General features: G+C 33.5%; 1 protein-coding gene across 1 annotated transcript; it reads right to left on the minus strand.

The window, feature by feature from the left end:
* Positions 1–3,346: 3,346 nt before the first annotated feature.
* LOC127721569 (collagen alpha-1(XXVIII) chain-like) lies at positions 3,347–36,647 on the minus strand. The gene is made up of 16 exons (XM_052228331.1): positions 36,512–36,647; positions 30,298–30,519; positions 29,227–29,373; positions 28,728–28,876; positions 26,754–27,042; positions 24,923–25,087; positions 23,497–23,645; positions 16,918–17,206; positions 16,126–16,239; positions 14,728–15,375; positions 13,448–13,852; positions 9,744–9,896; positions 8,088–8,240; positions 6,959–6,997; positions 6,043–6,089; positions 3,347–4,112 (listed from the first exon to the last, which is right to left on the minus strand). Exons 1-16 carry the CDS (start codon positions 36,591–36,593, stop codon positions 3,513–3,515), a joined length of 3,651 nt encoding a protein of 1,216 aa, XP_052084291.1. The 5' UTR covers positions 36,594–36,647; the 3' UTR covers positions 3,347–3,512.
* Positions 36,648–72,089: the final 35,442 nt, after the last annotated feature.

Raw genomic sequence — 72,089 nt, forward strand, 5'->3', positions numbered from 1 at the left:
CATGGTTTTAAATGCTAATTCAAGACTCGGAGAATATTTCGAAATGAACGATTTGCCCCGTCACAAAAGAAAACCCATAAAAGAGGCGTATGAATTGTCTTAGAGAGACACCATTTCATTCAGTTATAGCGACAAAACGTGTCAGAAGGTTCTGAAAATTGGAAGGAAAAATTACAACTGTGATAGCAATGTGAAGCTTATCAATGTGTTGCACTCATGTGGCAAACCAGTAGACATTACATTTTGTTTGTTCACTTCCATAAAGTTTAAAATTAACTCCTTATTAAATAACCACCATGAACGTCATTCAAAACATCCCTTTTGAGGGGACATCTATATATATATATATAAAAAAACATAAGTTCATGTCTGTGTGAATTTTAATCTGATATGTGATATCTCAGGTGCCCCAGAAGGGTACTCAGATCCTGCTCCAAATGTTGATCCCGTCCTCCTCGTTTTCAGTTGGAATAAAAAGTAGAAGATGTGGTACGATAGTCAATGAGACAACCCTCCACCCGATACCAAAAATGACGTAAAAGATAACAACTATAGGTCACTGCAGGCCTTCAACAATGAGTAAAACCCATACCGGATGGTAATCTATTAAAGTTTACCAAGCCAGTAAACCATGAAGCTGTGGTCACATCAGATTGAAACTTGTGTTTTTTACGATGTGAACTTTTATAAATAAAATTTTATACGGTTTTGACCAGGTTTTACGATTCTTGGAAAAAAGGGACGAAAGATACCAGAGGGACAGTCAAACTCATAGATCGAAAACAAACTGACAACGCCATGGCCAAAAATAAAAAGACAAACAGACAAATAATAGTACAGATGACACAATATAGAAAACTAAATACTAAGCAACACGAACCCCACCAAAAGCTGGGGTGATCTCAGGTGCTCCGGAAGGGTAAGCAGATCCTGCTCCACATGTGGCACCCGTCGTGTTGCTTATGTTGGAAAATGACATTAGATAGCGTGAGGTTATTATTTTTATTTTTTATAATGTACCATATATTTTTGGTGATTTTTTAATAGATTTCATATACATGTTTTTTGTATGATTTTCGTGAAGATGAAAAATAATAACTCGGAAGTAGTGCACTTTATGCTTTCTCTGCATACCTACGATTATAAAACACGATTCAATTTACTATTCACTATTTCCCTCTTAACACGTGACAAATCTCAATGTTCTTACTGTGCTGTAATCTGGATAATGCACAGTAAAGGTGTGCATTAACTACATCAGATATACTGCACAATTCAAATGTACTCTCATCTTTAGGGGCGGATCCAGGATTTTTCAAAGGCAAAGGAGCGTCAATTCATAAAAATCCTGTTGACGATTTTAGGATTAAACATTATATATTTTCCAAACCAAAGGAGAATTGACGTCCTCTTCGCAGTCCCCCCTCCCCTTTCCGAATCCGCATGTTACCTTGCAATAACGGCATAGTTGATCAATTAACAACTTTGTTTAAACTTTGTCGTTTCAAATTATGAAATAGAAAGTCGTTCCATTGAACATTCTATGATGTTTCTAATGATAATCTTAAATCTAAAATCAGTGCTTCAAAGTCAAACAAGATAATTATTTATTGTTTTCTTTTCTTTTTTTTGTGGTAATTTCTTAAAATTTTAGAATATCCAAGCAATTGAATTCTGATCTGATTAGTTTTGTGCTCAATGGAATTTATTACGTCTTTTCAAATATTAATTCCTTTTTAGTGAGTATTTTGGGATCGAATTTAATGAGTTTTATGTCTAAGTATGTGCCAAAAAAGAAAAAAACTATACATCATTGAGATTGGAGCCATCTCTGTGGGCCCCGCTGTGAATAACGTGTGGTAAAAAATTTGTATCTTTACCATAGGACATGGGGTTGTCAACTGAAACCAAAGTTTTTGACCTTGACCTTTGACCTAGGAAGTTGTACATACATTATGACACACCCTCTGGTGTTGGTTAATATACATGTCAAGTATAAACTTTGAAATCATAACGGTTCTCAAGATATAGAGCGGACACGATCTTTACCATAGGAAATGGGGTTGTCAACTGAAACCAAAGTTTTTGACCTTGACCTTTGACGTAGGAAGTTGTACAAACATTATTACACACCCTCTGGTGTTGGTTAATATACATGTCAAGTATAAAGTATGAGATTATAACAGTCCTCTAGATATAGAGCGGACACAATTTGTTACGGACGGACGGACGGAGAGACGGACGGACGAAAGGACGGACAGACTGATCACTATAGGGCGACCCGTCATTCGGCGGGGCCCTAATAATATATACTCAAGTAAGTTGGAAATCAATCAGACTTCGTTTGGATGCGAATTGTCTTCAACATTAAAATAGAGTTTGTGTGTGTTTGTGTGTATTGGTGGGTTAAAATTGAAATGTAAACGTTTTTGTTGTTGTTTACTTTGCACTATAAATCTAAGTCTCTTCGATTAATATTCCTCTTAACATATTCTTGAGGGAAAAAGCAATTAATCTATACTCAATAACCCTTTTAGTTATAATTTATCATACACAGATTTTAAAGTACATCAAGCAGAACTAAAACTGTACGATGTGGTTTATACGTCAATAAGACAGCAATCAAACGAAAAATTCACATAGGAGAGTAACATATAGTGTTCTACATTAGACAGGTGCCTACGAAAATGTTCAAAATCGTCACGAATTTATGTAACAATTGTGAATAAATTTAACAGAAACAATCAAAGATCTGCATTAAACCGCAATTCTCTAAAAAACTAGAAGAAATTTTTAAATATCAAAAAAGTTAATTATTTAAAAGTTAAAGTTGCCAACCTTTTACTACTTAAAAGCATATTTCCCCCTTTCTTTACCCTACCAGAAAAACTTTCCCAGTAGCTGTGGATTGCATATCGTCTGAATATTTCCAAAACGTTCGTTTGAATTGATAGCATTATGTGTAAAACAGTTATTGGCCATCGGTATATATCATTCAATCTGCACGGTCGGGAAGACCCTTTAATAACAGGATAACATCTACGTTGTTAGGGTCAAGTAGGGTTACCCGAGCCATGCAGATTAGATTTCCTTGTTCAATAACTATAACTTATAAACTAAAACTCAGCTAGATAAAATTAAACCAGATTTTGCTTAACTTTTAGACGACAAGAGGTGTTTGTGAGGGGTAAATACCATTCGAGTCATTTTCTTTTTGGAAAAGTTGTTACAATGATTATAGCGTTTCCATATACAGATAAACATTGGTTATATGATCTCGATTCTCGAATCTAAATGGACTGAATGATTTTGAGGTCTGAGAATAATGCACACAAGACAAATCAAATGAAATCTTAGGAAATAATTTATCAAGTAAACAGAACGATGTGTTCATTTTTACCACGTGACCATTTCACTGGCGGTTGACACGTATCTCATTTATTCAAATAAACTTTTGGTATGTGTTTTATTAATTTAATAAAACGGATTTCTACAATCAAATTTTAATTTAATCAGCGCCCCCTATAATTATATCCTGAACCATAGGTTGAACCACTCTTTGACGAGCCACTATTTTTTCTTCCCGAATACGCTACACCATAAGTTGAACGTGCCTTTGATGGTCCTCCATACTTTGTTCGCGGATATACTACACCACTGCCTGAACTTCCATGCGACCATGCTCTCGATTTACTTCCTCCGTGAAATGCTGATCCACTACCAGAAACTGCACTAGATCTACCACCAAGACTGCTCGAACTGACATGTGACCCTCCTCCTCCTACACCAATAAAACTTCTTCCGGAATGAGATACCGTACTTGAATGATGGACTGAATGATGAACTGAATGATGAACTGCATGATGAGTTAATATATGAGACAGACTATGGCTTGAATGTGAAATACCAGTGGCATGATGTGCTGATGTGCTAACGTGACGTGCCGATGTGCTAAGATGATGTGCTGATGTGCTAACATGATGTGCCGATGTGCTTCGAACTCCGGAAACAGAGCTACCTCCAATATGGAAATGAGAATTAGATACCCCGGCAGTTTTTAAAGCACCGAGAATAGCGGAGTTCAATCCCGAGTTACTGAATGAACTGAGAGTCTGAAATAGAAATCAACATAGTTATTAAAACAATTTACAGCACATCTATATGTTTTATTACCATTCGTCCACGATGGCAGTGACACAGATAATAAAATAGAGAAATTCTAGATTGTCACCAGTACCCACCCTATGGATTGTCACCAGTACCCACCCTATAGATTTGGTATTATCTCCAGTACCAACCCTATAGATTTGGTATTGTCACCAGTACCATCTCTATAGATTTGGTATTGTCACCAGTACCCACTCTATAGATTTGGTATTGTCACCAGTACCCACTCTATAGATTTGGTATTGTCACCAGTACCCACCCTATAGATTTGGTATTGTCACCAGTACCCACTCTATATATTTGGTATTGTCACCAGTACCCACCCTATAGATTTGGTATTGTCTCCAGTACTAACCCTATAGATTTGGTATTGTCACCAGTACCCACCCTATAGATTTGGTATTGTCACCAGTACCATCTCTATAGATTTGGTATTGTCACCAGTACCCACTCTATAGATTTGGTATTGTCACCAGTACCCACCCTATAGATTTGGTTTTGTCACCAGTACCCACTCTATAGATTTGGTATGCTTTTTTCGTTCTTTTCTTTTTTTTCAAAAGAATTGAATAAAAAATACCTTTAGATAGACAAATGTGTAAAGCTTTCATTTTTGTTTAAAATTTAAATAGAAATCTAAGGTTAACATTGACTGTTAAAAAGTGAACTGGCGTACATGATCTTCCAGTTAATGCCTTTTTCTTGATGTCACAGAGCAAATATCTTCACGTCACAATATCCTATGTCGCTCAATTCGTTTGATCAAAATTAAAGTTGAAGGATTCGGTTAGGTTTTGCAACCATGATTCCAAATTAAGATAAAGGCAAAGCATTACATTGTAAACATTCGAACAATCTTCATACTGACGATGGTGTTAAAGGCTTATTTTTGTGCAATGCGTTTACACAATTTGGTTACCGTGGTCTCGTGCTTGAAGCTCAGTATTTACTGTGTTTTGTGCAAATTGGTAAAAAGGCAACTTGTATGCTTTTTTAAAAATTTTCTTTCATCGTGAAATGGCAGTTCAATTTCCCGTTCGTCCGTGCACATACCATCTTTTTCACGACACTTACTGATTTAACTATTTCCGATATCGTATAATATGGAAAAGGATTTGTGAAAAATTATCTGAAGACGGAATTCTGAAACCTTTCCTTTTACTTACTTTAGGAACTTAACATTTTCTTTCAGACAAATTGTTACCCCTAACATAAAGGTTATTCAAAACCATCTTCACGTACTATACTCTGCGTCAACGATTTATATAAGACAACTACCCATTAGAGTCCAAATGACGTGGATTTACGTAACTATATGTAACCGTATTTGCCTGTTTCTTCACCTACTTTCAAACAATTTTTAAGAGTGGACTAGACAAGTACACAAGACGGTATTTATATACATGGGGTAGAACTAAAGTATTTTTCCAATCTTTCTTTGTTATCTTGGTCAAGTCATATCTTAATGTTTACTTACATATTTGGTATCAAAACAAGTAATGCTTTTAACATGATGCTGTTACGAAGTTTCCCAAAACGAACTCCTTTTAGACCCTATACATACATTTGTATATACGCCAATAGACTTCATTCAATAAATCTTAATATGCCAAATAAGAATATAATGGTTCAGGGGTGGAAATTTAACCATTTTCCTGATATAAGAACATTCTCAAATATCAGAGGCTTGGGATAACTCGGGGTCTATAGATTATTAAATTTATATTAATGGATCTAAGAGACTCATATCGAAAGATTATATCCTCCCTTTTCTCAGCATTCATAAAACTTATTAAACATTTAAATCAAAATGCATATAGGATCATATAGGTCATATAGTGTCGATATTTTCCAGAGTTGACTTCGTATACTTACCGAAGAAGCAACATGGCCTCCATGCGAACTTCTGTCAAGGTCATAACCTACAGTAGTAAACAAAACATCAGATTAGCAATAATTTCACACCAATTGTTAAATCATCATTGAATAGAGCAATGACATAGTTTATAGAGATTGATCAAATATCTCTCACTGGTATAAGTTTCAACATGTAGAGGAAAAGGTATTTTTGCAAACGGAAGTCGTTGATTGGTACCAAAAGTTGAAAAGTTCGATAATTTTCAGGAATCTACCTTTATTTGAATGGAAACCATTGAAGACGTTCTGAAAAACGTGCATTTTGTCACCATTACAAAATAAAGATGCGTTTTACAACCAATCAGTTAAGAAATATCGACCGCAAGTAGGCAACACCTACTTCATTTTATTATCCAAGTTTAAAAATAATAACAAAGTGTTTTCTTTTACACGTTTTATAACTTCATTTTAACATGTGAACAGAAGATAAAGATTTTTTCTAAAAAAAATCAGCATGAATTTCAATGATCTTTGTTAACAGAAATAAATATTCTTAAACGATACCCACGGCCATCGAGTGTTTTGGATTACGTACGTATTCACCAGCTCTATTAATCAAATATCATCTAAAAGCAGTGTAATATACCATTGAAAGTTAACTTTCAGAACAATATCAAAAACGTATGTTGCACTCGTCGTCACTCGAATATAACTATTCTCTCGCTACAGAAGCAGGATACCAGGAGAATATGTACTTATACTATACGTATATCGCTTCCTGTTACCTGTACCGCTGTATTTATATGGTAGAAAGGGCGATTTCAGAATGAATGGCGAGACGTACAAACACGTGTGCTATTCTTTTAATCAGTTACGAATCCTTCAACGTTATTACTTTCCAAACATTAATTGATTTCATACGAAAATTACGTACCAACGTTCTTGAGGTTGTCAAATACTATGTGAATAGTACCTAAAAATAAATTGTGTAAAAATTATGATGATATTGATAAACTAATATAATGTTAAGTCACCAGGTTGTCAATATTAACGGAATATTTTAATATTCACCTCGAAAGTGTAACATAACTGAGAAATCAGAACAAAATCCGCATCTAGTGTGAAACTTGAAAGCATAAACACATCCAAGAGTTCTAAAGATATGCAGTCTTATAACAAAAAGTTCCAAAGTTGCCTACCTAGGGCAAACGAATCATTACAAAGAGTTCCAAAGTTGCCTACCTAGTGGCAAACGAATCTTTACAAAGAGTTCCAAAGTTGCCTACCTAGTGGCAAACGAATCATTACAAAGAGTTCCAAATTTGCCTACCTAGTGGCAAACGAGTCATTACAAAGAGTTCCAAAGTTGCCTACCTAGGGGCAAACGAATCATTACAAAGAGTTCCAAAGTTGCCTACCTAGGGGCAAACGAATCATTACAAAGAGTTTCAAAGTTGCCTACCTAGGGGCAAACGAATCATTACAAAGAGTTCCAAAGTTGCCTACCTAGGGGCAAACGAATCATTACAAAGAGTTCCAAAGTTGCCTACCTAGTGGCAAACAAATTAGGCTCTTATGTCAGTACATGTATTTGGCTTTTTTAATGAGCATACTTTTCCTGTGGTGAATATTACTAAAAAATTAGGTTACGTTTAGAATCAACAGAACATGTAGCAAAAGTAATTAAACATATAAAAAGTGGAGATTAATCCAGCATAAAAGTACCTGTGGTTGACCAAGCTTAGGCCTGTTACATTTGTTTATCTTACAAACAACATTAATGATAACTATACTTGAAACTGGTGAATCATCAGAAGGAAAAGAATATATCCCCAGTTCTCAGTAACGTTCGTGTTACTCAATCTTTAGTTTAATCTATAATGTTTTGTATATTTTTGCTGGTCTGTTTTGTCTATTTTATCTAATGCCTTTGATATTTTCTTTTGTCCGCCAAAACAGACAGCTTTGACAATATAATAAGACATAGTAGGCAAACATAATACCAGTATACAAATCATAAAAAGAACGGTAACTCTTACAAAAAAAAAAGGAATATAACGTACCGCTCCTGCCATCTTCGCCCTTATCGCCACATGGACCTTTTTTTCCTGGTTTACCATCACGACCATCCTTTCCGTCTTTTCCGTTCCGTCCATTGTCTCCTGCCTCACCTTTGTCTCCTTGATCTCCCCTTGGACCTTTTGGTCCCCATGGACCTAAATGAATTTAAGTATTTAAAAATGAATACACATTCCGGACGCAGTTTAATCCACGAATACAATTTGTTTGACACTAATTCCTTGTGTTGTCTATTTTTCTGTATTTCTGTATTGGTTTTATTGTATCTTCAGTCACAAGATATATGAGGTAATATTTTATATAGATGAGGGTCTGGAATCGGGGTCCTTCATTTCTGTATTCTATAAAAAGTTTTACCATTATCTATATCCTTTAAACTGTTTTTCTTAATCTTTATATTTTTGCCTTTATTCTGCCCTTTTTGTTCATTATTCTCTATTCAGTCAACCCATCCAGACCCTCATAGATAATGTGTGTACACAAGACAAATCAGTGAAATGTATTCCAAGTCAAATAGTTTAATTCATTGTGCATGTGTACGAACAGAAGTCTTCGCGTTTGTTCTATGTTCACATCAGAAGTCTTGACAAAGACCTTTGAACTGTAGTGTACTTTGGGCTCTGTTCGACAGTGACTGTACCAAGATAATAATTTACATTATCATATACTTAGAGTAAATAACTTATGATTTTTACAGTAAAATAATAGCATTAAATTTACGTGAATTCCATATTTTCCGAAATGGTGCCAAAATAGCGGGCTGATATGAACAATTTATCAACTGCTTTCGGCTATTATCGCATGCCTTTCCATAACGTTATCGCATGGCATTCCGGCGATACTTGGCAAATTCCGGAAAATACATCTCAATGGTTTTCAGTGAAAAACATAATAAAGAAGGGTGCAAAACAAATATTAGGAAACAGGAAAATATATTAATATATGTAAATGCAAAACAAATAATACAATAAATGCAAGTTTCCGGTATAATTTAGCAAGTTACTTTACAAATGTTGACTTTTCCGACCAAACAGTGTTCATTTTGTTTTCTTGATTTTTTTTTTATCGTGAAAGTAAAAATATATTATACTGTTGTTTTTCTCCTCTGTTGATGCATATGATAGACAGATTTCATGTCGGATATATTACATTTGGCGTCCGTCGTCCGTAAACTACTTTTCACTTTTTGAACTTCTGCTTGAGAACCACTTAAAAGGATCAATATATTAAACTTTTATTTTTCTCCATTGTTGAAGTATATGATAAAAAGATCATAACATGTAATTTTTCATATCAGACCCCTTATCAGCCCATGGCCAAAATCATCCCTCGAGCCTGTCGGCTCTCGGGCTGATATCATGACCTAAGGCTGATAAGGGGTCTGATATGAAAAATGCCATGTTATAATCTATATATAACATGACATTTTTCATATCAGATGTATTATCAGCCCCCGATCAATACCAGCCCTCGAGCCTTCGACTCTTCTTGGGCTGATATTGAACCTTGGGCTGATAATACATCTGATATGCAATATGCCATGTAATAATCTGATACTCTCCAATTCCTTCTTTGTCGTTTTTCACACCAATCCTGTGACATGTCGTAAATGTAAGACGTCATTAAGTTAAAGTACTTACCCTGTGGTCCTTTGTCTCCTACGGGACCTTTAGGACCGGGTTTACCGTTGCGTCCAGGTATACCATCTTTGCCATCCTCCCCTGGAATACCCGGTGCTCCCATTTCACCTGGTTGGCCTGGTAAACCATTTGGACCAGGAAAGCCAGGCTCGCCTGTATTAAATATTACAATTGAATGTCATTTTGTATTCTTTTATTTTTAGACCAATTCTATATATTCTTTTTTTTTTCTGATTAATCTCAATTCTTTATTTTTCAGCATCCATAATTCTCTATTCTTTATCTCATGTCCCATTTTCTTTTCTCTGTTATCTTTAAATTGATCCGTTATCTCTTTTCGGGAAAACACACCCAGTCCCTCTTAATGGGTTGTTTTATATATCGAGTTACTCCAAAATACACATTATCAGTTCGTGAATGTCTGTTTATTGTAAATAACAGGAGACGTACGAAAAGCAACAACAATTTCTATAACTTATCTCATTTGGCGCTGTGTGTCATGTTTGTTCAGTGGTGTGTCATGTTTGTTCAGTGGTGTGTCATGTTTGTTCAGTAGCGTGTCATGTTTGTTCAGTGGCGTGTCATGTTTGTTCAGTGGTGTGTCATGTTTGTTCAGTGGCGTGGGTGTAGGCAGAAAAGAGCGAGTAGGCAAACTTCTGAAAGTGACAAGGTTAAAAAAACAACAACAAAAAAACACACAAAAAACCCTTCTATAATCTTATAGTTAGTGTTTTCTTTTTAAATTTTCATTTTTTCAATATTTATTTTCGGCCAAAAAAATGTGGGAGAGGGGGGGGGGGGGGGGTGGTGGGATTGCATTATCTCCTTGCATTCCGGTTCTTTCGGTCCTGTTATTTATTTCTTGAATTTATTATTTACTTCTAATGTTTATTTTATGTTTGGTTTGTCTACGCATTTAAGAAAAAGACTACATCTGACAATAGTACATAGTTTGTGTGCTTGCATATACATTTGTATGTCCATTTGAACATTCTAATACATTGTATGGACAATGTCGACTAGTGCGAGCTTTGATATACATGAGTGTCATACTCATGTACAATGTATATCTAAGCACACACTGGGTATTTCCAGAAATGTGATGTCAAATAAAAAAATATGTGGGCATGCCTTGATATTTTGTTAACCTGTCCAAACCACATTGCTGTCGATGTCATAGTTATGAGTAACCCTACAATACTATATATACAGCCAACCATTAGTGTAAACTTCTCAATAACAAGTGTGTATGGGGAATAATAGTGTATGATGAAAGGGTGCATGGAAATGGTGTAAGTTTATACTATTTAAGGAATGAACTATACTACAAAATGTATGACTGATTTCGGTAACATTGTTCGTGTTTACATTATACTATAACCAACTTATATAAGTTCTAATAATATGATGCGTTCTGGTCATTATTATGTAAACAAGCATTGTGAGAGTAATGCATTGCAATACATAGTGCCCTACCGGTTAAAAATTTATTGTACTGGAGCAAAATGACAAAGAAATTATGGAAAACTGATTACTTGTATGTATTTTCTAAGTCAAAGGACCATAACTCTGCAAAAAAAAATCATCTGAACGGAATAAAATTCGAACTTGATCTATAACTTGTAATGGTTAAACTATATAACAAATTTCAAATCAATATCTTCAAGCATGACGAAAAAAAGTGTGGAAAACTGATTACTTGCATGCATTTTCTAAGTCCGAGGACAATAACTCAGCACAAAATCATCAGACCGTAACAAAATTCAAACTTGATCTGTAACTGGTCATGATAAAACTATATATCAAATATCAAATCAATATCTTCAAGCACAAAGGAAAAAAGTGTGGAAAACTGATATGCCAGACTGACGGACGGACAGACAGACGGACGGCAAACATAAAGTCCCCTTCGGCTTTGCCGGTAGGGCACTAATAAAAGGAGATGTGGATAAACGTCAATGAGACAGTATCTAACGACACTAAAACGACATAAGTATCCCTTTCACACTATGACGTTTTTTTTTCAAATACGGGTTCGACCCCAGGTCCGAATCTAGGATTTTGGAGAGGGAGAAGTGACTTCTCCTTCCATGAGAGAATAGGAAGAAGTGGTTAAATTCCTGGAGAAGTGAAATTCCATTACCGTTTCGGACTTTCGGTTGCGTAGTGCTTTCGTGTTTATCATTAAGGAAATTGTTTTATATATATATGCATTAGCAAATATACTTGCAGTGTTTTAAAATGATATTGTATATACTGAAAATTCTTAATAAAAAAAGTTCAGACAAAATAGTTGTTATATATTTAGTCAAATCATGTGTAATGTCAACTTGAATTAAATTCCAATAACATATATCATGCATTAATCTCATGTGCATCTGCCTCAATTTATTCTTAAAAGTCTAGAATATATGACTTCCAGTTTATCTGATGACTTGGGAATTTGATTTATATCACCACTTCTTGTCATAATTTTGTAAAACATTTTTGAATGTCCTGGACATCATTTCAGTTGTAATTTGAGATTCTCGTGAATGGTTTTAGAACTTTCAATGAAGATATCTGTCAATCACGTACTATACATTAACTGATAAAGAGTTAATTTTCATTATTTCTGTTATAAAAGATATCTCTCTTATTACGAGTTGTTCGTTAAAAAAAACACACTGCTAATCACAAGTTGACCACGCATCGTGCGTTTAATTGCAATCAAATTATCCATCAGCTGTGAGTAACAATTTGACGCACTTTTTAGGGAAAATCCCAAAATGGGGTAAGTGTGAACCGGGGTAATTAACTATCCCGCTTTCGACCTGGAGCAGATTTAATAGTGTGAGCTGGGTGTTAGTTGTCAACATGAGTTGACGTCTCCAACAAAAAACAAGTGTTATAATATAACAAGCTCTAATTCACCCTGAATCTAGAAAAGTTCTGAATAAATTAAACAGAAAAAATGCAAGATCAGCCATCAACACCAAACTTCTAAAATGACAAAAGATTGTGCTCTCCCTTAAATGACTCTTTGATCTATCATTGTTGGCGTAGATAAAGGCAGGTACAGTCATAAACATATAACTTAGTACAGCCATAATCATATAACTTAGTAAAGCCATAAATATATACATTAATACAGCCATAAACATATACATTAGTACAGCCATAAACATATACATTAATACAGCCATAAACATATACATTAATACAGCCATCATAAACATATACATTAATACAGCCATAAACATATACATTAATACAGCCATAAACATATACATTGATACAGCCATAAACATATACATTAGTACAGCCATAAACATATACATTAATACAGCCATAAACATATACATTAATACAGCCATAAAAATTTAACTTAGTACAGCCACTGCCATGTTTCCTGTTATGTTAACATTTTAAAAGGGAGAGAAGGTGCCAAGGGGTCAATAGAAAGTCATAAGTCTAACGAAACCAGACAAACATGAACAAACAATAACAAACATTACACAAAAAAACTAAAGATTAAACAACTCGAACCAAAACATGCACCACAAGTGACGACCGTGGTTTTGCTCATATAAATACAATTCCGGTATCAAATTGTTCGTCATTTCTCAATCTAGCCGAATTTGTCCGATTTTTAAATTAGTACTTTAATATGCATTGATGTTATTTAAGCGAACATTTGGTATCATATGTTGTATCATAATTACCTCTACTTCCAGGATCTCCTCTTTTACCTTTCTTACCAGGGATACCATTCATTCCAGGAATTCCATCAGGACCCTTCGCACCATCTTCACCTTTGCTCCCTGGTTCACCCGGAACACCTGGGTTTCCTGGTTTTCCATCAAGTCCGTCGCTACCGGGCATGCCTGGATTACCAGACTCACCTTTTTCGCCGTTGTTTCCTCTTGGACCTTTTGATCCCATTTCACCCATTGGACCTTTATCACCCATTTCACCTTTGGCACCGGGCATTCCATCAACGCCGGGATTTCCTGGAGTTCCAGCTTCACCACTAGGACCTCTTGATCCTCTTTTACCTTGTATACCTTCATCACCAGGCATACCTTTATTTCCCGCTTGTCCTTTTGCGCCCATGTCGCCTCGCGGACCTTTCAAGTAGAATTAAGAACACGCTGAAGTATAATCTTTTTATCAGTACGACATAAAAGGATAAATGCAATATGATTGCCAATGACACAACTATCTACAGAAGAGCACTGAACGAGGATGTAGACAACATTATGGGCACTGTTTCGGCCTTCATCAATAAGCAAATCACCATACCGTCAAGTCATTAAAAAGGCCTCGGTATGACAAAATATGAAATACTTCAAAAGAGAAAACCAATTACCAGATTAATGCCTTAAACAACAAACGAATAACAAATACAACAGAGAGCAACCAAATGAAACCACCGATAACAGGATCTTGCATTGGGACAGAAAAATAAAGAATGTGGTGGGCTTAATATGTTTGTGAGAGTTCAATCCTTCCTTAACCTAGGACAGTTGTATAACTGCAGAACGAAAGAACAAACTATAATAACAATAAGTTTGAAAAGGATTGACTCATCACAGAACGCCACACAAATCCCAAACAGAAATAAAAACTAAACAAGATACGGGTACTAGCAGTTGCTGAAAGCTAGTTAAAAGCACATTCCTATTAATAAATAAACCATATTTTCACAGACTGAATTTATAATTATTAGAACTCATTCTGAGAAAAGTATTGCCTTGTGCATATACATAACATATATTTGTTCAAACTCTTGTATGCCGAAAAAACATGCAAAACTCAAAACTCAATAATAAACTTAAATTGGGATATTGTGACTTTTGTACCCAAAAGGAAAATTGATAACTTAGTTCTAAATCAAAAATACGAATATCAAAAACTGTGTTTGCTTGAAAAAGATAAAAAATCAGAGTTAAGTCAATAATAAACTGAAATGAGGATAACTATATATCATTCATGAAATTACCTTTCTTGCCGTCAGTTCCTGGTATTCCATTAGGTCCTGGATTACCTGCTGGTCCAATCATTCCAGTAGGACCCTGAAGTCCTGGACCACCATCAGCTCCTTTATCTCCTGGTGGTCCCTTATTCCCTCTCCTTCCTTTCTGTCCCGGCATACCCTGGTCACCGGGAACTCCTTTTTCTCCTGGTTCACCTGGATTTCCAGGTATACCATTGTTTCCGTCTTTACCATTAGCTCCAGGTATTCCCATGTCTCCCATGCCTCCTTTCTCTCCTTTACCACCTGGCTCTCCATTCATGCCCCGATATCCTTTAGGTCCTCTTCCTCCCTTTTTTCCAGGTTCGCCTGGCGTTCCATCCATTCCGTTAGGTCCTGGCATTCCCGGATCTCCCGGTGAACCTTTGTCACCCATTTCTCCTTTCATACCCCGATCCCCTGGTTCTCCTTTCATTCCTTGTTCGCCTGGTTCTCCTTTCGTGCCCTGAGTGCCAGATGGCCCTCTGCTACCTCTCATTCCTGTTTGACCCATCATTCCTTGATCTCCTATAGGTCCCTTATCTCCCATTTCTCCTTTATCCCCAGGTTCACCTTTTGTACCCGGTCCACCATTCATTCCGCCTGGACCTCTTGGACCTCTTGGACCCATTGGACCTATAGAAAAATATTGGAACATGCGTCAAGAAATTTTTAAATTCCAAAAAACTTGATAAAAAAATAAAAAAAATAACTTAATTGTTCTACACTTTGTTAAAAAATACCATTGGAAGTGTATATACTCAACCAAAGATCAACACATGTGGCTGTTCGTTCCGACTAATTGAGTTTAAAGGAGGAAAATGAGTAGCTAGTCCTACCCGGCATCTTGTTTATGTATCTTTCCTAGGTCATTCATGACACCGGTGATTGTATATGGGTACGCTAAATAGTTATGTTATTCCTTTAGGGGATCTAATTCTATTTTACATCAGTGCTATGGTCGGTTTGTTGTCTCTTTGACACATTCCCATTTCCATTCTCAATTTCATGCATATTTTCTTACTCGTTTGTAAGTCGAAGCGCTTTAGTGCTTGAAATATTGTACAGACATCTGTCTGTTCTAAAAACAGTATGCTGATCTGTCATTTCTTTTTTATTTTTGTATTTGTGTGGCCAGTGGTGGTTCCGGAGGGGGAGTTCCGGGGGTTGGAACCTCCCCTTTTTTACGATCAATGTTTTTGAATGGGGACATATGGTTGGAACCCCCCCTTCCTATCCTGGGTTTGAAATACCCTTTTAAAAATGGCTGGATCCGCCCCTGGTGACTGTCTCTTTGTCGCAAACCCACTTTTCTATATAGTCGAATATTCGAAAAAAAAACTGTAACTATGATTTAGTTTACGATCAGACTCAACAGATTTGTACCTTGCATGCCCGGTTGTCCTCTTGACCCTGTGTCACCTCTAGCTCCTCTCTCGCCAGGTTGACCCACAGCACCAGATATGTCAATTATATGAATCGTTGTGTCTATCATTTGTTCTAAAAATATATACAATGTAAAGACATGACATTCACCATCAATGTTTTTTCTTAAATTCAACGCACTTCTACATTTACTTTGACCAAGATGACATATTTTGAAATATTCTTACCAGGAAATCTAGATCTAGTTCGCATCATTGAATGGCTAACATCCATTAACAACAACATTATTAATTGACATGTAACATTTCAAACAGCGAAAGAATATCACTGGACTTGAAAATCCGTTATCTAACTGTGCTTACCTTTTATCAATACTCAAAATTCTTTTTCTAGGATTTGCATCAAAGAACTTTACTTTAAACTGTTTTAATTGGTCTCTTTGATTACTATCTAATTCGGATGTCACGGATTTTTTTTTTAAATCTATTTATCCGCTGCAGTTTACATTCTCAATTGATTGTGATCTTATTAGGATGTTACCGATTGGTTTTTTTTATCTGCTACGGTTTTCGTACTGAAGCGGACTTTGTCGATCAATTTCGAACTAATCTCATGTTGTCGGTCGATTTCGAACTAATCTCATGTTGTCGATCAATTTCGAACTAATCTCATGTTGTCGATCAATTTCGAACTAATCTCATGTTGTCGATCGATTTCGAACTAATCTCATGTTGTCGATCGATTTCGAACTAATCTCATGTTGTCGATCGATTTTAAAGAAAACAATATTACCTTCACATGCGGTGGCTACAATAGCCTCTCGTATTGTAAACAGTGATGTTACTGATGCAACATGGAAGACTAAACTTGGCGCTGACGCTATTTCAACAAGCTGTGTCACGTTAACTGCGGTGCCGACGCCTATGACCATTATGGTTACACCTTGAGCTTTTAATATATTGGCTTGTTCCACCGGATCTGGTTCACGATTATTTCTACCATCAGTTAGAACGATAACTAATTCTCTGACACCACGTCTCTGTCCGCCATTTATCAACAGAAAACTGTTCATGCGAACAAACTGAAATGTTATGTGTGATTGTTTATTATGTATGTGCATTTCTAAATAATTATTATATCTAATCATTGTGGCAACACTGAATAACAAAAAAAAAAACAACATTAGGTTAGATTGGGACGTTTCAGTTGATATTTGATTGGTTTCTTGGAAAGCGTGCCCAGAAACGTTTTGATTGGTTAAACATCACAAACCATTGGAAAGCGTGCCCAGAAACGTTTTGATTGGTTAAACATCACAAACCACTGGAAACCAACATCATGATGTTGTTTTCCTTTTCGGCTACAAATAATGCAAATATCCATTTTTTTAGATTCTGAAAGGATTCTTTCTGATAAAGGATCGCAGTGTATAGTTGAACTTTTCACAACTCAATCTTCCGGTGCGATCAATAAGTTACGAATGATAAACACTGGTTTAATCTTACCATGATAACTGGAGGTTAATAATATACAATTATTGACTTTTGATGAGGTTGATACAATGATTTATCAACCCAAGAGATATGATATTCACCGAGGCCAACGACCGAGTGTGCATGTTATATCTCTAAGGTTGATAAATCATTGTATCAAATGAAATCAAAAGTCAACAATTGTTTTATAATATGACTATTTATCTTTCTCCAATTTTCTAGTATTTGCTCAAGATACTTTTAAATCTGCTCCCCGTTTTTATACTAAATATATTATCTGCATTTGCAGCTGTTTATTTTTACAAGTTGAAATATTCGATAAAGTTTATTAAAAAAATACACCGAAAACAAGAACAAAAAAAAAGAGAAAATAGAGGCTTCCAAGAGCCTGTGTCGCTCACCTGATTCTATTTTGGTTTTGGAAATCAAGTAAAAATAGATTAAAATCATAACATATACCCATACTAATGATTGAGGTCAAATTTGGTTTAATATTGGCCCCTTAATTTAATCAAAAGCAGAAGACTTTTGTAAATTTGTAGAAAATGACTTTATAAGGACAATGACAAATCAGCTACAAAGTAACAACACTTGGTCAGCTTCTCAAAAGAAACATTCATTTCATGTTTGGTTTCAATCCATTAAGCGGTTTTCTTGAAGAAACATTTGTATATATTTCCTGTAGGGTCCTATGTTAAACTAAGTTTCCCGCTGGCAGCCATCTTGGATGACTGATTGGCTATAAAGTAACAACACTTGGCCAGCACCTCATTAGGAACATTCATGCCATGTTTGGTTTCATTCCATTCAGTGGTTCTCTAAAAGAAAACATTTGTATGTATTTCGCATAGGGTCCTATGTTAAACTAAGTCCCCACTGGCGGCCATCTTGGATGATTGATCGCCTACAAAGTTACAACACTTGGTCTGTAACTCATTTGGAACATTAATGCCATGTTTGGTTTCATTCCATTCAGTGGTTCTCTAAAAGAAGACATTTTTATGTATTGTCCATAGGTTCCTATGTTAATCGAAGTTCCCCGCTGGCGGCCATCTTGGACGATGGATCGGCTGCAAAGTAATAACACTTGGTCAGCACCTCATAAGGAACATTAATGCCATGTTTGGTTTCATTCCATTTAGTGCTTCTCTAAAAGAAGACATTTTATGTATTGTCCATAGGGTCCTATGTTAATCGAAGTCCCTCGCTGGCGGCCATCTTGGATGATGGATCGGCTACAAAGCAACAACACTTAGTCAGGACCTCATTAGGAACATTCATGCCATGTTTGGTTTCATTCCATTCAGTGGCTCTCTAGAAGAAGTTCAAAATGTAAAAAAGTTAACGACGACGACGACGACGGACGCCAAGTGATGAGAAAAGCTCACACGGCCCGAAGGGCCAGGTGAGCTAAAAATACACCAAAAACAAGAAGAAAAAGACGGGAATTACAGGACGTCATAAACCAACGTCATTGACGTTGCCTTTGAATATCTATATTTAGGTACACGGACGCTGTTCCAAATCTTATAAATTTAACCTCTCGTGATTTTTGCCGCGGTGAATATTATACAATTATAGCCTTTGTATGAGGTCGATACGAGGTTATATCGACCTGAGAGAAGCATATGGACTGAGGACGAAGTACGAGGTCGATATGCTTTTCTAGGTATATAACACGGCCTAAGGAAGACTTGCATGTCATTTGTAATGTAACGTGTAACCGGGCGGAGTTCGTACCAGTTTCCTGGGATTTAAAGAGCAATGCAAAATTCAAAAGTCAAACAGTTTAAGCTATACTACTAAATATAAAACAAATACTACATAAAATGAATTTCAACACCTAATCCGAACCTGGTAAATTAAAACTGTTTAAAACCCTTTCAGTCTGATAATTGTTAAAAACCAAATGTTTGGAACTATAGGCTGGAACCTAAATGTATGGAGCCGGGCTGAAACCTAAATGTATCAGTGAAACGGGGCTGAAACCTAAATGTATGGAGCCTATTAGAAAACTAATGTATGAAACAAATTTGAACTATGTAAACTTTCGTATGGAACCTTATTAAAAAATATGTCTATAACTGTTGGAATTACAGGGTAGCACTAAGGCATGGTTTATCAGCAAACACTCACTGCAATAGTGAGAGATGTGAAACGCAAAACATTAGCAGCAGCCCTGTTTCGACAATTTGTACCGAACAAACTGTCTCAGCCTATCCTATATCCTGTCAGCAGGTTTCAAACAGTTCATTTTGTTTAACTAACGTGCTGCTTTCTTTAAACTGTTTACTTTCCTACCTTTCTAATCTGCTTCTTTAAACGTCTCCGGTACAAATGACAACATTACTTTTCTATTTTTTATGACAATATTCCATGTATTGCAATGGAACCTTGTACATGTAGCTGCAGTAAAATGTACTACACTAGACTGTTTCCAAGAACAGATCCCAATATCTGTTCTCAACAAACACCTACACATTTAAATTAATATAACACTGTATATAGTTTTAACCAAAACGTATAGTACAAAACAGAAGAAAAAGAAAATTACTTTGAACTTTTATTTGTATATATCTAACTGTAAATATAGAAATTATATAACCCACGCACGCGCGGCATAGTGACATTAGTGCTCGGCACGTTATCATCAGTTTGTTGACGGAGTGCTGAACTATAAAGAAGAAGAAGACAACATTACTAAGAAGCTACCTTCTATTTATACTAGGAACGCGGACCTCGAAGAGAGCACATAGCAACAACTGTACAGGTAAAGCGTCTTATAGCAACCAAGGATAAAGGGATGATTTTCGATGCCGTTTTCAACGAAAAAAAGATCAAATTGAAAAAGTCATAGAGAAATCGGAAAATACATAACTGTAGAAATGTTATAATATTCTTAAACTGTAAATTCGTAATTGTAATATCAGTATATAACATGGCCAAAGGAAGACTTGCATGTCATATGTAATATGAATGTGTCCATAGTACACGGATACCCCACTCGCACTATCATTTTCTATGTTCAGTGGACCGTGAAATTGGGATCAAAACTCTAATTTGGCATTAACCAATGAGAAACAAGAAAAATCAAACCATATGTACTATATACTGATATTACATATGACATGCAAGTCTCCCTTTGGTCATGTTATATACTGATATTACATATGACATAGTAAGTCTTCCTTTGGCCATGTTATACACTGATATTACAAATGACAAACATGTCTTCCTTTGGCATGCATGTTATATACTGATATTATAAATGACAAGCATGTCTTCCTTTGGCCATAGCGGTCATCACGTGACTTTTACACCTCAGTTGTATATCATTAATGGCCGATTGATTATCAATGGAAATGAACGGGGTACATAGATTAAACGGTCATAACTTTTTTGTTACATTGTGTATTTTACCTCCCAACCCCGCGTTTTACAGTATATTGATTTTTACAATTAAAAATGTTTTAAGTTTCAGTTCAAATATATGATTTCTTGCTTCAAAATAAGTTTGAAAATTGAGGTGACATAACCACACAGCTGCCGTTGACTTCTTCGTTAAAACTCGATAAAATTGCAATGGGACCTTCTTATATAATCAATTTTCTCAAGTTATTTATTGTTACTTATAAATATCCTCCCAACCCCTAAACAGATCGACAACATATTCATATAAATGAAATCGAAAACCATATCAGTTTAGGTATCAAACTTTTTGCTTCAAAATTTGATTGAAAAGTTCACATTATGGCATTCGTTAGCAATATTTAAAAAATTGCAGCCGCTGTTGGAAGTAAACAACGACACGACATGTATTTATTTAGTTATTAATCAAAAAGTAATATTTCAAATATTCATTGAAGTGTGTCTTATTGTATTTAAGAAATTTCTTATTTCACCTTTTCTTTAATATATTTATTAGAAACAGTCTCTCGCTCTCAAAATAAAGATTTATATGCATTAATCATGCAGTTTACATTGACAGCTTGGGTCGACTTGTGAAGATATATTTTGTAAGATTTTTACGATGAAAATGGAATAAATGTTGGATGCATGCGTTTTCAGTAATTGTCTTACCTTAAAGCAGCATCGAATGAAACGTTGTTTCTCTGTGTTAAAGTCGATATATGCTGTTTGTTTTGATAAGATTTCGAAGTTACGTAAAAAATGGCGACCAAATAATTTTCAAACGTAGACGATGTTCGACACCAATTTTACCCATTCAAACAATTCAATTTGATTTCACTGTTGATATTGCAATTAAGTATGACACGTTATTGTCACTTTAAAAATACCCACAAGGATATAGCTAGATTAAGGAGATATTAAGTCATCACCGTGATCAAAGAAAACAAACATGGCACCTAATCACGATGTAAGTTTTGACAAGACCTGTGTGCATGTAGATTAATATTGTTCAATTCTTAAAGAAATTATTTTATGCTATTATTTCATATCAATAAAAGAAAACCTCGAATGGATGGTAACCGAGGTGAAGTATCTATATTTTACAATTTTCTAATCATCACACTTATTAAACCAGTAACATGCAGAGTTATCGAACGTAACTATGACTGGAATAGTTGCATATGATGTCATCCTTTGGCCATGATATATACTGATATAACATATGACATGCAAGTCTTCCTTCGGCCATGTTATATACTGATATTACATACGACATGCAAGTCTTCCTTTGGACTAGTCCAAATAATTATGACGTCTTGAAAGGCCATTATATTTACAGCGCTGTAAGGCGTCAAAGCAAAAAAATATAATAGCCTTTCAAGACGTCATAATTATTTGGACTACCTTTGGTCATGTTATATATTGATATTACAAATGACAATCATGTCTTCGTTTGGCCATATTATATACTAATATTACATATGACATGCAAGTCTTCCTTCGGCCATGTTATATACTGATAATACAAATGACAAGCATGTCTTCCTTTGGCCATGTTATATACTGATATAACATATGACATGCAAGTCTTCCTTTGGCTCTCATATGTTATATCAGTATATAACATGGCCGAAGGAAGACTTGCATGTCATATGTCATTTGTAATATCAGTAAATAATATGGCCAAAGGAAGACATGCATGTCATTTGTGATATCAGTGTATATCATGACCAAAGGAAGACACGCATGTCATTTGTGATATCAGTATATAACATATGAAGCCAATATCATTGTGAAAATCGCAAGGTTACAACCAATCAAACATTCCTATATTATAATGTAATTAAGAGAGGCGAAAGATACCAAAGTGATACTCAAACTCGTTAGTCGAAAACAAGCTGACGAAAAAAAACCCCGAAAAACTATGAAAAGACAAACATCAGTCCACAAAACACAACATAGAAAACTAAAGATTGAGCAACGCAAAACCCACCAGAAACCTGTTAATTTGATAATTCAACTTCATTTTTGTTGTTGATGTTTCTGTTGTCTTGTCAAACTCGGCTAAACAAATGACGAATGCCTGAATCTTGCGTCAAACTTGAGGTTTCATGTCAAACTCGGCTAAACATTTGACGGATGCCTGGTTCTTTAGGTTTCATGCCGAAGTCTTTTGAATCATGAATAAATTCTTTAACAAGCTTTTTTTGGTAATACCTAATTGGGTGAAGACGATTACTATATTTTTGCTTACGTATTGCAATTATGTTGTTTTTATTTTCAATCAATCCCAGAGAAAATTACAATTCATTAAAAAAAAAAAACCAAAGAATTGTTTAAGAATAAGAAGATGTGGTATGATTGCCAATGAGACAACTCTCAACCAGAGACCAAACAATTTAGAAGTTAACAGCTATAGGCCATCGTTTGACAACATATTGTATTACTTTTTTTTAGATTTTTTTACCTGTAAACCTAAGCCAATTGCTGTTGCGGCTCCGTTTGAAGGTACGATCTGATCTATAGCACTCATTACACTAGCTCGAGATGAGTAATCTTTGAGGTAAAAGTGATTGGTTACTTTACTTGCAAAACACACAGAAGAAAATTGAGTTCCTGCATGAAAGAAACAGATGTCATATTGATAAGAAAATCGTGTATTGTCTTAGTATCCTTGTATAGTTACAACGTTATTATTGTTATTAGTAAGACTCAAACTAATTAACGACATTTTTACCACATCTTAGATTATGGTTTACCATCTACCTCGTCTGGTCTGCTAAGTACCGAGCATGTCCTATTCCGGAATATGACTGTTTTCGCGAGTGTGAATTTGCATTGCTCTTAAACGTGTCATAGTATTTATACATCCAACATTCATGTATTTAGTTATGATATTTCGTTTGTAATTCGGTTTGGATATTGTATTATGTCTTATCGTTTGTGGTTTGAATTCTATTTTAATTTTCTACATGTATTTAAAGTTAAGATAATCAATCAGCTAGTTCATTTATAAGATTAGTTTAATGCTACTATATGCACAGGATTTATTTGTTTTAACAGTTTTGTTTTAGAAGAAATACCGGTTAGAAAATACAAATAATTACACCATTACTAAAATATTCTTACAATGGTTAGAAAATACATAAAATAACACCATTACAAACTTAATCCCAATTTTATATTCTATTTTTAGAAATTTACCTGTGACGTCAATTTTTGTGTCGTTGATACATTCGTGCAACGCAAAGTTCATAATTCTATTGTGATGTAAATGGGAGGTGTCCGTTGTTATTCTGTGGTTTACGTGTTGTAATGTACTGTTATATTACTTATTTATTTATGTCTCTGTCCTGAGTGTTCTTGCGTTTAGTTGTAATGTATTCCTGTCACGTAATGTTGTAATTTTAGCGGTATTTTTAACATTGCCATATAAGCAGGAGGTTTGGCTAGCCATAAAACCAGGTTCAACCCACCATTTTTTCTTCAAATGTCCTGTACCAAATCAGGAATATGGCAGTTGTTATCAAATAGTCCGTTTCTATGTATGTTGGCGTTTGTTTTTGTAGCAGTTTAATGTTTATGTTGTTCCGTTGTTTTCCTCTTATAATTGATGTGTTTCCTTCGATTTTAGTTTGTGAGCCGGATTTGTTTCTGTTAAATCGATTTATGACTATTTAACAGCGGTGCACTACTGTTGCCTTTATTCAAAACGCATTAAAGTAACTAAAATCTTTAACACACACCCACATATTTAGCTGTTCAATATCAAGTGCAGGCTAAAATAAGTTTTACATGAGCTACGTCTTGAATAGTGATTACAGAACATAAACAAAAAAATGAAAGATAAAAAGTTAACAGCATTTAAATAGGTAGACAGGAATAATGTTTACCTTGACGTCCAATTTGTGTGAAAGAGCCAACTATGTCCTTCATGAAATCTTTCATTATGTTAAAATTTTGTGGATTGTTTCGGAAAATACTGTATGAATCATCGAACATAAACACGATGTCTTCTTGCCTTTCACAAGTAGGAATGACTGTTCTTCTGCTGCATTCTGTAAAAAAGAAAATAAAACTATTATTATTGATAATGGATATCACGTTTTGTTTACATTCTCATGATCACGAAGGAATTTTTCCCTATGTTTCATTCTGTAATTATCAAAATATAAACATATGTATCGAGGATGGATACCACATCTTCTTTACTGCAACGAAAAGAATTCAGCAGAGTTCTGTAAATACGCAAAATATTACCCGCGAGAATACTTATCGCTTCATCTCTCCTACCACCAGCGTGAAACAATATGATCAATATAATTTGAATAACTAAAAGTCTACCGATATTATCAAAGATAAATCCATTTTCTCTTTAACCGAACTTTGTGAACGTATCAAACATTATAATGTAATATACAAAAAATAAATAAGAATAAGCATACTAGAATCAATACCGTAATAATCATTGATGTTATCTCTGCAGTACTTCATACAGGTCTCGAGCTTTACTACATACAGTAACTTTACTATTTGTGTTTTAAGATCTTTTCATAGATTTTCAGGCAGCATTGATTTGATGTCCCCTTGTCATGCTTTGCTTCTTTAAAGTCATTTAGGGTGTAAAACAAAATCCCTAGGGCAATACTGTTCATGCCTTATATCTCCTTTAGACTCAGACAACAATATATCCTGATGTGATTTGTGTATCCTTGCTATCCCATTATACTTTATCTTTACACGTGACTTCTTCAAGTCCTTAACTAATAGCTAACAATGCGTTAAATGAAGTAACATGAAATACAAGATGAACCGTTGTTCATTTCCACACTGTCTTACCTTGACTTAGGACTTGTACAGGACACAAAACACCAAATTCCCTGATGAAAGATTGTGAATAACTTCTACTGCATTATATTTCACTGTAACTAATGCGAAACACAAACAAGTCTCTTCATAACCACACTTGAGACAATTCAATGTTAAGTCATGTTTTCCAACATACCTTACCTTATTAAATGAATGAATATGAAAAACAAGTCGTGAATCTGTCCAATACTGCCTCATCCTGACATGTGACCTATACAATTCCTGAGGTAATGGCAAGTGAAGCGTTACACAAATTGACATGGGTTACTATATAAATAACACATAGCTGAGAGGGTGAAAGAGCAGATTGTTACCCCGAGAAAACATTGTTTACCGGGGCGAAGCCAAGGTTGACAATGTCTTTTCGAGGGGAAACAATCTGTTCTATCACCCTTTCAGCTATGTGTTATTTAATTTATTATACTGAATGTTCTGTTATTGCTGTCTGTTAAATTTCAAATTCAAAGTAATTAACTATGACGTCTTGTACATAACAATCATCCCTACTTAATAAAGCGCACAAATGATCAAGCGTCTCTGTGAAGGGTAATAGAGTATTTGCCATGGGATAGAGTAAATTGTCTCCCTCGTATTAACAATTAGAATTCCGCATTTTGACATGATGCTACCAATTTATAACTTACCGTGATGCGTTACTTATGCACTGCCTGAGCAAATATATGTCAAGCGTCAAATGAGTATATATGAAAAACAAGATTATTTTTTGATGCTACCTATCATGTCTCATCTTGACACTTGACCCGTACACTCCCCATGCTAATGGCTGACAAGCGCTAAAAGAGTCTAAATGAAAAAAAATAAAATTAATTATTGATGCAGCTCGGCATGCCTTACCTTGACACGTGACCTGAACAATTCCAGAACTAATGGCTGGCAAAGCGTTAAACGAGTCGACATGGAACACAAGATCAGGTCTTGATGCTATACGATTTAGTTGGTTCACATCAGTTTTTGACCCAATACCTACTGCTACGATTATGACTCCATTATTTTTAAGAAGTTGTGCTTGTGAGATTGGTGGAGGCGGTACATTATTTTCACCGTCTGTCAATACGACAACTATTTCTCTGATTCCCTGTCTTCCACCACCGTTTAGTGGACTAAAACTGTGTTGGTATACATACTGAAAATACACAAAGAAAAAAGAAAACAAATTTTATGAATTGTATACGTCTGAAGCGCTTCCCCGGATTTACCTTCGCCAGGAACTCTCAATGCCGAATATTTGAAAACCAAGGATGTATCAAAACCGAAAGGGTTGAAGAGCTATATGACGAAAAAGGTTTCTTGATAATTTCGAAAATTCATAAACAGTAGTCAAGTTCACCTGTAGTCAGTTTGCACCTTTATCTATATTGGTTAATTTACCGATGGAATTTACGCTTAGAACGTTTTGTTGTTAAATCAATCTATATCCAAGGAGACTTTTGCCAACTGTCCATTTTTCATCCGTTTAGAGGCGGCACAAAAATCATGATTTTCATCTGAGCTCACCCTTCATATCTGTAAGTTGGACATCCCATTTTGTGTTCGTCATTAGATTTGAACAACCTTGTAAAGTTAGTTAGGCATTCTAATTCAGTTTTTTGTTTCTAACTTAAGGTTACATTTTAGTTGGCAGAACTGGGTTGTTCTTGGTTGGCATGCATCACATGAGCTGTAGAGTAGTCTATCAGTTGGCAATTCCTTTACTATGTTTGATTGGGATGACTGTTGTTCACTCTTTAGTTTTATGCTCAATGGTTTTGCCAGAGTTTTTGTCTTTTCTATTTTTCAACATCAGTGGATTTTTTTCGTTTACTTGACGATTGTTATGCTTCATTCTGTAGTCTTGGTATTACAAAATGTAACACGTGGCGAAGGTCATATGTCTTCAACAGAAGTAACGACTAAGAGTAATACTACACAAATATTCTTTTGTTGCATGTAACCCTCGACAGATAAGTCAATACCGGGATTATTTTTTATGGTCTTACATAAGGAAGTAATTTTTCAGATGAAGGATCAATGCTGGGTATGTCGGCATTCTAGTTTTTATAACTTTGAGTTCCCTGGCTTTTCCGATTTAGCCTAATTAGAGAATATTGCCAATTTTCATCCATTTTCTTTGCAAAATATCTTTAAGTACATCTAAACATTACACTTCTGTATGTTTTAAAGTTTTTTTTTTTATCTTTTTCCATTAGGTTTTGACCATAAAAACATCTGTATAAATACTCATAAATCAAGAAATCTTCTTATTAATATATATATTAATATATCTTATTTAGCTAATCTATGTCCTTTTATGACAACAATTTCAAAGCTTGTTATTTTGTATTTCAACCGTTAATAGATATAAGAAGATGTGGTATGAGTGCCAATGAGACAACTCTCCATCCAATCCAAAATTTATAAAAGTAAACCTTTATAGGTCAAAGTACGGTCTTCAACACGGAGCCTTGGCTCACACCGAACAGTAAGCTATAAAGGGCCCCAAAAATAACTAGTGTTAAACCATTCAAGCGGGAAAATCAACGGTCTAATTTATATAAAAAACGAGAAAAGAGAAACACTTATGAACCACATGAACAAACGACAACTACTGAACATCAGATTCCTGACTTAGGACAGGTGCAAACAAATGTAGCAGGTTTAAACGTTTTAATGGTACCAAACCTTCACCCTTTTTCTGACACAATAGTGTAACATCACAACATAGAAAGACACACTATAAAATATCAACTGAAATAGCTTAACTCAATCAAAGGACATATTAACACCAGTGAACATACACTGAACAAATAAATTTGTTAAACATGTACTTACCTGTAATCCTAGTCCTATACCGGTGTATTTTCCATGGGCTGACTGCAAAGAGTTTATTGCAGTTATAACACCAGCTTTAGTTCCATGATCTTTCAAGTAAAAACTGTTTATGACATGCCCGGAAAACCCTACCGCTGAGAACTGTGCTCCTTTAAAATTTAAAATATGAGATGATCAGACAAAATGCCAATTTATTACAAAGTAAACTTACGCAAATATATGGTGAATGTATTTCATATAAAAGGCGCTTACAATTATATTTCAGAAAAATTAATGTAAACGAACTATTTTGTTATAAAATTTGAAGACAAATCTCCTATATGGTGTCACTTGTTCAAAAGTAAAATCTTTCGGGAAAAAATCTCTGAAAAGAAATATGACATCTGATTATTGAATAAATGAATGAACGAATTCTTTATTGCAAAGCAGTAGTTACATGCTATAGCAACACAAACATATTTACATTGTGACACACAATAAATAGTGTATATTAACATACCTGATGATCCAATGTTCGAGAAGGACATCACGATATCTTTCATAAATTCTTTCATTCGTTCAAAGTTAGAGGGATGGTTTATCACTATACTGGCTGAATTATCATATAGAAAAACGAAGTCTGCTTTCTTAGTACAACGACGTGAACCTAGAATCAAAGCAAATAATACAGATCTAAATAGATGTTACTTAACATCTGGGCTTATTCCTGGTGTTGTTTAATCTTCAGTTGTTTGTTCAGTGTTTGTATTTTTGTCTTTTTGGGGTTTTTTGTTCATGTAGTTTTCTGCTTAATCTTCTGGAGCACTTGAACACATCTCCGGTTTTCGATGGAGTTCGGATTGGTTTGGTCCTTCTTTTATTTTTCTGTGTGGTTTCCAGGTTTTGTTATCTGTTGTTTGTACTTTCGGCGTTTTGCTTTTGTCATGTGGGCGTTGTACGTTATTCTCTGACTTACGGTTCCGAATTGCCTGTTATGTTCTTTTCATTTTTTTTCTCTCGAACCAAGCAATTTTTTTTAGAAAAGAATTGGCGTTATGTTTGTACATTGGACAAGAGGTGTGGGGAGACCTTTTTTCGGAACTTCGGGATGAGATGTTTAAATCTGGAATAACCAGTTTAATCGTCGGGTATTCGGGATTTTCAGAATAGATTTTATCGTGAAGCGGGAACGAACACATTTTTGTCACGGGAATTCGAAATAATAACCCCTCCTACCCCCTCAGCCAACGATTACGGAAAAAATAAACAAACTAAGGAAAAAGAAAGGCATTTTTGTTCCTCATCCTGTTCTTTGGCAAAAATAAAACTTGAACGTATAAATGGCTTTAAAATGCAATGATATTTAAGGTTTGCACATATCTATATTGAACTCAATAATATTATGTAGATAAATTATCATCCTAAGGATAATAGTTAAACTTGATTTCGTATTTATAGGTGAAACATGAAATTCACTGTTTCAAAAATCTTAATTTTCAAATAAATTTGTATGCGAGTTTATAAGTAGTATCCACAAAATCAAGTAACATAGACAATCGTGAGAACAAATGAATCCAAATCATCAAGTTACCTGTTAACTTTGACGTATGACCAGCATTGTGTGTAGACAATCCTGATGCAAACCCACCACCGTGTCCAGCACCATGTCCAGATGCTACTGCAGCATGTACATTATTATGTACAAACGACCTTGATGACGCATGTGCATTACTGTGTGCCCATGACGACACGTGGCTTTTCTGTTGTGGAATGTAGGATGGTGACTGCTGAGCTCGTTGAGGATAGAAATAGCCTACATGGAGAAATAATGTTATTACATTGGTAGCATTGAATTACATTGATTTCCCAGTCAAATAAAAACCGATAATTTCACATGTGAAATAAACGTGGTTATTTCACTCTCTGACGTCATGCAACAATAGGCGTTGTCAAGACGTCGATAACGTCGGATCAAAACAAATTGTGAATGCGTAGAAAAAAGATATAGTTCCTTACATTTTCGACATTAATTTCATTAAAAAAAGCCATTTGCCAATGTAACAAAAAGAATAACTAATCAAAGAATTCAAATATCGAAAAATATTCAACTCGTGACCAAAAAACACTGATAATTAACTCATGGGCTACGCGCATTCGTGAATTAATGTGTTGTTCGGTCACTCGTTGAATATTTTTCTCTATTTGAATTCTTCGATTAGTTATTTTATAAATATTAGGTTACCAATTTAGTACAAATTGATTATCGCAATCTAGTTTACTAAGGTAGATCCGGACCATATTAAAAGAAATGGCTTATTGTACAAGTATATTTATAGTAATTTTTTCCAAAATTCAAATCATCAGTTATTTGCGGTTTACATGTTGTAATGTACTATTATATTATTAATAATGCATTTCTCTGTGCTGAATGTTCTTGCTTTTGTTAACACTGTATTCCTGTCACGTAGTGTTGTCATTTTAGCGAAATTTTTTTGAACATTGCCATATAAGCGGGAGGTTTGGCTAGCCATAAAACCAGGTTCAACCAACCATTTTTTCTTAAAAAGATTTTCGGTTTCCGTCATAGCTCATGAAAAGGAGAAATAGTAGATAAAATCCTTGAAAGTAGAGAACATTGAGAGGTACCATTTGTTACGGTGACCGGTTGCAACTCGGACGATTTTTTTTATTGAAACAGAACGAAACTAATCCGAGAACCACCAACAAATTTCAGTCTTTGTCAGAGTGTAATTCTGGAGATATCAAGACATATGAGCCTTTTATTATATGGTTTCTCTGCGAAATTAGGATATTTTTTTATTATTTCATTTTATTTTCAAATCTGTTATATGTTGGTTCTTTTCTAATTGACATGCCCTCACTGAATGTAAAGAAATGAAAGAAAAACAGAAAAAAAATTGAAAATAAAACAAATATGATAACATTTTTTTGGAAAGTCCTCAACGTGGCCACGCCAAATCAATACTTCGTCACACTCATAGTATTCTTTAGATTAGTTAAAAGCCAGTGCTCTAATGGCTTAATAAAACTGTCACGTGTCTGAAAACCTACACATACATATGTACATATACGTCAATACTAGGAATGCCGGGCATGCAAATTGGTACCTTACTACTGCGATTTATTTGCGATAACACTTATAGTGTGTGTAGATAATTTTTTTAAATACCTAGATGTCTTGTTAAAGACGTCAGTTTGTTAATGAAGATACCATTCTTTATTTGCGGGCATTTTTTTGCACATTTTTACAAATGATTTATACGGTAAATTTAAATTTTATGGTCATCAGTTTCGCACTAAATAGTGTCAGTCGAGTCGTTCGAAAATAAACTGACAGCGCCATGGCTGAAACAGAAAAAGACAAACAGACAAACAATAGTACACAAAACACAATATAGAAAAATAAAGACTGAGCAACACGAACCCCACCAAAAACTGAAGGTAATTGAGACAGTCTTAATTGATCAGACATTTGTATGTAAAAGTTGTAGTAGTACATTCGGTCATTGGCAAGTACCTGTTTTGGCATAAAAAGAAGTAATAGACAAAACACTGGAAAGCAGTAAAAACACCGGGTCAAACTAGGTTTGTGAATCATATATTCCGATATTTGCCGAACTCATGACACATTTTGATACTTTATTTCTACCAATATGTTAATATAATAATCCTTGACAAATTATTGCTTGTGCTTGTCAAGTTTTGGTGAGTTTATATGTCTGTGGTTGTCTTTTTCAATGTTTGTTTTCCTGTGGTTCATGTCACCAATTTTTAATAACTTGTTTATACTAAGGACGATTAAGAGATTGCCAAGCGATGTCTGTTCAAAAGGGAAGATTTGATGGAACGTCTTAACAAAAAGAATAAAGATAATGACATCCAAGGAACTTTACATTTAAGTATCTGAGTTACTTTGTAGTTTCGAGTATATGCCTGCGTATTATCAAGAACCCATTGCTTTAATTGAATATTTTCGAATAAAGAAATGATTGATAATATGCACACTTTTCAAAGTGAGAACATTCAGGATAGAATGTCCCAATGTTTGCTGATGGTTTTTTTTTCACTTTTGTTTATTGTTGAGTGTTCTTGTATGGTTTTTGTTACTTTTGCATTCTTTATTTTCGTTTCTGAAGTTTTGAACAAATCAATATTAATGATATTACTCCAATAATAGAAAGAAAGGTGTAGTGAAAGAATGGATGAGTTAAGGTTTTCTTTGACACAAAAGCTACGGTTTCCTTATCTATGAGTTATCGACAAAACGCACAACATCACTACATTATCTTTGAAGTTGATATGTGAAAAGAATTTGGGATGAAAAACCTCTTTATTGATAGGTTTCACAAACCGAATTGGAATCTTTTTTACTACTGCCTTTTTAATTTTTGACTGGTTTCTTTTATGGTTATCTATGATCTATCAAGAAGTTTAATGTATATAACACTGTCGGAAAATACAAAATATGTGTGTACGATCTTGAGAAACAGGACGAAAAGCAAGGTTCGTTTAGCTTTTCTCCTGTTTCGTAGCGAGTACAAAATAGTATACATTTCTGAAAATGTACATTTAATGTTTTATTCTGCAATTTAGACCCGGCACTTGAATATTAGTTGTTCAAAGCCAAGTCATTGCCTTTGATTATTTGTGTTAATTTTGTTATTAAAATCGACATGACTTAAGCGCAGACCGCGAAGTGCACCAGAAAATGAACATTACCGTTCGCTCAACATGGAAGCAGGATAACAGGAGACTTTATTTGTACAGGAAAATAGCAAGCATGTATGTTTTTGGTCCTCAATGCACTTCAAATTCGTACTTTATTTGGCCTTTTAACCATTTTGTATTCGTGCGTCACTGATGAGTCTTTTGAAGACAAAATGCGCGTCTGGTATACAAAATTATAAGCCTGATATTTTGTATGAGTTTCTTTATGTGTGTTCCTGTTATATGCACAATATTTGGCGGAAAGCAGGATAATTAAGAATATGTGTTGTTGTACACACGTATTATCAGGACAATATGTCAGACAAATTAAGTCACTATGAGACATTATATAGATTGAATCATTGGAACACAAGGTCATGCGCCCCTTCGTCTGACAGCATCTCTGCCGAACAGGAACATGGAATTCCTCGCACACCACGTTTATTGTCACCAAGGATTTAACAAGAAATTTGCCACACAAACAATTGGGAGATATATGATCGATACAGAACATCATAAAGATTCAAACACTTTATACATTGTTATGCCTACGTAGAAGAATTTCATTTCTTCTTTGAATGTGTTATTGATTTTTGATTAAGGAAAAGGTAGTGTATTTAAACAATATGTTATAACATCAGTTATATAGCAAAATTCAATCAATTCTCAGCCCTTAAATAAAACATGATTTTAAAAAAAAATATGCTAAGATTCGGGGTAGGGAATCCTTGGTAATATTTGAAAACAATATGTTGTTGTAGAAATACTGCTAGTTTTGAATTAATGTTTTCAGGTTCATGTCTGTTTGTTATTGATTAGCAAATTAGATCTTTCGAAAAGCTTTAAAATGTGTTGCCTTTGCTTTGAAGGAGGTAGAACTAGAGTAAGGACATACGATACACTTTTGATCCCAAGGTGTTTTTCTCAAGATAATTTTTATACAAGCTATCATTCACCTAGTCAATTCAAATTATAATAGAAAAATATACTTACATGTGCTACTTTTAGAGATAAATGGGGTCGATTTTTTTTAGAAATAATATTTGAAAACAATATGAATACAATTATATGATAAATGTTTTTTTCCACTTGTTTGTTTTTATTTTTGATTTGATTTTGATTTTGATTTTTGGTGTTTTAACGCCACTTTTAAGCACCGCTTTTGAGCTTTTTTGTGGCGGTCAGTTTTTATTGGTGGAGGAAGCCGGAGTGCCCTGAGAAAACCACCGACCTTCGGTAGGAAAACTGACAATCCTAGTCAATTAAGATTGGAGTCGAGTGCACCCGCACGAGCGGGGTTCGAACTCACAACCTCAGTGTTGACTGGCTAGTGATTACAGTAGTAACTACTTAGACCACTCGGCCACCGAGGCCCCTTTTTATTTTTTGAAGGCTTATTACATATGAGCATAGTATAATTATAATATTTTACTTAAATTCAGTTACCATCGTATTTCAGTTTGGTGTGTACTATGATTTAGTCAGCCTATAATAGTGTTGGTGACGTTACTGAAATATAATGTTGGGATGTAGTACATATTATTAATATTCGGCTTGACAAGAAGATGGTCTAAATAAAGGCAACAGTAGTAAACCGCTGTTCGAAATTCATAAATCGATTGAGAAAAAAACAAATCCGGGTTACAAACTAAAACTGAGGGAAACACATCAAATATAAGAGGAGAACTACGACACAACAGAAACACAACATTAAAATGTAACACACACAGAAACGAACTATAATATAAGTGGCCATTTTCCTGACTTGGTACAGGACATTTTTTAGAAAAAATAAATCTTAAATTGTATTCTACCGTCCCTACCGTTGTTGTAGAACTACTGCTAGTTTTGAATTAATGTTTTCAGGTTCATGTCTGCTTGTTATTGATTAGCAAATTTGATCTTTCGAAAAGCTGTAAAATGTGTTGCCTTTGCTTTATAAGCCGGTAGACGTATACATCCGATTAAATTTGGGCATATTATTTAGAAATAGCTGCATCTGAGATTGATTTTAATAGATATTTAAATCGTTTGACCATAACGCATTATGCTGTTGATCCTTCCAACGTTTGTTTTCCCTTGGTGCATTCAAGTCTTGATCTACACGCACCCCTGTGTCCCACGTTACATTGTATATCTAATTATCTATCTAGACTCTGTCTGCAAGGTTACTATATTGTATATGGTAACCACACATATTTCCATTAATATTAATTATAAACATAATTGTTTTTAAAGTAATGATTGTCAACTAAAATATGTGTCCAAATATCGCCAGACCATACATGTATTTAGTTTTACTTTGCCCGACTGAGATAGCATGCTTCTTTGTTAAAAAAAAACAGTTTAAGAAAACGTCTCCATTACACAGACTTTCATTTGTTGTGAAAACAATCAATTTGTCATTGAGAAAAAGATGAGCCTAAGTATGAAATAATGTATTACATTATCTGGTTGATTTCTAAATATGTTTTACAAAAGTTAACTGTTATAATGTGTATAAATACGGTTATGTCATAATGCATGGTAGATACATCTCATAAATGTTTAACGTACACATGTATGTATGAGCATTACATACGGTGCATTGATTTTAACTAAAGATATTGTTTTCTCAATAATTTTTAACAACTTAAGAAACATATGTCATTTGTTTCATGACATTTTGTAAAACAAAATTTTTATTTAGAGAATGTGTAGATAACTATTACAATAGTGCAGACAGATATTAGTTTTAAACAAATACAAAACAAATTTTCAAAAAAAAAAAAAGACAACAACATGACACTAATAAAAAGACTGTCAGGTTAACAATAAAAAATACTAAAAAGTTCTACCCGACTTGTGGGTTGTTCTCGGCAAATAAGTTTATAATATTCCAAAAATATTGTGATTTGTGGAAAAATATGATCGAAAATGTAATGCAGACGGACGAATAAGGAAAAATATAAGATGAATAAAAAAAATATCATTGTCCTACAATGAATATTCCCAGATAAATCCATTGTATAAATTTCTTAACAACTAAACAGCTACTACCTGCAAAACATCGTACACGGATACTTAATTATGCCTACCTGCACTTGCCAAACAAAATTGCAAAAGTAAACTTATGAGTAATAGATCCATGATGAGGTGCACTGAAATTATACAGAACATGTTCTTTTATACCAAAAGTCAAAAAGAGGCACTATCGGGATTTTGCATTAACGAAAATAATACTACCGACGTGAAACTTGATAAGAACCAAATCTGAAGTCCAAACAGATGAAATATTTCAATGAATGCCATCGATTCAAAATGATTAAATACACATACGACTCTTTACGTATTTCTACTCGTTTGAGAGGTATTAAATCAATTCACAATATGCTTAAATGCATACAGTTTTCCCGACCAAAAGTTCGTGCATGCAGACATATCCTTTTGGAGCCTTACTTTCCATATAATGCCTTATTTACTCTTTTTAGTAACCAATTATTTCAAAACAATACACAGCATTATAGAACGCCCAGCTGACACATAAATGTAAATAATCAAATAAAAAGCTGCAACCAATATTTGCATCTTTTATGTAGTATTTTACATCAAAGGTTAGGGTTTACTCACAGTGTGTAAATAATCTGTATTTACAAGGAAGATATAAGCAGAATGAAATCAGTCGTGTTCAACATTTATGTTTGTTGATAATCTAAATGTAACTGCTATAGGTAATGAAAGAATTTAACCTTCACAATCCCACAGCTATATATCATATTATTTTGTTTCTTGTACTTCTATTTTGCATTCACATTTACGCACTTGTACATGTATTGATTATGTTGTTTAAAAGTTTCTAATTTGAAACGTTGATTACTCAATTACATGTTGTAATTTAATAGGTACCGTCCTTTTTGACAAATTACGTATAAAAATACCCCTGAAAGTAAATTTAGAGACATATTAAAATAAATAAATTGCTTGTTTCTTGATCCTATTTCTGTACGCTGTACTATCGTATTACCCAGGATCTGCTTACCCTTCCGGAGCACCTGAGATCACCCCAAGTTTTTGATGGGGTTCGGGTTGCTCAGTCTTTAGGTTTCTGTGTTGTGTTTTGTGTACTATTGTTTGTCTGTTTGTCTTTTTCTTTTTTAGCCATGGCGTTATCAGTTTATTTTCGACTTATGAGTTTGAATTTCCCTTTGGTATCTTTTGTCCTCTTTTATATTATATAATTTAATGCATTGTATACACAGAATTATTGTTTAAACTGAAATAAAATTGTTGTATCACAAAACATAATAAACTGTGATAGATATAAGGTAAATGAGACCTTACTATTCTAACACCATGATCAAGTGGCTTTTATCTATTTTCGCAAATTCTCGCGATAACTAGGATCAATCCTGTTTTGTATGATTGACCTTCTCATTCTAATCTAGCGATATCTAGAAGCAATCCTGTTCGCCAGGACTTTTCTTCTCGTATTAATTTCGCGATATCTAGGACCAATCCTGTTTGCCAGGATTTATTCATTCGTTTTTCTCTCGCGATTCTGATTTTTTTTTCTGACGCTTTAGAGATTTAGTATGAAGGAGGTAGAACTAGAGTAAGGACATACGATACACTTTTGATCCCAAGGTATTTTTCTCAAGATAATTTTTATACAAGCTATCATTCACCTAGTCAATTCAAATTATAATAAAAATATATACCTACATGTGCTACTTTTAGATATAAATGGGGGTTTTTAGATATTAATTTTCTCAAAATTCCGGTTTCTTGAAAATTTCTATCCTTTGGATAACTTACTTTTGTTTGCTGCAAAAGATAACCACAAGCGGATTTTAGTAAAATCAATTTGAATATCTTCTTTATACAACTATGCTATAAATCGAGTGCAAAAATTATTTGGAAATAATTCATTTTAATTTGATTTTCCTGATTTTAGAAAAACAAACTGCATTTTTGCTATATATTTATCGAATTAAGATAAAAAATCATCGGTAATTTTTCCAGAAAAATTGATACAAATAATCTTCATATATCATCAAGTCAAATGTCATTCCGAGCTAATGATTAAAATCAGGCGAAACATTACGTTATACGTCAGCAACGTCATTATCTCCCCTGTAAATATATCGTACGTCATTAACTCCCCTGTAACGTCATTAACTCCCCTGTAACGTCATTAACTTCCCTGTAACTATATCGTACGTCATTAACTCCCCTGTAACTATATCGTATGCCCTTTGTGTCAACCATTTTTATCAAAATCTATTAAGCTTTTTAGATTAGTTTAAACATGTTTCATTCACCCAAAGTTAAATGGATTGGACACAAGTAAATAATACTTACAACGTCTGCTCCGAATTACAATATATAACAATGCAAGATTTATATGAGCATGCACTGTTTCGAAATATACAATACTTTACGTGTCTAGCTATTGAAAAAAGATAAAACAATAATAACTAATTGGTAATGATGATGATGATGTGAATGTACGGCAAATACACTATTCAGTATCATATGACAGGAAATCTCTCAGAACTGTTAATAAATTCAAATACATGTTTAAATATCTGGACATTTTGTTCATACGAAAGGTTCAGATTATAAGATGTTGGTAACTTTACATGCAATATAAGGTCATCAGGGAGCCATCTTAGATTGATCATCAGAATTTCTCTCTGATCTGTATACCATGGAAATGATGTACAGTCTCAATGTTGAACCAAAAAAGACAAGATGGGTTAGCAGTTATGTTGACTCAAACAAGTCATAATTAAAGAAAGCTTTTTAGTAGCACATGCTATTTTACTTCAGTGTGAAATGACTCTTAAAAAGAATGGCTGAAACTGCAAATTAAAAGCGCATCAAAGATCGAAGATTTAATCCTTTTAAAATCAAATAAAACAATCACGAAAACATAAGCTTCTGGAAAATTTTGCTGTAAGGATATAATACATTTTAAATTACTTCCTTGATACTCGAAAATTTCGGGATAAGGAATTTTTAGCCATCTAAATATTGATAATGAATTTACGCGAGACCAATTCGTACGCCATATCTAAAGCACATAAAATTGAAAATGGAAATGGGGAATGTGTCAAAGAGACAACAACCCGACCATAGAACAGACAACAGCAGAAGGTCACCAACAGGTCTTCAATGCAGCGAGAAATTCCCGCACCCGGAGGCGTCCTTCAGCTGGTCCCTAAACAAATATATATACTAGTTCAGTGATAATGAACGCCATACTAAACTCAAATTGTACACAAGAAACTAAAATTAAAAATAATACAAGACTAACAGGCTAGAGGCTCCTGACTTGGGACAGGCGCAAAAATGCGGCGGGGTTAAACATGTTTATGAGATCTCAACCCCCCCTATACCTCTAGCCAATGTAGAAAAGTAATACGCACATTAAAATTCAGTTCAAGAGAAGTCCGAGTCTGATGTCAGAAGATGTAACCAAAGAAAATAAACAAAATGACAATAATACATAAATAACAACAGACTACTAGCAGTTAACTGACATGCCAGCTCCAGACTTCAATTAAACTGATTGAAAGATTATGTCTTCATCATATGAATATCAGGCACAATCCTTCCCGTTAGGGGTTTAGTATCATACCATCATAACATATATGAGAAGAACATAACCCGTGTCATGCCAACAACTGGTTTTTAAATAAATGTGTTTAGTGCCGATGCAAAGACCCTATAAGTGAATCAATATTAACGCCAAAATATGCAATCTTTAATGACCTGACAACAGTATCGTAACTATATCCCTTCTTAATAAGTCTATTTAAAGGTTTTGTTAGCTTCAGAGGTGAATACTGACATTTTTGTGCTTTATAAAGAATATTTCCATAAAAAATTGGATGTGAAATACCTGAACGTATAAGAAGTCTGCATGTTGAGCTATATTTACGAATGATGTCCTTATACCGATGATAAAATTTAGTAAATGTTTTGACTAGTTTGTGATATCGAAAACCCTGGGGTAATAATTTTTCAGTAATACATAAATTTCTCTCGTTAAAATCTAAAACATTGTTACATACACGAGCGAATCGTACAAGTTGAGATATATAAACACCGTAAGATGGTGACAAGGGAACGTCACCATCTAAAAATGGATAATTAACGATAGGAAATGAAAAATCATCTCTTTTATCATATATTTTAGTATTAAGCTTTCCGTTAATGATATAGATATCAAGATCGAGGAAAGGGCAGTGGTCATTGTTAGTATTAGCTTTATTTAAAGTAAGTTCAACAGGATAAATTTCTTTAGTATACATACTGAAGTCGTCATTATTGAGAGCCAAAATATCATCCAAATATCTAAAAGTATTATTAAATTTTTGTATCAGATGTTGTTTCGATGGGTTTTTGCTGATGTTTGTCATAAATTGTAACTCATAGCAATACAAAAAAAGGTCAGCAATAAGTGGTGCACAGTTAGTTCCCATTGGAATTCCGATAACCTGACGATATACGGAATCTCCAAAGCGAACAAAAATGTTATCTAGTAAAAATTCAAGGGCATATATAGTATCAAAGCATGTCCAATTGACATAGTTTTTTTGTTTATTGCTACTAAAAAATGACCTAAAAGAGTTTGAACATATATATTCACATTCTGACTTTTTAAATGCCCATTTAATTAGGTGTGTGAATTTTTTCTTAATGAGAATGTGAGGCAATGTGGTATATAGGGTAGAAAAATCAAAACTTTGAACAGATTCAAAATCACCAATATATGCATGTAATTTATCAAGTACTTCCAACGAGTTCTTGACACTCCAAAAGTAATTAATTCCACTATTTTCGAAGGCCTTATTTGAACAATTTATTATCAGGTTTTTGATTGTACCAAGTGTACTGGTAAGAATAATTGACAATTTAGTAGTGGAACAATGGCTTGAAGACGAAATGAATCTATATTTGTAAGGTGTTTTGTGTAGCTTCGGAAGCCAATTCATAGTTGGGACTTTCATTGTATTTGGTTCTGTATGTAAAGCGGTAGCTAAAAGTTTATGTTTGTTACAGATGTCGTTTTCTGAAAATGGAGTCAGTTGGAATGTTGGTGAATTGGTGATTTCTTTTTTCAGAACCTCAATGTGAAATTTACGTCAAACAATAATAATATTATTAGCAGCTTTATCGGCCGGGACAAAAACAAATTCCTTGGCTAGTTCTTTTAGTTTATGTTTGATACGAGCTATTGGTTTATTGTGGTTATTGTTAAGAGTAAAATGTTCTTTAAAATGTTGAATACGTATATCAACTATGTTCATTACTGAATTAAAAAAAGAGTCCAAAGATTTTTTGTCAGCTTTTTCCCGTTTTATCCATTTCATACGACACTCATTCCAATTAATAATTGACGGGGGACGATATTTAGGTCCTTTACTGAGGAATGATTTTAACTCTCGGTCTTGAACGATGTTAAGATCTCCTGTTATAACATGGGAAATGGGTCCATAAATGTATTCTGAATTACTGCAATTACATGAAGTAGGTGTATTTTCACTGATATTAACATCATTACACAATTGGCTATAATTAAACACAAATTTCCGGGTAGATTTCTTATAAATATAACAAATAAGAGGGAGCTCAGTATTATCAAAATATCCCGGAATTTGTTCTTTAACAGAATGGTTGTTAAAAATACCGGCAATATTTACAAAATCAAAACCTTTATTGACATACTTTATTTTAATAAACTGTTTTTTATGATCTTCAGGGCGATCAATTTTGGGAAACAGTTTAGAATAACAATATGCCATTATAATTCGAACGATTTCATACTTAGGACTGCTATATGAAATTGTGTTGCAATCCTCTAAAATTTTATTTAACTTATTAACCGGTAATGAACAGAGCTTTGTTAACAGATGATGTCTGCCGTTGTTTTTTGAAATAGAAATAAGGTCCGAAATATTGGTATGATTGGTCCGAAATTTTCTTTGATTGCGATTTTTTCTACGACCATGAGAACGGTTTTTACGAACAGTTTTAGAAACTATATCCAAAATGTTAACAGAATCGGTTCTTGATATATTACCAATTCCCATGATATTATCATTAAGACCGAGAGGGTAGACTGTCTGTAATTTTTTAATCCAATTTAATTCAATTATTTTCCGTGATCGTACAAACTTTGAATGAGATTCACCAGGCTGCTTATTTACTACTTCTAAAGGTTGAACTGCTAAATATTTAATAGGATGATTATGCTTCTTAAGGTGTTGATAAATATGCTTATATTTGTAATGCAGCTAATGGCAAGTAAAATACTGTGAACATTAATCACACTTGGTGTATTTATATGACCATTAATTAGACTTCCTCATGTCAACTATAGCATAAAGTACCGATGTAAAGAATAATCCTAATCATATAAGATAACTGTCATGGTGAAGTACAGAAACAAAGTCGTTCGATACAATATAGGGACAAATTGTGTCGATTTTCCCCGTTTCCTGGGTAATATACCACCTTTGATTATGGGACTTACATTTGTAATACAATGAAAAATGAGGTTATGTAAGGTATTGTGTTCAACACCTCTATAAACCTACAAAATAAGCTGATTGTAACGAAAAGGCCGCCAACAGTGTGCAGCTAGATAACAATTACAAAATCCCTTGGAACAATAATATAAACATTGATATTTTGGCTCATTTGAATCTACCGAACACACTTTATTTCAAAATGAATAGTATATGCATCAATGGTAAGGAAGTAAGTAAAATGTCGAAAATTCTAGCAGTATTCACTATCCATCTTATGTAACCAGCTTAGAACTAATTGACTTAAAATCGAAACTAGTTTGCTATTCATGTTGTTACCGAATGTAAAACAAATTATAAGTATAAATACTTTGGTTACATGATTATGAGGAAATTTAAGGTCCGTCGGCATTTATATCTAATTGGATTATCATTTATTTGTAATAAATTTAACACGATAATGCATCCGTGAAAATTCACAATGATTTAAATACTGTTGTATATAAACCTAACAAATTATTTCAAGGAAATGAATATGTTACAACTTAATATTTAGTACTGATGAAATCAACGAGTTTTTCTGCTATGTGAAATTGACTGAAATGATTCGATTATACTATCCATGATAAAATCAATCATAACACGAACCATATGGTGTGTTCCATGTTAACTTAAAGAAAAAAAATATTCATAAAGTCATCATAACCGTTTGTTCACCTGTAGTCCTTAAACAATAAATTTGTCGTAAGTACTATTGAAAGGTTCATGACTTGCGAGTTTTTTTTTCTTGTACGATTTTTTTGTAAAATGATGATGATGATGATGATGATGATGATGATGGTGATCATGATGATGATGATGATGATGATGATGATGATGATGATGATGATGATGCATATCCATGACAGGAGCATGTTAATGTATTATGAATATGAACCCTGCTTTATATTAAACACCCCACGCCGAAATTAAACGTGCTAGTTCAAAACTTAACAGTCAACAGGATGACATGTCACCTTATCCAGACACAATTACATGATATTTTCAAGGAGTGTGACACAATATCATTTATGTAGAAATTGTGAATCGTCAAATTGTACTGTAACTGTGGGTACTTTCAAATATGTACTTAGTGTCTTTTTGTTTTTGGGATGTATAAGTACCCGTCCACGTCCACTTTGTGTTTTTGTTAGATTTATTTATATTTGTATCCATCTGATGAGTTAAGCCCTTTTCAACTGATTTTTATAGTTTGTTCTTATGTTGTACTGTTACACCACTGTCCAAGGTTAGGGGAGGGTTTTCGCCTTCAAGCGAGTGTAACCCCTTCACATTCTGTATTTGCCTGTCCCAAGTAAGGAGCCTGTAATTCAGTGGTTGTCGTTTGTTTCTGTGTAACATTTTTGTTTTTCGTTGATAATTTTGTACATAAATTAGACCGTTAGTTTTCTCGTCTGAATTGTTTACATTTGTCATTTCGGGGCTTTTTATAGCTGACTCTGAGGTATTGGCTTTGCTTATTGTTGAAGGCCGAACGGTGACCTATAGTTGTTAATTTCTATGTCATTTTGGTCTCTTGAGGAGAGTTGTCTCATTGGCAATCATACTACATCTTCTTTTTATATATACAATATTCAGACTCGGGGGCGACCAGTCTTTGCTCTTCTCCTTTACATCGCATGCTAAAGTCATCGCTGATTTATAATCTATATTTAGTTTAAATCTTGTGATGGAAATGGAAATTATAATAATAAAATGTATTTAACGACCTAGGATTTTGTATTTTTATTTCGTCATGTTTACTTTCTCCTAGTTTACATGTCCTGTTTAAAGTATAAGAAAAATACCGAAATTCAAGGTAAATTCCAAAAGGGGGTAGTCTTTAAAAACTTTAAAAATGGCACAATAGAATTAACAGGTCAAAAGAACGGACAATATATTTCAAAAGGACTTGTACACAGGGAGAAAATTAACCTGTGTTATCCCCCCACAATAGTAACCGGTCAATAGTATCATAAAATACGTAGTAGGATCGTTATTGGCTGAAAGACAGTTTAATTCAAATCCCCTGAACATGTTCGTGTATAACAATCATTCTTTTACATTCAATATATTTGATCAATTACATATAACATCAGCGTAACAGACATATTCACGAAATATTATCACTGAATTATGGAATGAGGTCAATGTCAAGAAAACCTTTAGAATATCCTAAACATAGTTGTCGTATTACTTATAGGTGAAAACAATCACACATTTCAAATGGCTATTTTGACCGTAATGCATAGATCTATAAACCAGATGGGGACTACCCAGCTCTTCGCTCGTCTGATATATCTAGCCTTATACAAAAAGATTGCGTGGCTTTTGTAAGCATCTCTGTCTTCTATTCAGTTATATTTGCCGCAGGCCAAACCAAAAAAAAAAACCATAAAACAAAACTGTGGGATCCATATGAACTCTAAACAAAACGAGACGTGCCGGGTAAACATGATGAGTATTTCCTGCTATGTATGCACCATCCAACTAGTGAATCAAGACTCCATACAAATTGTTTGATCAAACTAGTGAATCAAGACTCCATACAAATTGTTTGATCAAACTAGTGAATCAAGACTCCATACAAATTGTTTTATCAAACTAGTGAATCAAGACTCCATACAAATTGTTTGATCAAACTAGTGAATCAAGACTCCATACAAATTGTTTGATCAAACTAGTAAATCAAGACTCCATACAAATTGTTTGATCAAACTAGTGAATCAAGACTCCATACAAATTGTTTGATCAAACTAGTGAATCAAGACTCCATACAAATTGTTTGATCAAACTAGTGAATCAAGACTCCATACAAATTGTTTGATCAAACTAGTGAATCAAGACTCCATACAAATTGTTTTTTCGAGAAAAAGGTCAAGACGACTTTTTCTAATATCTGAATTAATATCTAAGACTGCGAGAATAATTCTTGCCGAGTTACACACAGACCCGTCGTATCTGTTAACCATGTTTTGGTGGTGACTGCTAAGCTTTTGTTGTGTCCGTTTCAGTAGCTAAACTCGCCGCTGGATTGATATTGAAATAAAAATGGAGCAAAGATGTATTTCATCATAGGCAAATATTTAGTAAGTCACCGTTGATTTCGACCTGAAATAAAATTGAGAATGGAAATGGGGAATGTGTCAAAGAGACAACAACCCGACCATAGAGCAGACAACAGCCAAAGGCCTCCAATGGGTCTTCAATGCAGCGAGAAACTCCCGCACCCGGAGGCGTCCTTCAGCTGGCCCCTAAACAAATATGTATACTAGCTCAGTGATAATGGACGTCATACTAAACTCCAAATTATACACAAGAAACTAAAATTAAAAATGATACAAGACTAACAAAGGCCAGAAGCTCCTGACTTGGGACAGGCGCAAAAATGCGGCGGGGTTAAACATGTTTTTTGAGATCTCAACCCTCCCCCTATACCTCTAGCCAACGTAGAAAAAACAAACGTACAACAGTACGCACAGTAAAACTCAGTTTAAGAGAAGTCCGAGTCCGATGTCAGAATAGAAAATAAACAAAATGACAAAAATACAAACATTGATGCAGGTGAACAACGACACAATATACAAATATACATCATGAACGAAAACTAAGTTCAATGAAGACAGCAGAGGTCGTTCACATATTACTAAGTGTATTGACTCTAACGACGTTATTATTATTAACTTTAGGGATTCTTGTACATATGGAAATTATGTATTAATATTTATAAGTCACTTAATATTTTAAATGCATCAGCGATTTCAGTTTATTTATCATATTTAATAAAACCTAGTCTATGTTGTGTAATTGAGCTGATTATTTTGTATAATATAATTTTTTAGTGCATATTTGTTATTAGCATTAAAACAAGACTTTCTGTCGTCAAAAGACGTGTATTCACTGAGGTATAGGTCTTAAGATTAATGAGGAGGAAGGGTATGCTTATTATTTTATGACAGAACAGTTATAGTTTTGTCCATCTAAAGTCACAAACTCACTTCACACATAAAAATGTGGTGATTAGTACCTACTATATCGGCATTGACATCGTAATTTGGTCAAGAAGAAGGTTGATCGAAGGATCAAAGTGACAACTGTTGGACGAATTAGAAACTTGTATCAACAGGTATCAATTTCTTAGGATGAAGAGCTATAGTTTTTTAAAAGTATTTAATGCACAGCACAATCATGACAATTCTACAAAAAAATTGTGTATTATATTTGCATATACTATATATACTATAGAACTCTTAATGGAATATCTTTAAGTATCTGATGAAATTCAAATTAAAAATCATTGCGTAATCTAAACCAGTCAATTGAATAAACTTTTAAAAAGCTTAACGGAATTGAAAATGGAAACGTTAAATATACAAACTGTTACAAAATATGACACAAGTCCTCAAAATATAGAAAACAAAGGGTTAGAACACAACACAAATGAGTATCATTATAATATAAATAAGAAGATGTGGTATGAGTGCCAATGAGACAACTATCCATCCAAGTCACATTGTGACTACTTTAAAAATTGAAACAATCCATTGCCGTCCTGTCTGCGTGTGTTCTAGATTTCCCCTGATCATGTCTGCGGTGGGTTCTAGACGTCCCATGATCCTGTTTGCAGTGGGTTCTAGGTGTACCCTGATCCTGTCTGCGTTGGGTTCTAGATCTACCCATATCCTGTCTGCAGTGGGTTCCATATGTGCCCACTAATCACTCTACATGAGACACATTCTCAAGGCATTATAAATAAAAACATGTCCTTTCTATAAAATGCTATCTTTTCATTAAACATTACAATATATAAATGGGGAAGGGGGGGTGGGGGGGTGGGGGTGGGGGGGGGGGGGGGTAGGACCTTTATCGGGACTCCGGGATCGGGTGTTTTTAAGCTCGGGATTTCGGGATTGATCCTTTCGGGATCCGGGAATTCTTTTTTCGAATTTCGGGATGTCGGGATTTAAATTTTTTTTTAATTCGGGACCTCGGGATACCATGTTTTTAAGCCCGGGATTTCGGGATCAGGACCCCTCCTACACCCCCCCCCCCCCCCCCCCCCCATAAATGTTAATATGATTTCGGTTACTAGGCAATTAATGTTTAGCAGTTATAAAACTGTCTTGTAAACTTAATCAGACAAACATTAACTTTACGACCATGTATATTATGAACCACTTTTGGTAAAGGTAAACTCATTTATTAATGATGGGTCCATTTTTCGTATAACTCTTTGACTGTTTTAACTGTTTTAGTTCTTGTATATCTCTGAATTTCAAATGTTCGGCTTGGAGCGTTCCTGATGAAGGGTGTTCTAGAAAAGCGCTTCGGACACATGAAACTTATAAAGTGTTTCATTATCATCATTAACATTTTAATTGTAAATATCAAATTCCATATGTTATTATCAGACTTACACATATATGCAATACCACTGGCAAATGATGTGTTCAATGTTTGGGAAAATTATGGTTTAATTGATTAGAAAGATATGTCAACGTATGGGCAGTTTGAAAATACAGAAGACTTTCTGACCTGTAGTATCTATACTTTTAAATGAGAAGACCTCATTTTGTGTGTCGCTTCTCTTCCTTCCACAATAAATAAATCATCATGCCTCTGTGTCCTATAGGTACCATGCATAGTCGCATTTGTCATCCTCGCTTATGATTATTCCGTTTGGGTTATTTTGGGAGGAAAACGAAAATAAAGGCGTTCGGAGATAGTTACCGTCATGGGACGGACTTTTAACTCATAGACAAGTCTTCCGTTTAGAACTGTTTAAAATTACACATAATATTTTCATAGGTACTTGGGGACAGAAAAAATATTTTCGTGTTTTTCTGTATACTATGAACATACATAATTATACTATAAATTTAGTGTATTTACTATTTACTATCAATTACAAGTTTACTATCCACGGCGGTCATTGATATATTAAATAGAGTATCTATATATAATATATCAGTGACCGCAATGGATAGTAAACTAGGAATTGATATTAGATAGCAAATACACTTTATTTATAGTAAATGTATGTTCATAGTATACAGAAAAACGCAAAAATAATTGAAATTAATAGAAAACAAAAAATAACGGATTTGGGAAAAAAGGGGGAGGGCTAAAAATAAATTGTCCTGCACCCCAAGTACCTATGAATTTTGATACCTTTCCTAAAATTATCCAGTTATAAAATCTTTTACAAAAATTTATCCTACAACAGTTTACATACTTTCAACCATGCTCTAAATGCCCGCGATTTCGCGGGTGTGTTCTAGCATTTAATGAATTAAGAATGGTCAATTGGTCTTCTCGTCTCAAGATAACCAGGCAAAAAACAAATCATGTGATAGTGACTAACCGACATCACTTACTTTGTTATAAAACAATGAGGTTGAGATGAATTCATTGATTACTGTCATTCAATTAGATAAAGGTCATGGGTTCCTACTCACGCCAAAATTATGTTCATTTGAAAAAAACATTACGTAACGTTTGTACACGGTTATTATTGTTCAAAAAATGCAAATTTTCATTAATTATTTCGCTGATGACTGAGGACTTTAATTTTTCTATTTTCAATATTAAATAGCCGATTTTGTTAGACAAATCTTCCGATTTGTATCGTCTCCGAAATGCCGTTACACTAGTGGATTACATTTACACGTAAATAAGAACACTTGTTTTATATGGCATGTTATTGGTTGCAAAAATTTGATATTTTTCATTTAAATGCAATGTTTTTTATTTAATTGATATATTTCTTCATTTAAATGCAATATTTTTTTATTTGAATGGTATATTTTTTCATTTAAATGGTATATTTTTTCATTTAGATGCAATAATTTTTATTCGAATAGTATAATTTGTCATTCAAATGCAATATTTTTTATTCAATTGGTATAACTTGTCATTTTAATGCAATTGGTATAGTAGTTTTTTTATTTATATGCAATAATTGCATTATGGGAAATTCTTTGACGTCATAAGGTCAAATTTGCAACAACGTTTGTGATTGGTCGGTAATTGTTTGGATTTCTCCCCTTTCTTTCTAAACGTAAGTGACCAAGAATTAAAAAACGCGTCAGAATATCGCCCCTCAAACTAAATCTGGCGTTCGTGCGAGTCCTGCACTGGCTGATAAAATCTTCTGGTCCTAACTATTATTTCTATTGCAAAATTTCGATGGTCAAAACGTTCGGACCACAACTTTTCAAAAACTTTCATTGTATATTGATCTATGTGCAAGTATATCGTTTTTTTTTTAAATAGATTATAGACGGCACCGTTGGTTTTCCCGTTTGAATGGTTTTACACTAGTCATTTTTTTTTTGGAGGGGGGGGGGGGGGGGGGGGGGAGCCTTTATAGCTTGCTGTTCGGTGTGAGCCAAGGCTCCGTGTTGAAAACCGTACTTTGACCTATAATGGTTTACAAATTATGACTTGGATGGAGAGTTGTCTCATTGGCACTCATACCACATCTTCTTTTATCTATATACAACGTAAACCAGACGTTTCTCAAACTGTTTTCTTTTTTAATAAATCCTTTGCCGCGCGTTGTGTACTGATTGATACTTCAGTCTGGGAGACTGACAAGATTTATATCAGTACTAGTTGTTATTAACTTTGAGCAAACTCCCACTGAGTATGTATGTGCTTGACCCAAGTCAGGAACCTGTAATTCAGTAGTTGCCGTTTGTTGCTGTGTTATACATATTTGTGTTTCGTTCATTTTTTGTACATTAATTCGGCCGTTAGTTTTCTCGTTTGAATTGTTTTACATTTGTGATTTCGGGGCCTTTTATAGCTGACTATGCGGTGTAGGCTTTGCTTATTGTCGAAGGCCGTACGGTGACTTATAGCTGTTGATTTCTGTGTAATATGGTCTCTTGTGGAGAGTTGTCTCATTTGCAATCATACCACATCTTCGTTTTTATATCAACCCTACCATATTCTTTATTTGCCTGTCCCAGGTCAGGAGCCTGTAATTTAGTGGTTGTCGTTGGTTCATGTCTCGACTCATATTTGATGTTTTGTAAATTGTTTTGTTATGTATAATTAGGCCATTAGTTTTTTCGTTTGAATTGTTCACACTTTTCACATCGGGCCTTTTATAGACGACTTTACAGTATCAGGTTTTTGTCATTATTGAAGGCCTTACGATTGTCTATAATTGCTTACATCCACTTCATATTTGAACTCCGGTGGATAGTTGCCTTATTGGCAATCATATCCCATCCCATCTCTTCGTTTTTATATTATATACCTGACTTCTAAATTCGTGTTTTCCTGAACAAGCATGAAATATTTGTCACTGGGCGTAAAAAATTAGCAACAAACAATTAATCAATTTAAAATTGTGTTAAATAAGTGGAAAACCATTTGATATTTATCTATGTGTTGGGGTGGGGGACAGAAGGATTTCATATATGAATATGGTTGCCTGGTAAGAGCTGAAAAATAGGCATGATTAGCGACAGATTAAAATGAATAATAATTCCCTCTCTTCCCTTCCCCATCCTTCATCTATAAATTTAAACTGACCACCACGGAATAGCCCAATAGTGTTAAAAGTAGCGTTAAACACCAATCAATCAAAATCCCTTCCCTAGAATATCAAATAATCGTCCCTTAACTGTTATTGGCCGACGGTGTAGTTCTTATATTTATCCAGCTTATCGTCCTACAGGAATGTCCTACTAAGGCTGTCATACCATAAAAACGTTTATAACACAGCTCACATCCAACATTCAATGGATTTAGTGTGAAGACGTCATAAACAGTCAGAGAAAAGCATGACCTTGTGCAATGCCAAGACACAGGTATCGACAGATTGTAGATCCATGAATGTGTATATGTATATAACAATGTATATAACAATAATATTTAGTTTGCTTTTAATTTACTGATAACAAAATCAATATTAGTACCAATAAAACAATATTTAATGATCTAATTACAGTGTTGAATTGGTAACCTTTTAGAATAAGTTTAAGTTTGTTGAAAAAATCGCCGAATATTTGTATTGACGCAACCAAATTATTATTTTCCCTTTGATTTGCATAGACTAGTATACTGGAATACAAAGTAGGTCTTATTACATGATCTGGGACTAATGACATCTATCTATAAGTTCAAGCATACAGTAAATTATTATGATATGAATATGTTTCTTGTTTTAATAACCACATATGATGTTATGCATGAGTCACCATTTATCAGGACAGGAATTGGGTTTACATAGTGTGAACAATGTGAAAAAAATAGATAAGGGGCGGGACCAAACCTATAGATAACAAAATAAAGAAATGATGAAATATAAAGAATACGTTGATTGTTTTTGGTTGCTTTTATTTATGTCCAGTGGCAAATATTTCACGTATGTTTAGGACAAATATAATAGAGATCAAAGAATAAACAAAAGAGTGAAATGGTAAAAACTAAAAGATATAGAATTATAGAAACGATCTTTGATCGGAACCCCCTCCCCCTCCCCTCACACACACACCATAACCATTACTGCAATACTCGCATCTATACATCTCTATACAAATATATAAATCTGAACTCCCTCCCCCCTAGACACCGAGGTTCTGGATCTGCCCCTGTTAAATGTATCTTATTATATACATTTTGTACGGGTCTAGATAATAGCTACACGTACAATCCTACAATTTGTTGGATACAAATCTATGAGATTTGTATCTAATTATATTATATACTGTGTCACAAAATAAAGTTACTTGTATACCCCCCTCCCCCCTTTCCCAATGCAGTATTGAAAAGTAAATCAATTAAAAGTCCTGAAGAAAAAATATGTTTTGAAATATGCCCTGCATACTTATTTATGCAAAGACATATAGTAATTATTGAACAACTGTGGGGCTTGAAAAAAAATGCACGAAAAAATAGGGCCGGAGGATCTGAGACAGGGACGGTCGGGGCAGGAAACAAGCATATAACATTATTTTTCGGCCTAAAAGAAAGGCTAAAGATACCAAGGGGACATTCAAACTCACAAGTCGAAAATAAACAGTCCACGCCATGGCAAAAATGAAATAAAAAGACCAAAAGACAAACAACAGTACATAAACACAACATAGAAAACTAAAGACTGAACAACAAGAACTGAGGGTGATGTCAGGTACTCCGGGAGGGTAAGCAGATCCTGCTCTATTAGTGGTACGTGTCATGTAAGTAGGTAGGTCTCATTCGAGGAAAAGAGAACGGGGTTGTAGTCACGACATTTTGTAACATGTAAACATCCGTTTGATGTAAAAGGACAATATGTAGATTTCGTCATTCTGAACATTTCTGGCAGATTTTCTGTATTTAAAACGGGTTTCAAGATAAAAGACAAAACTTGCATTTAACCTACACTGTAAGTTCTATTTCTAGCCATGTCGGTCATTGTGGTTGGCAGGTAGGGTCATTGGACCCATGTTTAAAACTAGATACCCTTATGATGATTGTGGCCAATATAAAAATAAGAAGATGTGGTATAATTGCCAATGAGACAACAATCCACCAGAGACCAAATGACATAGAAGTTAACAATTATAGGTCACCGTACGGCCTTCAACAATAATCAAAGCCCATACCGCATAATCAGCTATGAAAAGCCCCGAAATGACAAATGTGAAACAATTCATTATAGACGGTATACATCATTTATATGGTAAAACCTCTAATTTTATAATTAATCTGAGTTGTCATTATAAACGCCCGCGTTGACTTATATACGGTCCGAATTGTCTTCATAGAAGTTCCGAGTTGTCTTTTTTGTAGATGGTCCGAGATGTCTCGCACCAACCAATTTATACTACTTAGTATTCAAATGCTTCACACCAGATGCCATAAACTAATTAAAAAAAGGAACATTTCATTACATTCTACTTAGTCATTGCTTTGCTGAAGTATTTAATAGCAAATGTGTATATATGTATTGCTCTGTGTTGAAGGCCATACCGTGAACTTTACTGGTTGCAAACCTCAACAAATTAGGTCTCTGGTGGAAGTTTGTCTCATTGACTTCATACAAATTTTTATTTTTTAGAAGATTTTGTTAATTGTAAAATTGGATTGATGTATTATATTCAATTACCACAAATTCTTTCTTGTCAATTCCATGCTTGATAACTATGTAATGATACTAGCAAATATAAATAAAAGTTTCAAGGAAAAAAACCTTTGATCGTTATTCTAAAAGATAAAAAATATAATAGTTTCATTCTGGTGCAATTTCAATGCATGTACCATCATCTTTGGGATTCTCTTTTATTCTTATGCATGTTATATTGTCATAATTTGAATCTTTCAATTCGGTGGCGTAGGTGCTTTGTGGTTTTGCACTGTTGCACGGAGCACTTCAAACAAAATCGGTGTAAGAATTGTCCAAATCACATTACATTGTTGTGTATGGCAGTAAGGTCTGCGTTACTCCTGTAACTACAAATATTCCACTCTGACAGGTCTTACGTTTAGAATATATTTCATATTATTATGTATATTTGGCCATAACAATATTGTAAACACGTTGTGTGAATGATAGATCTAGATCGTTTTAGATGTCAATTTTCGTGTATGTATGGCGGTACTTTCAAACGCACAACTGATTAAAATCTATTTTACATAAATTTAGAGGCGGGCGCGCTCGGCTCTGTACTGTACGCGGATTTAAAAAAAAGTACTTTTTCTCGTCAACTTTTCACAACACGCGGGGATCTGACGAGCGAGGTATTAATTTGGCGTGGCATAAAGACAATACTCAAAGATCTAATTATAGTGTTGAATTGGTAAGCTTTTAGAATAAGTTTATTTAAAGGATATATTAGTTTACCCGCGTCGTATCTAAATTTACGGGCTCGGTAAACCACATCTGCGTATAAAAAATAGGATGTGCTATCCCGTTTGAAATAACTTTTTTACAGGTACAATATAGAGCCAAACTTACAAACCGAATCTTTGTATCTATGGAAGAATTTATCAAAGGTTTTAAGTAATTTGTGGTAACAAAACATATGGCAACATCCTAGGTATGATTTTCACCACGTGACTTTGACCCTTTTGATGAAATTACTTCTCTTAGTGTTAAGACTATTTTCATATTACCGATTTTTAACTCCGTATTGTATAATTTTTCGACAGGTTACCTTTACTGTGGAAGGACATCCTGGTACTCGGTCAAGTACGAGCAACCAAAATAAGTAAAATCAAACATATATTCGGTATAATTTGAGGGGAAAGTTTATTGTTTTCCGATGATTTTGCCATGTAAAGAAAATATGTAGCAGTTAATTTTCCCAAAAAATTTTACCGATTGAAAGATTGATTTTACTTCTTTACGTTGCTTTTACTTGACTTGGTACCAGGATATCCTACCACAGAGTAGGTAACCTGTCGAAAAATATAAATTTCGGAGTCAAAAGTCGGTAATATGAAAATATTATTTATATCAAATTTGCGGATAATCCAGTTTTTTCCGTCTTGAATCTAAAACTATCGTGTCTTTGAAAACTTCCTTTGGCAGATATTTACAAACATGTTGTGTCATTCTGAGGAAAAATGCTAAAATTTGACTCTATACGAAATGGAAAGGATGATATCATCATGATTTTAAAAGATTTTAGCCAAAAAATTAAGAAAGCAAGTGAGATAAAAGTTATATAACCTGAAAAATCAACTCGCAAGATGTTCCCTACATGCGGACAAATCATGAACAATCTCTTTTTGTATCTTTATTTCTATTTCGAATCTGGCTTTTTTACTATTTTTCGTTATTTTATATAGGAATGATATTACGGTTACGCTTCCGATTTTCAAACTGAAAAGGCCGAAAGTTTTCAAAGTAGACAATGTTAACTTGTACACGAACAAAAGGCAAAAAACATGTACAATTCACTTAGTCCAAATAATTATGACGTCTTGCAAGGCTATTCTATTTTTTTTCTGTGACGCCTTCCTACGACGCCATAACGCTGAAGCCATGTTTTACGTCTGGACTTTGAGAGAGAATTTTGGGGGGAACTTTGAGACCCAATTTTGGCATGAAATCTTCATTGGTAGACCCGAATTTCCGGATAATACAAATAGAACGATCCGGAAATTCGTGTCCATCAAATTTTACCGATTTTGATATTTTATACTCTCCGGAAGTGACGTATTCTGGAAATTCTGGGAAACCATTTTGAAATTAAAGTAAATATTTGCTCACCTCACATGAAATCGTATCTTATTTTATCATTTCTTTTAGATATTTCTGGAAATATTTTGCATCAATAAGCACAAAAAAGGTAAGACTTTGTAACTATGCAAACATTTCTAGCCGGCAATGAAGATTTTATGCCAAAATTGGGTCTCAAAGTTCCCCCCAAAATTCTCTCTTAAAGCAAAGTCCAGACGTAAAAAATGGCTTCAGCGTTATGACGTCGTAGGAAGGCGAAAAAAAATTAAAATAGCCTTGCAAGACGTCATAATTATTTGGACTACAATTCACCTATAAGCGGACTAATTGTTGATTCTACATAGAAATTGGCATTTTTGCATTTTCATTTTAGGAGCATGTATAATCCTATTGTAATGGTTGTCGTCATGATGTGGCAATATGGCTGCTATGCAAGTTAGCAAAGTACCCCAAATTTTGCTATATGATCACCGGGTTTGGTTAAATTTGGCCTGGTTGTTTCAGAGGAGAAAATTATTGTAAAAGTTAACGACGACGATGGACGACGGACACAAATTGATGACTAAAGCCAGAGGAGCTAAAAAAAAAGAGAGAAGAAACCAGGGTACAATCTAAAATCATAAGACCACACAAGGATTGAAAACGTTGTTTTTATTGTTTTTATTTACATTAAAGGATAGAAGGAAGCTAGATACATCATTCTTATTTGGAAATTGTCTGATTCAGTGATTGACATTTAGCCCACATCTTCAAATATGTTTCATTATATGCTAAGACACCTGCAAATATCAATTTAGCTTGAATAATGGTTATATCTATTTTTCCTTTAACTAATATGTTTCATATAGCTAACTGGTATAAACAGAATGAAGACAAACATACACTTTATTCTGGTAGCAGAAAAGGAGAACTGTTGAATATAAACTTGTCAGAGTTAAATTAAATGTTTGAGATGTGCTTAATTTGTTAAAACTATGTTCTGACAGATTCAGACAACTTTTCGGCAAATGCACGAAAAAATAGGGCCGGAGGATCTGAGACAGGGACGGTCGAAGCAGGAAACAAGCATATAAAATTATTTTTTCGGCCTAAAAGAGAGGCTAAAGATACCAAAGGGACATTCAAACTCACAAGTAGAAAATAAACAGACCACGCAATGGCAAAAATGAAAAGAGACCAAAAGACGAACAACAGTTCATAAAACACAACACAGAAAACTAAAGACTGAGCAACAAGAATTGAGGGTGATGTCAGGTGTTCCGGAAGGGTAAGCAGATCCTGCTCCATTAGTGGTACGTGTCATGTAAGTAGGTAGGTCTCATTCGAGGAAAAGAGAACTGGGTTGTAGTCACGACATTTTGTAACATGTTAACATCCGTTTAATGTAAAAGGACAATATGTAGATCTCGTCATTCTGAACATTTCTGCCAGATTTTCTGTATTTAAAACGGGTTTCAAGATAAAAGACAAAACTTGCATTTTATCCTACATTGTAAGTTCTGTTTCTAGCCATGTCGATCATTGTGGTTGGCAGGCAGGGTCATTGGACCCATGTTTAAAACTAACTACCGTTATGATGATTGTGGCCAATATAAAAATAAGAAGATGTGGTATAATTGCCAATGACACAACAATCCACCAGAGACCAAATGACATAGAAGTTAACAATTATAGGTCACCGTTCGGCCTTCAACAATAATCAAAGCCCATACCGCATAGTCAGCTATGAAAAGCCCCGAAATGACAAATGTGAAACAATTCAAATGAGAAACTAACAGCCCGATTTATGTAAAAAACAATGAACGAAATACAAATATGATATACAGCAACAAACGACAACCACTTATTTACAGGCTCCTGACTTGGGACAGGCACATACAGAATGTGGCAGGTTAAACATGTTAGCGGGCATCATTATAGACGGTATACATCATTTATATGGTAAAAACTCTAATTTTATAATTAATCTGAGTTGCCAATATAAACGACATGTGTCTTCATAGACGCTCCGAGTTGTTTTTTGTTTGTAGATGGTCCGAGTTGTCTCGCACTAACCAATTTATTCTTCTTAGTATTCAAATGCGTCACACCAGATGCCATAAACTAATTAAAAAAAAAAAGAACATTTCAATACATTCTACTAAGTCGTTACTTTGCTGAAGTATTTAATAGCAATGAAATGTTTATATATGTATTTCTCTGTGTTGAAGGCCATACCGTGAACTTTACTGGTTGCAAACCTCAACAAATTAGGTCTCTGGTGGAAGTTTATTTCATTGACTTCATACAAATTCTTATTTTTTTTAGAAGATTTTGTAAATTGTAAAATTGGATTCAATTCAATTACCACAAATTCTTTCTTGTCAATTCCATGCTTGATAACTTTGTAATGATACTAGCAAATATAAATAAAAGATTCAAGGAAAAAACCTTTAATCTTTATTCTAAAAGATAAAAAATATAATAATTTCATTCTTGTGCAATTTCAATGCATGTACCATCATCTTTGGGATTCTCTTTTATTCTTATGCATGTTATATTGTCATAATTTGAATCTTTCAATTCGGTGGCGTAGGTGCTTTGTGGTTTTGCACTGTTGCACGGAGCACTTCAAACAAAATCGGTGTAAGAATTGTCCAAATCACATTACATTGTTGTGTATGGCAGTAAGGTCTGCGTTACTCCTGTAACTACAAATATTCCACTCTGAAATGTCTTACGTTTAGAATATATTTCATATTATTATGTATATTTGGCCATAACAATATTGTAAACGCGTTGTGTGAATGATAGATCTAGATCGTTTTAGATGTCAATTTTCGTGTATGTATGGCGGTACTTTCAAACGCACAACTGATTAAAATCTATTTTACATAAATTTAGAGGCGGGCGCGCTCGGCTCTGTACTGTACGCGGATTTAAAAAAAAGTACTTTTTCTCGTCGACTTTTCACAACACGCGGGGATCTGACGAGCGAGGTATTAATTTGGCGTGGCATAAAAACAATACTCAAAGATCTAATTATAGTGTTGAATTGGTAAGCTTTTAGAATAAGTTTATTTAAAGGATATATTAGTTTACCCGCGTCGTATCTAAATTTACGGGCTCGGTAAACCACATCTGCGTATAAAAAATAGGATGTGCTATCCCGTTTGAAATAACATTTCTACAGGTACAATGTAGAGCCAAACTTACAAACCGAATCTTTGTATCTATGGAAGAATTTATCAAAGGTTTTAAGTAATTTGTGGTAACAAAACATATGGCAACATCCTAGGTATGATTTTCACCACGTGACTTTGACCCTTTTGATGAAATTACTTCTCTTAGTGTTAAGACTATTTTCATATTACCGATTTTTAACTCCGTATTGTATAATTTTTCGACAGGTGACCTTTACTGTGGAAGGACATCCTGGTACTCGGTCAAGTACGAGCAACCAAAATAAGTAAAATCAAACATATATTCGGTATAATTTGAGGGGAAAGTTTACTGTTTTCCGATGATTTTGCCATGTAAAGAAAATATGTAGCAGTTAATTTTCCCAAAAAATTTTACCGATTTAAAGATTGATTTTACTTCTTTACGTTGCTCTTACTTGACTTGGTACCAGGATATCCTACCACAGAGTAGGTAAACTGTCGTAAAATATAAATTTCGGTAATATGAAAATATTATTTATATCAAATTTGCGGATAATCCAGTCTTTTCCGTCTTGAATCTAAAACTATCGTGTCTTTGAAAACTTCCTTTGGCGGATATTTACAAACATGTTGTGTCATTCTGAGGAAAAATGCTAAAATTTGACTCTATACGAAATTAAAAGGATGATATCATCATGATTTTAAAAGATTTTAGCCAAAAAATTAAGAAAGCAAGTGAGATAAAAGTTATATAACCTGAAAAATCAACTCGCAGGATGTTCCCTTCATGCGGACAAATCATCAACAATCTCTTTTTGTATCTTTATTTCTATTTCGAATCTGGCTTTTTTACTATTTTTCGTTATTTTATATAGGAATGATATTACGGTTACGCTTCCGATTTTCAAACTGAAAAGGCCGAAAGTTTTCAAAGTAGACAATGTAAACTTGTATACGAACAAAAGGCAAAAAACATGTACAATTCACCTAGTCCAAATAATTATGACGTCTTGCAAGGCTATTCTATTTTTTTTTCTGTGATGCCTTCCTACGACGCCATAACGCTGAAGCCATGTTTTACGTCTGGACTTTGAGAGAGAATTTTGGGGGGAACTTTGAGACCCAATTTTGGCATGAAATCTTCATTGGTAGACCCAAATATCGTTTATTAGATTGATAAAAATATGATAAATATTAAACAACACATTTCTTTTCTTTAAATTTACATGTTCCCACGCGACATATCAGAAAACGGGAGCGATATTAGATCGGTTTTTAATTAGATTGAAAAATTATATACTAGTACCCATGCTCGAATATCGGAATAATCCCAAAAAGCAACCGTTTACAAAGAAATGAAGTGTGACAAGGTTGTTTCATCAATAGGAAAAAGTAATTATCTTTCAAAACTTATTAATAATGCGACAATAATATATCAAGTTATATTTTTTTCTATTCAATAAATGAGAATCTGACATATTTGAAAATAACTGTCACTGGCAATTGTTTAGGTAAAATAACAATAAAAACAACGTTTTCAATCCTTGTGTGGTCTTATGTTTTTAGATTGTACCCTGGTTTCTTCTCTCCTTTTTTTTTAGCTCCTCTGGCTTTAGTCATCAATTTGTGTCCGTCGTCCATCGTCGTCGTTAACTTTTACAATAATTTTCTCCTCTGAAACAACCAGGCCAAATTTAACCAAACCCGGTGATCATATAGCAAAATTTGGGGTACTTTGCTAACTTGCATAGCAGCCATATTGCCACATCATGACGACAACCATTACAATAGGATTATACATGCTCCTAAAATGAAAATGCAAAAATGCCAATTTCTATGTAGAATCAACAATTAGTCCGCTTATAGGTGAATTGTAGTCCAAATAATTTTGACGTCTTGCAAGGCTATTTTAATTTTTTTCGCCTTCCTACGACGCCATAACGCTGAAGCCATGTTTTACGTCTGGACTTTGATGACATTATTGCTATATGCAACTTTACTTCTTCACGATTTATCAATTTTGGGATATAGGTGCGAAACCATTTTTGTGGCAAGCTGTCAACTAATCTTACCACAACAAGTGATTGAGAGCTGCTATTTCGCAAATTACATAGTTTGAGAACTGACCACACATTTCAAGAAGAATTACTACATTGTGTATTATATACAAGTAGCCGGTTTCATTATAAAGGCATTGAAGAAACGTTACTCAGTGTGTTATAAATTATCCACTTATTACATTTGTAATAACATTACATTTGTAAATGCATATGGGAAATGTTTTAACAAACAGGACAGAAGGGGTCTTCGGAAACCAAGTGATACATTTTTCTTTCTTGTCAGAGAACTTGAAACAATTGTGAATAAATTAACAGGTCAACCTTATAGTTTCAGCTCTCTGTCGAATGAGTGTCATCCTGGTTTGCCCACATTTAATTGCAGGTTTATATAAACATAGGGTGTTTTGTTGTTTTAACAATTATAGTTTATTTCTGAATAAAAGTCATACTTTTTACCTTTATTTAACTTGTAAAATTTTAAAGATACTTAATTCTACTATTAAATCAAGGAAAATTTTCAAAAATATTTTATAAATTTACCAGGAAAATGTGTTGAATTTGACAAATATTAAAAAAATATATACAAAACGTTGTCGACAAAATTTTTAAATTGTTGGTACATTCTGAAAAAAAAAATGTAAAACGTAAAATAATATAATTTAAGAACAAAATAATTGTCATTTAAATTTTTTTTTATTTATTTACCTTATTTACCTTACATCGCTCAACTACATCAGTTACACTTTCAACCAGAAACAGTATTTATTGATTACGAGACAGCAACCAACACTGCAACACAGACAGTGTTCCCAGGGGTAACAGTGAAAGACTGATTCTTCCACTTTACCCATACTAAGTGTATTTGGCGAAAGGCACAGAAATGTGGACTACAGTCATACTATACAAAAAATGAATGAAGGAATCCTTCGACTTATACGAAGAGTCACAGTATTATCTCTCGTTTAACCCCGTCTTGCTTGACTTACAACTTTAGAAAACATTTGGTGAAGAGACAACATACCCGCTACACCTCCGTTTACTGATTACGTGACAGAGTTTTGGGTTGAAGGATACTGGGTTTTTTTTTGGAACCACAAGGACCCCGCACCACCAACCACCCGGAAGGATGGCACAACAAAATTTAGAAGAGACTCCAACATGCCTACCCTAACATCTATGAGATCATCGAGTTACTCAAGAAGACCCAGGAATTAACAGAATGTACCATTCATTATCCAGTATGCAGCAGGAGGAGCCAGCCAACCAAAAAGACAGATACCAACAAGGACTCATCAACGCTATAGACTATTCTTACTCAGCATCCCATCTTCTTCATTTGAACTGAATGACTTTGTGAAATATTGTAATTTGTGACTTTGTGAATACAATGTTTTGTGACTTTGTAAATAAAATGTTTTGTGACTTTGTAAATATAGTTTTTTGTTACTTTTGAAATATGTATAAAATGCTGCACTTTTCATCATTATACATATTGTGCCCCATAATACTTACTTTTACCATATTTTGTTTTATCTATTTCCTTATGCAAGGCATGTATAAATTTGACTCATAAATTATATCTAAAAAATGGATCTACAAAATGATAAATATATAGAAAAGACAGATAAACTATATACCTATAAAGTAGGAACAGACTATACAATTGTATGCTCATTAACCCTTTTGTCTTTTTTGTTTTCTTTACTAATAGATAATTTGTATACTTAAAATAGGGGAAACTAGGAGTGAACCATCGAATGTAGGACAGAAAGTCACCGACACAAAGTCATAATTCAGTTTTGAGATTATTTTTCTTTGAACAAGAAAACACTTAACTTAAAAATTAAATCTCGAACTCTTAAATATAAAGCAATTTTGTTATTAAAATTTATTCAATAAATATATAAAACGATAGAATAAAACAAAATGTCAAAGTGGCTTGGTACTTAAATGGCTTCAAGGTGCAAAGAATATATCATTTGCATGATTAAAATTTAATAAATTTTTCATTTATCAAGGCTTATGAACAATTTCCTATACTTAAAAATGAATATATATGTAGTAGAGAATTGATAAGAAGTAGTGGATTCGTAAACGATAATCAACGAACGACTTAAGTCGCAAGTTGATTATCGTTTCCGAATCCACTACTTCTTATCAATTCTCTAGCTTAACCCATTTCTAGTAAAACGACTGTCTGTTTTACGTTTTGACAATGAATCAACGATATTTCATAAAAATAGTTTCGTATTTTGTCTTTTTTATTCTATAATAGCTGGAAATGATTATATCCACACGGTTCGCATCTATATTTAGACATTTGACAAGTTAACATAAGTTTAAGATAACTTAAATAACTTTTTAACACCAGATTTTATTTTTGTATACACATATTTCATTTAATGTTTAATCATTACAAATTATTTAAATTGAATAGATTTTGGTATATTTAATTTATTCAGAAAGACATATATTAATATACAGAATTTATTTATCTTGTTTTGAAAAGTTAAAAAAATTCAATGACCAAAATTTAGAACCTTCAAAATTTATATACATAATATTTAGCAACATGATTTGGTATATTGAAGACTAAACATCGTTAAGCCGTTCTTAGTCAATTAAAAATTATTAGCGTAGATGCCATAAATCTGCCATTTCATAATGCTCAAATTCATGTTGCTTTCCTAAAGTATTAAAATTATGTGCTTACGATTTAAATTGAACAATTATATTTAAATTTTGTTTAAACTGTTTCCGTTTCATTATGTTAAGATTGTTTAAACGTTCTTACATTTGGCATATATCGTTCATCGGTCAATAAACTAGTTTTATCTGTGGTACGCATTCTGAATCCCCATCAGAACTGCTCTTGCTACGGATGTACAATGAATAATTATGTTGATTTCATAAACTTACCTTCAAGCTGTTCATAGCCGTGATCGTCTATTCGTTGGTAACGAATGTCATAACGGTGATATTAACAGCGTAAAGTTCAAACATTGTACCCGGAATGAAATTTTTTCATTCTAATTTTTTTTCTGGACTAAAATATTGTTTTAATCTTAGAACATGTAGAAGTATTATATATTTCATTTTCATATAATGGCGATGATTTTGTTTCTGTTTTTAATGTCAAAGAAGTGGTTTTAACCCATTTCTTAAAAAAAAAATATCACCCAAAATAAAACAAATTCAATAAACATGAACAAACCAAGATATATATATTTCCTTAGATTACAAAAGCGAATTATCAATGAGACAGAAATACAGTTAAATTACATGTATTGACAATTAAGCGCTTTAAGAGTAATATTCATATCATGATTGATGTCAGCCATCGTGGTCTAGTGGTATCATGCATAGACTGAAGACTCTATTGATTATGGAGAAAATACGCGCGGGTTCGAATTCTACACATGCCACTCGTGTTTGAGAGGATAAAAGATCGTAAGTTAAAAGTTTAAAGTTATAATATAAGTTGATACTGTGGTCAGTGGAATCTTGAAAAATAATCTACAGTAAGAACAATAGACTGACGTCAGAGAAATAGGTTAAAATAAAAAGAAATATTTCAAGATCTTTCTCTTATATATTCGAACAATTATCAACAAATTATTATATATGACTTTTTGTCCTATCAAATTTGTGACTTTGTGTCTAGAGACTTTTTGTCCTGTGACTTTCTGTCTGTTTACCTCTCTGTCATATCAGACTCTCAAATAGTCAATCATGGAATTATTCATGGTTACGTATTATACAGACATTATCTTGAGAAGAGAGACTTGTGTCATCTATCACAGAAGACTTCGTTCATCTTTTTCTGACTGCACGTTGGTACGCTTTCACATGTTTTGAAAGAAATAAGGTAAGCAGCAAAACTTTGACTGGTTTACGTCACGTATTAAGTGAAAAGTTTCTAATAAGTTTGACTCTTCTTTGTGTAACTTTCATGCACAATGTATGCTAGGTCTATAGCTATTTATAAATAATGTCTTAGTAAACATGATAACTAAAATGTTTATTATGTAACAGTATATACTTTTTGAACATTTTTTGCTTGTATTGACTTTATAGCATACATGTACATGTAAAACACTTTGACTTAGACTGTATAATTGGTTACATCCACTTCATTTGAACTTTGGTGTACAGTTGTCTCATTGGCAATCATACCACATCTCCTTATATGTCTTATAATAACTTTAGGTGGTCTAAAAACTGATTTTCGCACATGTTTTATGTATGATCTGTTGGTTTCATGTGAGAAATCTTATGACATTCATGTAGACTTCTAGTTGCTAAAATCCTTATTGGATATTGGGTGGATAGTTGTCTCATTTTCGATCATACCATGTCTCCTAATTTTGCTACATGTACTCATAGACATTAATCACACATATTTATATCTAAAACTGTCTAATTAAGGCAATGACAGGAAAGAGAATAATCAATATACACTCACCACCAAGGAGTTATAGGCTTTTGGCAGGTTCGCAGAATATTATAAGAATCTGGCATGTAAAGGAATTTGATAAATGATGCTCAATAATTTATTTTTACATTAAAATATAGACATCCAATTCAACTAGTACTGGCATCACATTTATCGAGTCACCATCAAAGTTCCCTACACACTAAGAGTAGCTCTTAAGTTTTGATTAAAGAAATTGAATGTTAATGATCCAATGAAATATTATTGGTAAATCTTTCCATAAATAGTAATCAGAGGAACGTTTTGGTCAATAGTCACATTTAGTTGTACCAAGACTAGTATTTCTATTTCTTTTTGAAGGCATGCCATTGGTAAGTCCACATGATTAGTGTATGAATGGTCAACTCCTGTTGTCACACAACTACTTGGACTGTTTTTTGGGCTTTCTTAGTCAGTGATGGGAGTTTTCTACTTAAAATTCACCAGTTTAGACATTTTAGAGAATTCTGGAAAAAGAATTGTGTAATATAGTTACATGTAGCAATAAAAAGACAATATCATATGGCTTTAAAGTTTTCAATATCAAATCTGTATCAACAATACAGATATATTTATATATTGAAGGAAGGAAAACACAGTAGTACCTATCATTAAAGAATGATGAGCTGTGTTGCGGTAGTGATGTCAGTAAAAAATTACATTCACTTGTACTTTCACAAATTACTTTAGATAGGAATAGGAGGATCAGCTAGTAAACAATGGGTTGAAAATTTGAAAAGAGTACCAACCATGCATTGTCCCTTTCCACGTCAGCAAAGGCAAATTTATGGTTTTTGCTATGGCACATGCCTTGATAAAAGTGATGTAAAACTATTTCAAACCACATGGTTTAACGATTTCGGTCACATGAAGGAAGTATCAGATTATTATAACAACCGGATCCCTCCCAATTTATGCCTGGTAAGTTACGATTCATCTGAGGACCACATTGATTTTTACAGCCAGAAAAGTATCACAATTACCTTATTTAGAGGTTTGAGCTTTCTTCAAGTAATTTTATCACCAATGTTTTACGTTTGTGAACATGTGTGAACATTGTTTTCGACCGATAGTAGAACTTTAATGATTTTTCCTAAGCCACCCCCATTTCTGTTACGACGCGACCCTGTTTGTGGTGATCAACTCGAACTTTTATCACTCATCTCCGTGTTTTGAGGGAGGAGTATGAAATAGAAAATTATGTTTGGACCGCCCATTAGGCGGGATAAGTTGATGTCATTCGGGTAAAAATGCAAATTCATTCTAGGAACCGTGTATTCGTACTGCAATCGTGAAAGTTTACAAATTGCACCAGAACCATTTTAAACTTCTTATTTCATGCATAACATTTGATAAATATGGACTGTAATACTTACATAACGTTTATCTAGATGTTTAGGCGATGCAAAATCCGCCATTAATCAAGGCACGGTGGGCATTATCGAAATGCATCATGGGTAATCACACAAAATCTCGCGCTGCATAACACATTGTAATACAGTCTACGCAAAAGTCCACGAGATTCAAATCTTTCTTACTATACAAGTATTAGCTTTTCCAAAAAGCGTATTAGCTTTTCCAAAAAGCGTATTAGCTTTTCAAAAAAGCTAGCCGTCTCTTTGCAGAATTCATTATATATATGAATGAGAATTGTTTGGTGGTCTTGATGAATGAAAGTTTTTGTTCATGTTTTACATCTACATCTACATGTAAATCATACGATAATCCATCTGCACATTGATGTTTAGATCAGTATTTTAAACTGTTGTTGTTTCTTTTTTCGATGTTAGGAGACGAAACTGAAAAACAATATTTTAGGTTTGAATGTACCATAGATTTATAAGGTCAGCTTGGTGTTTCTTCTTGGTTTATTTTTTGGTTTGTTTTTAAAAAGCATGAGAACTTTAGCTGTAATGTTGTATGTCATTTAATATTGGAGTGTATATGTGTATATGTGTATATAGGATATATGAAGCTTTATAGGTTTAGATACCGAATATTATCATTGACTGATATAAGTGATTTTTACAATGGATGTAATGCTGAATATACAGCACCTTAGAGTAAGGAAGAAGACAAAAGAAGAACAAAGTGACATATTTAGTTTTTTGAAAACATTTGTTTCCTTTTTGAAACTGGTTTTCAAATTTTAGATAATGGTATAATACTTGCCATATTATAAACTTAAACAATATAATGAAAACATTTTAATGTATGACAGTTGTGAACGTATGATTTAACAATTAAATGTTTTAGTATTGGTTAAAGAATAAAATTCTTGATAGTAAAAATTAATATATTAGATAAAAATGCTTTTAGTTACTTTTTATGAAAAATGGGAAAATTTTAATTTTATTTGGGCAAGTTAAAATGAAAAGTTTTCATGGCTTTTCTGTGCATGTAACAGCTAGAGGTGAATAAAATCTGTTAGTTAAAAAGGGTTATGTGAATAATATACAAATATACATTAAACAAAAAATATATATATTAAAAAAACATTAAATACTAATTAACTATTTCATACCATGTAGACCATAAAAATATTTGTGATTATGGAAGAGAGCAGATCTGTGTCTATTATTGTTAGATTGATTGAAATTTACTTCGATCATAGATACTATTAAACAGATATTACTTTTCAAAATTTATCTAAAGGTGAACTATAGATGTTTAACTTTATTTAATGTTGGTCTGTATGTTGATGATATAAGTGAAGTATTCACAAATTGCAATGTTGAGGTTGGTTTTTCTAGTAAAGCCTTTGTTTTTTTTTTAGAAACTCAAATGTTTTCTGTATTGGCCTTACTTAGGAAAAGAGAGATTACAAGTATAAAATAAAAATCTGCAAAAATTAATTAACTGAATATATATATTGCACTGACTGTTTTATGTTAATACTGAAGGCAAAAGGTAACATTTTATGTATATGGCATATCTATGGTTAACATTAAGTTAGTTATATTTATCTAATATTAGCTATGGCAGTAATATAAGATAATATAGCAGGTGTTTAGAAGGTTAAAGATGCAGTGTCCTTTTCAATTGTGAATATATACATTGTACATGTGTATCCTTTAATGAAACAGGATATTAAAATTGGGAAGGAAGAAATTATTGGTTTATATAAGAAACTAGATTTTGTAAAAAATATAAAATACATAAACTGTTTAAAAAGATATGTTAGTAAATATAGAATTTTTAAAACAAAACTAAACTAAACTAAAGACTAATGTAATAAAATGCCGAACAATATCATATGCAACTATTCCAGTCATAGTTACGTTCGATAACTCTGCATGTTACTGGTTTAATAAGAATTACGTCAAATTTACTGGTTACCCGTGTGATGATTAGAAGATTGAAAAATATAGATAATTCCCCTCGGTTACCATCCATTTGAGGTTTTCTTTTATTGATATAAAATAATAGCATAAAATAATTCCATTCAGAATCGAACAATATTAATCTACATTAATAAAGGTCTTGTCAAAACTTACATCGTGATTAGGTGCCATGTTTGTTTTCTTTGATCCGACACGTTGATGACTTAATATCTCCTTAATCTACTCATTATCTAGCTATGTTCTTCGGTATTATTAAACCGACAATAACGTGTCATACTTGATTGCAATATCAACATTGAAATCAAATTGAATTTTTTGCATGGGTAAAATTAGTGTCGAACATCGTCTACGTTTCAAAATTATTTGGTCGCCATTTTTTTACAAAGTTATGTCAAAACAAACAGCATGTTAATCCACTCTAACAAAGAGCAACAATGTTTGATTTTATGCTGCTTTAAGGTAAAACAATTACTGAAAACGCATGCATGCAACATTTATTCGATTTTCATCGTAAAAATCTTACAAAATATATCTTCACAGGTCGGCCCAAGCTGTCAGTGTAAACTGCATCGTTAATGCATGCATATAAATCTTTATTTTGAAAGCGAGAGACTGTTTCTAACACATATATTAAAGAAAAGGTGAAATAAGAAATTTCTTAAATACAATAAGACACACTTCAATAAATATTTGAAATATTACTTTTTGATTAATAACTAAATGAATACATGTCGTTACGTTGTTTATACTTCCAACAGCGGCCGCCATGTTTAAAATATTACTAACGAATGCCAAAATGTGAATTTTTCAATCAAATTTTGAAGCAAAAAGTTTGATATCTAAACTGATATGGTTTTCGATTTCATTTAAATGAAGATGTTGTCGATCTTTTTAGGGGTTGGGAGGATATTAGTAACTTTGAATAAGCTGAGAAAATTGATTATATAATAAGGTCCCATTGCGATTTTATATCGCGTTTTAACGAAGAAGTCAACACAGGCTGTGTGGTTATGTCACCTCAATTTCAAAACCTATTTTGAAGCAAGAAGTCATATATCTGAACTAAAACTTTAAACACGTTTAATTGTAAAAATGAATATACTGTATAACGCGGGGTTGGGAGGTAAAATACACAATGTAACAAAAAAGTTATGACCGTTTAATCTATGCACCCCGTTCATTTTCATTGATAATCAATCGGCCATTAATGATATACAACTGAAGTGTAAAAGTCACGTGATGACCGCTATAGTTGGATATACATGTATCAAAGAAATAGAACTGGACTAATTTTAACATTGAGGTAGACATATATGACACTTGTGGAATAATTAAAGAAAAATTGTCAAATATTGCACTAAAAACTGATGGATGAGATTATGTTGTAACATTATTATGAGTACTAGGTAAATGTAAATGTAATGAATGAATTATTGAGCACTGTCTATGAATGCAATTGATATCAATAGTACCACAAGAAATATATATAGCACTATTGGAATAGTAAGCATAACATTATGAATTATTCATATTCTCTTGGAATAGCTAGCATATATACATGTGAAACTATATAGTCTCTTCAGGAATAGTAAGCATATTTTTGACACTATGTAGTCTCTTCTGGATATATACATGTGGTACTTTATATAGCGATATTATTGATTTGTATATTTAAAACTAATTTGATTTATTCAAGGATAGTCATTTAAACTAAATTTTTCTAAACTAAAGTAAATAGAAAATGGCATTAAACAAAATTTAACAAAAGTGATATTGCACGGCACAAAAGTGATATTGCACGGCTATTTTTAGAATATCCAAATCATCTAAATGAATTTCAAGATATTGTTTAAGTTTTTTAAAAGTGTATACACTTATTATAATATATTTGAAAAAAATATCTTCAAATACATATGATGATTAAAACAAAACATATAAATATTATTTAAAAAACATGTGATATTTTGAAAAGATATCTTCAAATAAATATAATGATACAAAAAAAAAAAAAACACAAATAAAATATTATTGAAAAATAGCTCATGTTTTATTAATGTCAAAACGACAATATGATATTTATAAAATTCTAACAAAAATTATTCAATGAAAGAAGAAAATGTAATGCAATTTTGCACAAAAGATTTTGATACAAAGATAGTCGGAATTTTATGATATAACAATAAAAACACCTGTATGCAGGCATTAAAGGATATATGTTACGGGTTATGAAATGATAACAATACAAAATATGTAATTGTTGAATTCACAAGATTGGAAAATGATTAGCACCTTGACATTTCTTGGAAAAAAAACAGGGAGAATCTGACACAAGAAAGTGAACACTTGAAACTACTACCATATCTTTGTGTGTTTTACTTAAATTATATTTTGTTAAAAAAAATGCAAAATTTAATCAAAGTAAGGTTGTATTCTTATATATTGGAGCACACAGTTTCTGATATATCTAGAACATAAATGTATACAATATTTAAGTAAGCTTAATTAAGAAGATGTGTGATGTAGTGTTTAGTTGATTTCAAGATAGGTTTACGCAGAAAGATTGGTCCAAAATATTATTAAGAGGGGATAATTTGAATCTTGGTGACTTTTGAGTCTCTGCTGTTAATGTAAGCGATGAAGGGCAATTTTTCAACAATTGCTGAAGTAAATTTTAAATCTGTCATTTCTTCAGGGATATTCAAACCCTTTCTCATGTCTTCTGCATGTTGGTTGAAATAGGTGTATTGTTTTCCATCTTCTGTTAGGAAATGTCCAGTGACACTGGTGGCAGCAGTCTTTTCATTGTACATGACACCACACTTGTCACATTTAAAGTTTACCAGTTTTTTCTGTAGCAACTTAGAAAACTGCAGGATCTTAAAAGAAAAAAT

Source organism: Mytilus californianus, unplaced genomic scaffold (genome assembly GCF_021869535.1).
Source record: "Mytilus californianus isolate M0D057914Y unplaced genomic scaffold, xbMytCali1.0.p SCAF_12, whole genome shotgun sequence".
Classification (NCBI taxonomy): Eukaryota; Metazoa; Mollusca; class Bivalvia; order Mytilida; family Mytilidae; genus Mytilus; species Mytilus californianus.

What these genes read in the sequence shown, in the direction of transcription:
- LOC127721569 (XM_052228331.1), bottom strand. Translation starts at nt 36,593, where the DNA reads ATGTTCTGTATAATTTCAGTGCACCTCATCATGGATCTATTACTCATA. An exon ending in CAATTGGCTTAGGTTTACAG is followed by an intron (nt 17,207 to 23,496) that starts GTAAAAAAATCT and finishes ATAACATTTCAG; the next exon opens with TTTGTTCGCATGAACAGTTT. An exon ending in AGGAACTGACGGCAAGAAAG is followed by an intron (nt 13,853 to 14,727) that starts GTAATTTCATGA and finishes TCTACTTGAAAG; the next exon opens with GTCCGCGAGGCGACATGGGC.